Here is a 72,089-nt window from a genome sequence, read left to right as displayed (position 1 = left end):
ATTATCAATAAGGAAGAGCAGGCAACAGCTAACTGAAACACTAAGAAAAGGCCAATCAAGAAAAATGGTTGCAAGTTTCCCAAATACTGATAAAACAAAATCTCAGTTTTTGCTACACCAGGGTACTGCCGATTAATTTTCATGCCAGAAGGAGAACTTAGGTGACTATGCTTTTTAATTCATAGTTTAGTTCCACTGAATCAGGCCGTACCTCAGAGTGGGCCCCTAAGGAAAGTTCAAAATGGTGGGAGAAATAGGAGGGGGAAATTTCTCCATTAATTTAAGAAACAGCCTGAGGGTTTAATTCCGTTTTCTGCTTTTCAAAAGCAAGAGCACTTATGAAAGAAGGGAAGAAAAAGCAAGTAAAGTAGAACCATTTCTTGCTGCCTGTCTCACAGTCTAATTTTATAATGCCTGTCCACTTAAAGCCCCATCTGATTTCTAAGTGTAAGGAATCCTGCTTGTTGATTTATTATACAAATGTGTATCCTAAATTTGCCTGTTATTGTGCAACTCTAACATTTTGAATGGATAACAATGAATACCCTTGATTTTTAATAGCTCTTTTAACTACTTTATAAATAATTTCATAATCTGTAAAGAAAAATAGTGAAGAAAGCAATTGGCACAGTTGAGGTGAATTAAACATAATCTAAGTCAAAGACATGAACATTCTCTAAGAAGAATAAGAGCGCATCTTGATCTCCATTCACTTCTCATCATAAATAAATTGAAGTATCAGTAAAATGGCAACTTCCACTTGGTTCATATTAGCCAATGCTACAGAGTAGTGAAAAAGTGACATGTGGTTTTAAAATTATGATGTGATATTGCTTTATAAATATTTATAACTAATGTGGTTTGTTTTCACAGCATTTGTGTAAGTGTATGAAAGCAGAAAACACCATACTTCAAACGTATTTTATAATAGGCTATTTTTTTAAATTATTAAGAACATTGATGAAACTCAAAGATACTATTTTTTTCATTATAATTAGTAATCTAAATGGAATTTTATATATACATTAATATATACACATTCATAAATGCATGCACACATGCACACGCATATTAGCGTAACAAGTGAAGGGTTTTTTTTGTTCTCTCATCACACATTTTGTTTTTTTGCTATTCTGCATGCAATCTCATGAATATAACTTTAAAACAAAACTACTTGAAGAAAGTTAACCAATTATAGAAAGTAAAAATACTAATTTGGAAGAAAAAACAATGCTTGCTCTAAACATTATTAGTGTAAGAAAAGCATTAGAAAGAAGAGAGAGACATCCTCCACAACTACACAGAAGAAAAAAAGGACAGCAACTTGTCTGTTCCCCTTCCCCAATTCCCCCAATGCTGTTCCCTCCCCTAATTCCCCAATTAAAAAAAAAAAAAAGAATAGAGAGAATAGTGTAACATTTTATTCATTAAATCACCATCTGCTCATCTGCTACTTATATTTAAACAAGAAATATATATAATTGTAAGGTGACAAAAAAAAGTAATATCTCTTCTTCCATGGACCTGCCAAAATCTAGTATCAGTATCCTAATGGGGGTAGCGTAGGGGGTTCCTTAGGTTTTAGTGTTTGTCTGAACCATTTGTATCACTTGTATTATTAAAAATGCCTATCTTCATCTTCACTCCATAATTACAAAGTTGTTGTCTCTTGGAATTGGGCTTAGAAACTTGTATTTTTAACAAGTAACATAAATGTTTCTCAGGCACACTAAAGTTGGAGAATGATTCACTCCTATATTACTCTCTCTTTTTGTGAAGGCTTTGCATATATTAATTTAAATATATTATAACTACATTCAGAAACACTACTACCAATAAATTATGTATATCACTGGTGGACAGGTTTGGGAAGAGTAGAAGGAAATTAAAAATAAACATATTTAGAAGTTACACCTTATGCAAAGTAATACTACCAATTAAAAATGTCTAAAATCAATTAAGGCATGTTTCAAACATTAGTATGTTGTTCTGTGACAGCACATGTCAGAGAATGAATTCCTCTGGACACCATGGTTTACTTACAGAGCAGCCAAACCAAAATATCTTAAGTGACTACTGGCAGCATTTGATGCAGACATACTAGTTTATTGAATTTGAATGCACACCACTAATTTCCACTTTGATTCTCTTTGACACTGAGATTGTCCTTGGGCCTCCGAGACATTACTTAACCTGGCCTTAGCTCTTGAGACTGAGAGTGTTAACTAAGTCCAGATAAGAAAAGATAAGCATCAGAGAGCTTAATAATTTGACATAAAATTAATCAAGTCAGTGAGAGCTAGTGCACTGTCATTACTTCATGGCCAAAGGAAAACAACATATGGTGAAAACATTCAGAATTTGTGGAGTCTACCTGATTTTTAAACTCTATTTGTGATCTCCTAACTCAAGATGGACACTTTTCATGTCCCCCTACCCGCAGGGTATTCTACCATTAAGAATCATTGCCATAATGAATAGACATCAGAAACCTTTTTTTTTTCTTTTTATTGTAGCAAAATGTACTTAACACAAGCTTTACCATTTTAACCATTTTTAAGTGTACAGTTCAGTTGTATTAACTACATTCATATTGCTGTGCACAGACATAACGAACTTTTCAAAATACAAATGTCTTGGCTCACATCCAGGGTTTCTGATAGTAGGTCATTGTTTAGAAGCAGTCGTCGGCCTCTTAAAAATTGTACTATAGGCAACTGATGAACAACCACAGTTTACAGCCACTAATTTAATTCCTTCGTTTAACTTAGTCACTCATTCACTTAATCTCTTGATTATTTATCGGAACACCTGCAATTTGTCAGACTCTGCGCTAAATATTAAGTATAGTGAAATTATAATTTGCATTATCCTTGTCATTTTATCTATAATTTATTCAGTGTACATGAAATGGCAATTAGTATTCTGAGAGAAATGTACACATATGTTTTCTTTTAGATTTATTTGATTTAATAACCAGTAGGACTTTTTTTTAATATTACATTTGGTTCTAGAAATGATAGTAAAAATTAGAACAATTATGTCACATAACTTTAGAAAGGTGTATTTTTCCTTTCACACCAGAGGAAAGTTTTATGCAATGCCAGAAATAAAAATATTTAAACCATTGGTTACAAGGAATAATGCTGTTAATAATAATAAAATGAACCCTTGTAAATTTTTTAAGTTTTCCCTCTCTGCCATTAATTATTATGGTGCAAATACCAGTCCAATGGAAAAAGTTCTGAACATAAAAGTAACCTAGAGTAAAAATAGATCTTAACTAGTAAAAAGAGCTGCACATACTTGAATCAAGAGAAAAAGCCCTATCAATGCAAATCTTCAAGGCCATAATATAAATGTAAAAACTATTATAATTAAAAAGTCTATAAACACTTATCTGAACCTGGTACATGAGCTAAATAATTATACACACACACACACAGGTATGTATACCGGGGGTGCCAAAAAAATATACACAAGTGGACACTTTGGTCAGGGTTGCTCAAGCAGTAGTTCGCTGTAATCAGAAGTGTCTGGACTCTGATGGTAACCACTTTGAGCACCTCTTGTAATTGCAAAGTCAAATGTGACTTGTATTCGTCTTTTGTTATTGGTATATATTGAGTATTACAATTTTAATAGTTTTTTTTTCCTTTCTTACAATGTGTATACATTTTTTGGGCACCCTCTGTGTGTGTGTGTGTGTGTGTGTGTGTGTGTGTGTGTGTACACACACACACACACACACACACATATGTTTTGACACTTTATGTTCTTTAAAACTAAGACATTATTATCCCATTTTTAAGATGGCTAAGTAACCTGTCCAAGATCAAAGAGGCAGTACTAAGTTATATAAATGTTTCTATCTGCATTGTGGATGTTCCTCCTGTTGTGTTGCAAGGATTGTACAGTAAGACATATGCATTACTCAAATTCTATTAATCTATAAGACATGTGACTGGGTGACTATTATGCAAAATTAAAGGGACATGAAGAAGGAAAACAAGCATTTGTATAATTCAGAGACTGTTTATTCTGGAATTATTCACCTGGGAGCTTTGGGATACATAGAAAATTCCTAAGGGCTGAAGACGTAAAACATTTAAAGCAGGTGGACTGATTTAACCAACATCGTGGAGTCATGAAATGACAAGATTCAGAAAACAGTAATTAGTTGAGTGTACTACAACATGAAATATAAATAGGGAATCAGGAGATAGCAATAGAAGAAGGTAGAGTTTAGAGGTGAGTTTAGAGACAATGAAACTGCTGACATTTCTATTCATAGGGCAAACATGGATAATATGCATTTTAGAAAGATCATTTTGGTGCCTATGTGAAGAAAAGATTGGGGGAGGAAAGCTGGGGTTTGGGAGGTCACACAGTAAATAACATGTGACTTAAAGAGGAAAGCAAGAATGTAACATGTGTAGCCATGATTGCATTGGTAGACATCAGGGAATGATTGGATGTGGAGGTAATGGAGAAATAAGAGTCCAGAGTAATTGCGAGAGTTGGGTTTAACTGTTGGGTTGTTCGTGGTGACATTATCAGAATGGAGTATATAGGTGGAAATAATGAGTTGGGGGAAAAATAATTCATTACTATATTTATTGAGCAGACTACTAGTAGTAAAGCAAGATACAATATGTTTCATAAAAAGCTACCTACATAAATTTGTAGATGAGAGGAGGGATTTGAACTGTAGATGTAAATTTGAGAGTTCTTAGCCTGTAGTGGAAACTGTGAAAGAGAATGAAATCAACAAAAAAGAGTGTCTGGAAGAAATGTGGACAAATGTCATGTCTTTGAGTGAAAGAGGCATTGTTTAACTTATGACTGTCAAGTCATGTGTGCATATTAAAGTTTTATGAGTAGCCCCCTAACAAATGTAGGTGATCAATATTTATTAAATGACTGGACAAATAAGTAGAACTTGTAAACAAATATATATATATATATGTGTGTGTGTGTGTGTGTGTGTGTGTGTGTGTGTGTGTGTGTGTGTGTGTGTTTGAGTGTGTGTGTGTGTGTTTGCTAATTTTACTTTCTTCATGTCTTTTAAGTAATCATAAACACTGTCGCATACTGAAAAACAGGAATTTCTCTGATGAAAGATTTGAGTGCTCACATGTGTTGAGTAGAAGTCAATGCTGTGGGGAAGTTTACAACACAAGAGACACGAGTGAGGAAAACAAGGCTATAAAGATTAAATGTTTTGACTAAAATCACACTCTTAGTGCCAGATTAAGGTCATGCTCTTAGTGCAAGGCTTACTCCAAGTTCCAAAATAATTGTTACTAATGTATTTATTCTTGCAATCTAGAATGTAGCTTAATTAAAACAAGAAAAGTATCAAATTGACTACTGCCTTCTAATTTTTCTTTACAAAATTATTTTTTTTCTGACCTAATGTAGAGAATAATAGAGTTCCACCGTAGATTAATCCTCTTAACTCATTATAATAGCCTAAGAATAAAGATACAAGGAATGCATTTGTTGCACTAGGAGAGAATTGCATAATTGCTGAATGGGCAGTGCATTTTGCCAGCTACCTAAAGAACTATATCAGGCAGACAGAAAGAAGTAAGATATTTTTATGCCATAACTTAGAATGTGGATATGTGGTTTTCAGTACTCCATGTAGCAAAAGTGAGATTGCAACTTTATAGGAGCAGTTTCCCCTCAGTGAATCAAGAATAAGGAACTAAAGAAAAAAAAAGTGCATTTTTATAGTGTATGTATCATAATTTTTTCCTTAAATATAGTAATGTTTCTTATGCCTTTAAAATATTTAATTTTCAAATTGTGCATAAGATAGAAAAAATGCTCATCTACATGAAAACAGGTAAAATGGTTCAAGATTATAAAATTTAATCTACTTGATTCATTGAGGATTTTCTTTACAGCACATCCATAAGTTTTTTTTGTTTGCTTTGACTTTGGTACCTGTACTTCACCAAATAAGAAGGTGAAGGTTAACAAAATCAACATAAACAAGGGATGTTTATGCTTATAACCACAGACATGGATTTGAATTTAGAAATCTGGATACTCTGGAAAGCAAATTGCTATATAAGTAATCATTGTGGTTACATTCTCACAGTAAAGGGTAGAAACAAAGAATCCATCCTGATTAATCTCATGGAGAATACCATAAAATAGGAGCCACAAAATGACAGGTGCTAGAAAGGTAACCTATATGTAAAATGTGTCCCACTTTAGCCTGGAGAACTAGAGAGGACAAGCCTTACTCACCTATACAGACTTAATTAGCATTAAGAATTGGTTAATTTACTCTCTAAACCATATGACTATAGGTACATAATTATAATATGTGGATAAGAGTCCAGATTAAACTAATGCATCTGATCTAATTAAATTAGTCTAATTGATGTCTGATTAGTTCAGTGGAAACCAGGAGATATAGATTATATAAGTAAAGGTATTTTCTAAGCAATATAACATTTGGATTGAAGAAAAATCTCATATGGGAACTATCTGTGAGACATTTCAAGGTATTGGAGGCCAGAATATGCCAAATAAATGAGTAGATAAATAAAAATTTAAAATAAAAAAATTAAAAGGCTGACATTAATTTTATCCCATTAAAGCTTAATTCTCCATTATACAGTTGGTTGTAATAGTGTTTGTTTTATTTCTTCTTAATTTTAAATATTTTTCTTTATAAAAAAGCATTGTATGCATTTATTAAATCATAATATATTTCATTATGTCAAAAAATTTAAAGTTATATTTTAACATTTTTATATTCCCAAGCACAGTGACTGCAACAATCTTACAGAGTTAAGATAAATTTGTATTCTTAATAGGTTTCCTCTTATTCTAGAGGACAAAATGTGAAAAGATAAAACCAAAGTGTTGAAAGGTCTTAAGCTGTCTCAAGTACAAGAAGTTGAAGGACACATTGGTAGACCCCAACAATCTTGCTTATGTATTAATTTATTCCATAACTTTTATACATTCAACATGTATCTAAATGAGGCAGTCCAAGTCTTGAGAGAAGCAGATGCAGAGACAAATAGAGTAGTTTGAAGGTTGTGGGAGACAGAGAATGTCTATGGAGGGTAAAAGGAGAGGAAACAGTATTGACCAGATCTGACAAAATCTCAACCAACTTAATGGGGACCTTTGAGTCCTGCCTTGGGCCACCCGAGGTTCAACAACTGGCCTGAGGTCTCCTGAGGAGAGCTTGGCCTTGGTGCAAACGGGGCAGGAAACCCTGTGGACACAGTGGTGGAGGCTGTCAGCCAATTGCCCTCCTCACGAGTAAAAGGCAAGGGCTTTCTTGTCACAGCAAAAAATAAAACAGTTCTGCATTCGTAAGTTATATATTGGAGACTTTATCACACCTCCCTATTACAAACTTTCAGAGAGGACGTTTGCTTTACCATTAGGAGATCTGTGTTCGCCAAAATATCTACATCACTCATCAAGTGTAGGTCGTTGCAGAAATGAATCTATAGAAATAAAATCTTACCATAAATTCTCATACTTTAAAAAGATTTTTTAAAATGATTTTAATATATAGTCATAAGATGTGGAAAAAATGATTTTATTAGTATGAATTTATTCCATAAATTCAGATTTATGTGTATTTGTTGTAAATATAATCAATAAGAACCGTGAGCTATTTTAGTGAACACAGACAAATGAAATTAGAAGTTATGGATGACATTTACAGTAATGTAACCACCTCAACATTCCAATGTAATTTGGGGTTTTGTTTCCATTACACAGAATCTAGGAAAACTGATGATCAGTTGGTATTGGTAATTGTTTTTACTATTTTCTTAATCATCACAGAATACTTTTGAACCAGGTAAAGTTGCTAAGAGAGTTTTCAGTGCTGATAAAACAATGTATCAGTAGTTTCTAAATTGTAAATATTTGGTAAGCACTTTTGAGAGTACATATTAGTTTCATTATAATTTTTAATAACTGAAGCATATATAAAAATGAAAACTGGATTTAAAATATGCAAAACTTCTGAAGCACACTATCCAGAGAAAATAATTTAAAAATTATTACTCTGGATTATAATAAGAGATCCAAAACAATAGCTCTTCTTACTCACATGTGTTAAAAAGGCTGGAATACTCCTGAATAGTAATTTGCATGTTGAAGAAAATTGGCAAAATGAATGGTCAATAAATTTCCCAGCTTCTGTTAGGCTGAATCGGATCTTTTAAATATTGTTTTTTAATTTAGTAATAAAAAATCAAAGATGGAGAAGGAGAAAGAGAGATTGAAAGGACATTGTTTATTTTTTATTTTTTTTTTTATTTTTTAGATTTTTTAATTGGGGAATTGGGGGAGGAGAACAGCATTGGGTAATGGGAACAGACAAGTTGCTGTCCTTTTGTTCTTCAGTCTAGTTGTGGAGGATGTCGCTTCACTGGCCCATGTTGGTATTATCATTGGCTGAGTCAGTCACTCTTCCCGGCTGAGGCAGTCACTCGCCGGCCATTGGATGGCCACTCACGGCGGCTGTTAGCCACTCATGGTAGCTCACGGCAGCCCACTGCAGCAAGGGCTGCAGCCTACGCTGTTTCTGGCCACTCACAGCAGCCCATCTCCAGGTCAAGCTGCTATTCACCATCTTAGCTGTAGAATGCACAGCATCACTGGCCCTCATGTGGGATCCGAACCGGGGCCCTGCTTCTCAGAGCTGGCATCCCAAGCCAACTCTTAACCAACGCACCACTCGGCTGGCCCAAAAGGGCATTATGTTTATACTTAAACTGTTTAAAATTAAAATCTGATATTCTCAGACATCCATAATATTTCTCTGTTAATTGTATACAACAAATAACAAAAAGATAAGATTCATTTTTTGACTGATGTTTCTATAGATGTAAAGAATACTGCTTTACTGCATTTTTTTTTAACTTTACATTGTTCCAAGTAAGATCAGTTATTCTTTCTAATTACTATTTTCTACATTGGAAAATTTCTACCTTACATTTTCTCCCAATAAATCTTCTCTATTAATTAATAAGCAAAGGGTCATAAACTCATCTATTACTATACAAAACGTGAATCTCAAGAGCTATTTCTTAACTCCAGAGGAATTTATTAATGAATGAATGGGAAAAGAAAATAGAGATTATAAGCCTGTAAATGTGTGTTACCTAAATAACTAGGGGCTGCCAGTTTCTTAGCTTTCAACTTCATAGGGAATATCAATGCCCTCTTTAGAGATTTTCAGATGGGGTAGGGAAGGAAAGGTGGCATTCTTAACACAATTATCTACTAAAACCAAATTTAGACAACAGTGGGAAGTCATACAGAAAGAACAATTTGTATGAGCCCTCATTCAGCCAATTTCATTGCAAGTTTTCTCTCTCTCTTTCTCTCTCTCTTTCTCTCTGGCTTGCACATGTAAACACATGTTCCCACCAAATTTACCTTCATGATTTTATGCTACTTATTTTCTGATCCATGTTTCAAATCAGTTTCTCAATAGGTTTCACATGTGCTGAACTATTAATCCTTTAGTGCTAGGGATAGCCGTGAGGCCCGGGAAATGGAGCGGTTCTCAACCCTGTCCTCTCAGTTCCATCCCATGAGCACATCTTCCTCAATGTGTCACAGCATGCTATACTAATATTTCCATTTTCCGTTTTGATATTAACTTGAGAAATCTTGGAAAACATTGGAGATCATTAGCTTAATGGTGAGACCTATTTGCTTCTTCTACCTTAAATTGTACATGTGATATCAGTAACAGGAAGGTTTACACAAGTTAGAAGTTAATTACAGGCATATTTCCCTAACGTTGATTATCACATAACTTATAAAAAGAAGATTCTAGAGTGATTCATTTCTCAAATGCTTTCAAGAGATTAACGTGAATGCTAGCTTTCTGGCACACAAAAATTAAATATTAAGTATTCATTATCTTTTATGATTTTCTTATTATAGGAGGAGTGTAACAGAAGTTTTAAAAATTGAAAAAGTGGAATAAAATCCCCATTCATTCATTAGTGTAGTACTATTATTTTTATTTTGCTTATTTCTTAAATACTTTTTCTTTGACTATACATACCTTTCATAAAATTTCAACCATTATATACATACACACCTATGTACTGCTTTTGTCAAAGCAGCATTGCTCTCTAAGTATTTCCTATGTCTCTATCTGTTTTGCTTATTTGGCTCTATTAATGACTAAATAATCCACCAAGTTGATATACCATGGTTTTATTAAGCATTGCACTAATATTTCTAAATCAATGTATGTTTATTTAGCTTCTATTTCCCAAGTGTATAAGAGCAACATTAGTATTTAGATCTGTGTAGACAGCGTTGTACACATACCAAATTATATGAACATATAGATTTTTTTTTATTGCTTTTGTCAAAACACTTCCCAAAAAAGTTGTGCACAATTTCACTGCCACTAGTAGTGTGTGAGCATAACATTTTAACGGCACTCATGTCATCAACGAGTCTCTGCTATTAACTCTTGAATTAGGTTTTGTTTTAAGAAGACAAGGGATAAAATCATCATCATCATCATCATCATCATCATCATCATCATCATCATCATTATGATCATCATCATCTAGTTCTCCCTCCCTTTCTCATACTCCATCCTGAGTGCTTGCATCTCTCTGACCCTTCATCACAGCAAGTGCCACAGGAGCAATTGGTGTTCTGTGCTAACTCTCTTTTTTTCTTATGTAAAAATTACTTTTCTCTTTGTGACTTGTAGGAGAAGCCAAACTAAAGTCACCCAGACATTGGGGGCTGCTGAGCAGCAGCAGGAGGACACCAGGAAAGCCGGGCAGTGTGTACAGAGGTGCCTGACTTTGCACTGGTTTCTTCTCCTCCAGGATATGTCACTTTTGATTTTGCAGCTCAGTCAGCAATGCCTTGTGCTGTTTGCCTCCTATCTGAGTTACAAAATAAAGAGCCATTTTCTCTTCCAAGGTGACAAGTTTGAAAAGGAATAAAAATGAAAACCTCTCTCTCTCCATATCTATTATCTTTCCTACCTGGATGACATAAACTTTTGAAATATGTGAACCATAGAAGCTCTGAAGCAAAGGGAATGCTGTAGTGGCTGTGCATGTTAGAGCATCTTCTCCTGCATGAACAGAAATCCCCTCAGGTACTACTAACCATCATTATTATTATGTGATGATGATGGGTAACAAGAAGAGAAAATGTAGAAATAAGGAAAACATTTCTTGTGATTCATTAAAACCTGAAATTCTAAAAAATAATGTAACTAGACTAGAAAAATATGTTATCTTTGGTCACTAATATAATGATAAAACTTTTAATAGATCTCTCAAGATTTTCTACTGGCTTGTTTTATCATATACAACGCATGATCAAAAACTATGGTGAATGTTTAAATTAAAAAATAATTTATTACAGTAAAAGACATATTGCCATTAATCTCTCTCAAAATACTTCCCCTTGCTTCAGGCACACTTATCTGATCATTCTTGCCACTTTCTGAAGCAGTTCTGGAAGTCCTCTTTCGTGAATGTCTTTAGTTGTGCTGTTGTGGTTGCCTCAATGTCCTGAATCATTTTGACTTTGAAGAGGAGCCAGAAGTCTCTCATTGCCAGATCTGGTGTATAAGGTGGATGAGGACACATCATAATATTTTTATTTGACAGAAATTGCTGTATACCACAACAATGTGTGCCACAGAGCATTGTCATGATGGAGGATGATTTACTGCACATTTTAAAATACACCTTCTCTCAAGTGTAGCTCACACCTGACTGACAGCACTGAACAAGTTAAAACTTGTCACACACTGTTACTAAAGGTTCGAGGCACCACTTCCCATATTGGAGTTCCCTGCCTTTCCACTGGATGGCCCTCGGCAGCAGCATTCACTGTATTTTGTGATCACAACAGAAAGGCTCCGTGTCACACATTGCTTCCGATATATAGTGATTTCTGTCAAATAAAAACATTACAGTGTGTCCTCATCCACCTTATTCACCGGATCTGGCACCGTGAGGCTTCTGGCTCTTCCCTAAAGTCAAAATGATTCAGGACAGTGAGGCAACCACAACAGCACAACTAAAGACATTCACGAAAGAGGACTTCCAGAACTGCCTTAGAAAATGGCGAGAACAATAGGACAAGTGTGTTTGAAGCAATTGGGGAGTATTTTAAGGGGGATTAATTGCAATGTGTCTTTTACTGTAATAATTTTTTAATTTAAATATTCACCTTATTTTGTGATCATACCTCATGCTTATATTCAATTTTTTAAGATTCTACTTTCCTTTGTGTTTGCTTTTATTGTTATAGTTTTCAACATAGTTTTTTAAGTGTTAGTACTACAAATCATATACCAGGGTTGCCATAAAAATGTATACAAGTGGACACTTTGGTCAACGTTATCAAGCAGTTGTTCGCCTTAATCAGAAGTGTCTGGACACTGATAGTAATGACTTTGAGCACCTCTTGTAATTGCAGAAGTGAAAAGTGACTTATATTCATCTTTTGTTATCAGTATATATTGAGTATTACAATTTAAATAGTTTTCCTTTCTTAAAATGTGTATACATTTTTTGGCACCCTCTGTAAATGCATGACTGAAATATTCACAAATGGAGAAAAGCTGTAATAAAATAAGAAAAAGAGTCAACTATGATTCCACTGTTCAGAAATAAACATTATGGGGCATGAGGGTATAATCCTTTATTTTTTTCAACACATTAAAAATACATACTAACTTGGATTAAAATGAACATATTTTTAAAGCTTTCTTTTTTCCTTCAAAATATATAGTGAATGTATTCCCTTGCTAACATATATTCTTCTGTTATCTAATTACTAGTTGCTAGTTCCATTACGTTATACTAGAGAGAATGAAGAAATTATCGAGAGTAGAGTGACTGAGCAGTTACTTTGGAATCAGAGAAACCTGGATGAGACTCTGATATTTGCTTCTTTAGAGCTACAAGTATATGCTCTTCACCTCTCTATGCCTCAGCTTCAAAGCAGGGGTTAGACATATCCTCAAGCTCACTGATACTTTCTTCTGCCATATTCTGTCTACTAATGAGACTGACAAAGTTACATTTCTGTTACAGTGTTTCTGATTTCTAGCATTTTTTTATTCTTTCTTAGAATTTCCATCTCTTTGCTTCCATTACACATCTGATCTTGAATTCTGTCTATTTTTTCCATTATAACCCTTAAAATATTGATCATCATTATCTTAAATTTCCAGCCTGATACACGCAAATCTCATACCACATCTGAGTCTAGTTCTGATGCCTGCTTTGTCTCTTTGAACTTTTGGTATACTTTATATATTTGTGGAAAGCTGGATATGATGTCTAAATCCTTTCACCTGATTCTTGGGTATTGTAGTACATATTGGGAAGTATCAAAAAATATTCATGGAGAGTGAAAAAGGTTGATAATATAAAATATGATACTTTCCAGTGATATTTTCTATTTTAACCTAGTTAATTTAGGACGTTTTAGTGGGCAGTTAGTCAAGTCTACCTTGATATAAGACTGACTATGCTTTTTAATACCATTATTTCTAATTAGGCTCACTAGGAGGAGACTTCAATTAAAGAGAGAGAGAGAGAGAGAGAGAGACCCAAATCACTCATTGATCTGTCATATAGTAAAGTTAATGAGGGAAAAAAATGGTAAATTTAAGGCTAAAATTAAGTGGACGATTCTGTGAACTTCAACTGTTCATCTCATCCTTCTCACACTGATGTGACTAATTGAAAATTCCATATATATTTTATTTCATATACTTATAAAATATTCCATTTTTTTACTTGAATTATAGCTGTAAACTAAATATCACCTTGCTTTACCAGGCTATGGCTAAAAATGAGTTCACCTTGACATTTATTCCCCATTCCAGTGGATTTGAACTGACCCAATTTCCCCCTTCAAGCTGTCTCCCTGTTATTTCAGGAAGTCCCCAGAAATCCCTCTCATTTGCAGCCTCCTCAGATGTCTACTATCCAACCTCTCAGTTGCAGTCTCCTCAGATGTCCACCATCCAAATTCTCTTCCTCCTCAAACTTTTGTTTGTCCATGTACTCTACCTGTGAAGCTGCTAGGAAGAGTATCACAATGGCACTGCAGGTTCTGCTACTACAAGAACACCAGTGTCCATACCAAAGGCAATTATCTCCTCACGTCAGCAAAGCCACCAGTCCCCTGGGTGTCAGGCTCCTGGATTCCATATAATTGTAGAAAAAATAACTTTCACTCCATGGAACACATTTCATCTAGACCCCAAGTCAACTGAGTGTATGCCACAGTCCCACAAATCTCATAAAATTACTTGAATCAGCCTAACCCTCCCTGTAGAGGGTTGAATAATGGTTCCCAAAAAAGCTATGTTCAAGTCCTAACCCCTAGGTTATAGGAATGTGCTCTTATTTAAAAAAAGGATCTTTGTGGATTAAGTTATAGATCTCAAGGTGAGATCATCCTAGATTTAGGCTAGGCCCTAAATCCCATGACAAATATCCTTATAAAAGAAAAGAAGAAGGAAGTCATGACATAGAGGCACATGGGGGAAAAGCCATATGAAGACGGAAGAAGGGATTAGAGTTATGCTGCACAAAACAAGGAATGTCAGGAGCCATCAGAAGCTGAAGAGGCGAGAAAAGATTCTCCCCTAGAACCTTCAGAGGGAGTGTTGCCTTGCCAAGACTTGATTTTAGACTTTTGGTCTCCAGAACTCTGATAAAATAAATCTGTGTCATTTAAAGCCACCAAGTTTGTGGTGATTTTTGTGGAAGCCCTAAGAAGCTAATACCTGCTCTTTCTAACAGAGCACAGACCTAGACATAGACATAGGACAGAGAGCAGATGGCATACTATTATCAGTCATTTTTTGTTAAATATTTATTGGGCAGCTAATTATACTAGAACTAAAACATTAACAAGGTAAACATAGTTATTTTCCTCAAGAAAGAGTCAATCTTGCAAGACAAGAAGATAGTAAATTAGTGAAGTGAAATAATCTTTATGGCAGAAGAATAGAGAATTATGAGAGACTAGAAGAATAAGAAATGCCTTTGAAAGAAAAAGCAGTATTGACATTCAGATCTAAAAGTGATTAGGAATAACAAAATGAAGAATTTGGGATGGAGATGTGTCAGGGAAAAATGTGGTATTAACATTACAGGAAGGAGAGTGGAGAAAGTTCTAGATATGAGAAAATGAGAAAGTGTGACATTTTGAGGAAATAAAAGGTACCCACTATTGTTCATGATAGAGTGGGAAGGGAAGCATTTATAACATATAAGCTGGAAAGGTATACAAGGCCCAGACCCTGAAAGGCCAAAAAATCCACCTTAAAGAGTACAAGATTTATCTTAAGAACAATGAAATTAAGTATTAGATTCCTAGTTTCCTAGGACTGCTTAAATTGAGTGGCCTAAAACATAAGAAATGTATTGTTTCACACTTTGAAGTCCTGAAATTTGAAATGAGGTTGTCAGCAGGGCCATGCTCCCTCCGAAAGTGCTTGGGAAGATACTGTTGTTCCCAGCTTCCAGTCACCACACGTGTTCCTTTTTTGTAGATGTATCACTCCCATCCTTTGTCTTTCCATGCCGTTCCCCGTGTATGTCTTCACCTGGTCTTCCCTCTGTGTTTGTATCTTCTGTGTTCAAATTTCTGCTTTTCTTAAGAACAGCAGTCATTTGAGATTAGGGCCCACCCTAGTGACTTCATTTTTACATGATTACCTCTGTAAAAATTGTTTCTAAATAATGTCATAATCTGAAGTACTTGGAGTTAGTATTTCAACATATTTTTTGGGGGGAAGGTACAGAATTAGAGAAACAATAACAAAAAAATTAGAGATTTTTCAGTGAGAAAAAGAGAAATGATTATTAAAAGGTGACTGTAACTATAGGGCATTTTGACAATATAAAAGAGTAAGAGTAAATGAAGAAAGATTAGAAGTTCCTAACCTTAGTTTTTGTATAATAGGATGGTGCCCCCAAGGTAATGCCTAAATTTTCCTTCTTATTAAAAGCTCCTAGCTTTAAGAAAAATGCAACCCCTCTCCTAATTACAAAACAAAAGCTTCATGAATACCAGATAGCTAAGCAATATGTCTAGGGGGAAGGAAAGGAGAGAAAAGTGAATATATATCTCTACTGTTAGTACCACTACAGTCCTCAGCTTCGTTTTCTAACAGTATTAGAAGTATCTTCCCTTGTAATTTATCAACAAAAGTTCTTTGGTTCAGTATTCCAAATATATTCTAAACTCATAGCTAGCTTAATCAATATATAAACATATTAAACCAAGTCTAAACTGTGATTATAGCTAAAGAAAACTAATTTCTCCCACATGATTTTCTTAAAGGGTTGTATAATCTCAAGATTATCTTCAAGGTGGAATGTATTTTTGGATTCATGTCAGGTCACTTGGGCATTCAATTCCACACAATAAAATGGTCATTTTCTGTTTGTATTAGTATGTGTATGTGAACCAGAGGATGTTACACTATTCAGGGAGTAGACACAAATGCACAACCATGTTAGGGAAGTGTCCAATTTATAGGGAGATAATGAAATGTATGTTTTATGAAGGGCAAGTGAATTTTCTCAAGGCGTATTCTTAAGGGAATCATGTCTGCTTGAAAGAGTACACTCAGAAAGCAAAACCTATACTGTTCTACAGCAGACACTATAAAAATGCAAATTAAGTTTGAAACATGCCTTATTCATGAATTTCTTAAAGTATTGAATTTGAATCTCTTAAAAACACAAAGCAAAAGGCGGTTTTCATTTAAAAAGCCAAAAATAAAATATGTATTTAAAGGGATAAATTATACATAAGCATGATTTATAATTTATTGCCCATAAAACATTTATCACAGAAACAAGGAGAGTGGTGTGTATGCAAATACAGGGATGAAAAATAAACATATTTCCATAAGCTGTGCACCAGAAAAGGAAAGGCACTTAACTTATATTGATTTTCTGTTTTAAATGTGGCTACAATCCAAACATATTCTTAAATAGTAAAGCTTAAGGTATTGCTAAGGTAAGGTATAGCAAAGCTTAAGGTAAAAAGGACAGAGATGTCCTTTTTGGTGCATTAGTCTTAAACCAAAATATTTTGCTTGAGTAGGGGTTCTGTTTCATATAATCTAGTTAGTGTCAGAAACATGTGCCTTCCCCAAGTCTTTAAAACTATTTATTTTCTGTTGTTTGTACTGATGTTGAATTCTGGTTCCTTCCTGACTTATTTCCATAAGTGTCTCATGCTTGACAGTCCTACATGTTTAATAGTCAAAGAGAATATCAGAAACATAAAGCATGTTTAGATTTTCTAATTTACTATTCCCAGCCTTTTAATAAGAGCCTTTGTGAGAACTATGTAAGCCTCTGTATCTTACCTTCTCCAGTCTCCTCTTCAGGCTTATGATAATGAAAAAATATAGCCTGTATCTGGGTCTGTTAAAGAAAATTATAACCATAGTTCGAAACTTAATGGACTATAGCATCAGTTCAGATTTACTCAGAGTTAGTTATTAGCTTTAAGAAATTGGTTACATTTATTACACTACTACACATCCATTTTGACAATGTACAGTAAATAGAGAGGAGAGCATAAACCATTAACTATTTTAAAATTTATATTTACTCCTATCACAACATGAGTAATTTTCAGGATCTCAAACACATTATCAAGAGACTATAGATTGCATTAAAAAAAATCTTTCTTGAAGTGTGCTTATGAAACTCTGTCTTAAAAGGATATATTACACATGAAAAGTATGTATTCCATTCCAAACCAAAGATGCATCAAGTGCTGCTAACTTTGTACGTGTAAATAGATGAAACTTAGAAACTGTTACTAAGAATTGCATAAATTACAGAGCAATAACAATAAGAGGGAAAATGAATCTCCCATGTAGTGAGTGCTGAGATGAAAAAGAAGAAACCAGCTTACAGAGCCTTTTCTAATTGTAGTCCTTATTTGTAGTGCTTAATCTATTCGATTGTAAAGGTTGATCTGATGGTTCGAATCTTTTTCTAGCTTTGCTATAGTCAAATATCCAGATAATTCTCTAAATTAGGCCAATTTTATAATTTGACTGCAATGACATTTGAAATACCTGGTCTCATACTATATCTGACTATTCTTACTAATTCATTTCACTTTATCATGCTGTCTGAAATTTTACCATAAATTGATCCATAAATGGCCTATTTCACAATGTCATTCCCCCAAGTTATTAGTTGCATATTAGCAAGTCACTTGAACAGTTCCCTGAAATAAATAATATGGATGGAGTGAGGTATTTGATGAGGGAGGACAAGGCAATTTAATAGCTTGGGAGTGTATGGGGATGGGAAGAAGGGCGGAAGCCGAGGAAAAGCTGAGTGTGGCATACAAGCGTACCTGAGTAAAAGAAGGAGGCTGCAGGGCCTCTGAATGTTATGAGGGGACAAATTCTAGAAAGTCAGATAGTAGCCCAAAATGAAGTGGACAGTGCCAATATTACATGGTGTCTAGCATCAACTTTCTCCCATGTATTTCTTTGAATTACTTTTAGTAATCTTTGATTAGTACCAACTTATATTTATACAAAGCCTAGTTCCTATTTTCACCAATTTCTTTGCACTTTCATTTTTCTGTCTTCTACATCGTCATTAAATGTTGTGTTATTGTTCAATTCACTGTGGTCCTTCAAATTTTATTCACATATCATTAATAAGAATTGTGACCCTGATTGGGGGGAGGGGGATTATCACTTTGTGAGGGGTGAAATATATAACTATTACATTGTTTTGTACACCTGAAACTAAAAAAAAAAAAAAAAAAAAAGGAATTGTGACCCTTCAAGAAATAAGTAACACACATTAGGTCTTTTATGTTATCAATACTCTCCATAGTAAATTACAAGACATAATATTTTAAACAGGTCCTCGCTGCCTAGTTTCAATTACTAAATAATCATGTTTTCCCTTAAGAAAATCTTGCAGATAGGAAAATAATGCTTATAGTACCTAAGTGCTATAGTTTGACAACTCCTGGTAAGCACCTCTCCTCTGTTGAAAAAAAAATAAAATCCCATTTTAATTTCCATATTAAGTAATCATTTCATTCTATTTAAGATTACCTTGGGATGCAATCTTTTTTAGAATGCAATTATCTATAGAGGATTGATGATGACCATAATAAAGAAAGTGATTATAACTATCTACTTTGAGTACCCCTAAATTATTTACAAATGCTTTTACCTACCTCATTTTGTCTCATCATTATAATATCACTATGAAGTAAGCAGAAGAAGTATGAGACTCAGAGTGATTAAAATCATCTGCCCTGGGGAATAATACACATGCAAAATAGAACCAAGCTTAGGCCAATTATTTGATATTCTAATACAAGATCCTCATTACCTTGATGGTGTGTCCAAATATCTTTAAGTAGAGAAAGAAGCCATTGTGTTTAGTTTTGCTAGTAACTGAAAACAGAAAAAAGTCACTGAGAGAGAGGAGATATGTCAAAGGTGTATTTTACCATCTTTTCCATTTCACTTAGACAAGCCATTTAGGGCTATTACAGAAACATAAGAGTCAATATTAGTAACTGTAATAAGCTTAACCCACCAAATAGCATCATGGAAGATTCATGTAGCCTATCCAAGGGCCTGACTTCAGTACTCTATCACACATATTTTCCCTGGGCTCTATGTTGTTTCATCAGTCATATTTTGCTAGGGAAGTTTTCAGTAACAAACCATCTCCAAATTTGAGTGGCCTAACAAAACAAAGGCTAATTTATTCCTCACCTTGTACTTCAGCTGAGCATCTGTAGCAAGCCTTCAGCTATGTTCCATATGTCCGTCCTCCTGGAATCCAGGCCAATGTGCTGTTCTTACTTTGTTCTCATGGCAGAAGGAGTAATGAAGTGGCTGAACATCCTAATAGCACCTAAAACTTCTGTCTAGGGTCTCATATCCACTTCCTCTTGCATTTCATTGGCTGAAGCAAGTCACTGGTCAAGTCTAAAGAAAAGAGCACTTTTCTCACAGGGAAACACTGAAAATCATGTAGTTGTCTCTGGAAAAGGATTATATAGGTATCTACTGTGGCCATGTGACTGCAGTACCTGCCCATGAGAGAAGCATCTTAAATGTCAGAGATGATTTTTCTGATAAGTGAGAACATGTGATCTTACCATTGATAGAAATGGTCAGAAAAATCATTTCTGACATTTAAGGTATGTTATTGATAATTCCTGGCTTTCCTGCAGCTACTCACCTATTGTCACTTTAATTATGTTGTTCCCTCTGGGCAGTCTAAGCCTCAACTGAAAATATCTGTGACTAAAAGGCATTTCTTGAGCAAAGTTGTCCTTTGATGGGCATGGATTTCAAATACGTAATGTCTCCTTGTGGCATAATCTTATACTTGGGCCCAGTGAGTCACTAGCTGTGTCCTGCTCCCTAATCCCTCAAGTCTTGATCCTTGTCACTCCTCCCATATAAAGATTAGTGTGTGCTTCAATATCTATTTCATTGGGGTGTTCCAAATAGCACCTTCCTTTCATCATCCTAAATAATCTTTACTAGTCCGCCATTTCCTTAAAATGTGATTCATGCAGCTGAACATAAAGTAGAAGAGAGTTTCTTTTAGTTCTATAAACTATATGTTCAGAATGCATTCCACATTCTTTGGTGATCACAATATAGTCTAGTTTTGTTCTGTACACTGTGCATCAATCCATCCTAAATTAACCTGTGGTAGTCGTAGGTCATATTAATTTGTGTGGTCTTAGAGTTATCTGGGTCCTTAAAATCATTTTTTATGTAAAATGGCATTAGCTGTTTGATTTTAATTTCATTATAACTGAGGAGTTCGGTGTTGTTCTTTTTTTTCTTTTTTCTTTTTTTTCCGGTTGTTTTTAATCCATTTGACTTAGTGTGGAGCTTTGCATTATCCATTAAATTTCTTCTTGTTCGATTCAGGCCATTTTTCAAACTTGGCAAGATCTTTAGAAGCCAAATTTTGCATGCAATGTATTAGCTACCCATCTAGATTTGTGTCACCCACAAACAAGATGACCGTGACTGCTGTGTGCTCAGAAAAGCCATTGATAAAACTGTTGAATGGAAAATTTTTAAGGAGTACAGCTCTGAAACATATTGTTCAAGATCTTATTGTAGTAGACAATGATCCATTAATCAGCCATCACCTGTCCTTCAATCCACAATACTTTACTAGCATCCAGTGTGTTTCTGCATCTTATCCACAAAGATATAGTGACAGGGTTGAGAAGCCTGTCGAGCTATAACCATCCTATCTGTTGCAAGAATCAGTTCTGTTGCTCTAATAGCCACTACAGATATTTCCAGTCTCCTCCCTGTTGTCCCTGTATTCTTTCCTAAGTGTATATATTCTTAGTGAAAGAGGAAAATCTTTCAAATGCTCATGAATTACCGTGTTAAATGCATTGCCCGCATTCATATTTATTGTGTATAACTTCCCTTAAACTTCCATCAAAAATGAAAATGAGTTTAGTCTATAATGAACTCACAAACTATTTCTTTAATAATGATTGAATGGGCCTTTGATTTTCACCCTCTGACTGATTACAAATTTGGATATTACTGTCTATTAACATTTCCCAATCCTTGTCAAGTTAATGGTATATTTTGTTTTAATTTCATAGTTTTATTTATTAACTTGAAATCTTTAAACTGCCTGATTGGAATCCAAGCCACCACATTACATTTTCTTCTCCAAACCAGTAATTATTTTTTCAATTTACTAGAATTATTTGTGATGAAATTCAATTTGTTTCATCTACATTTTCCCCAAAGTACCAGGTACTTCTGTCATAGTTTTATAAATGTTGTTATGCTGTCAAAATACATGCTATAGACCCAGAACACAAGCAAATATATCCAGAATAAAATACAGAGCACTGGTATCTCGACCTCAGCTTGCTGGGACTCAAGCCAAGCATGATAAGTAACTCATAGCTGGACAACTGAATGTAAACAGGTAACAGGGGCAGTTAAGTGGTGTGATCATACTGGTAAAAGACTGAACACCATCTAAGAGGAAAACAGGCCAAAAAACAAATGAACAAACAAAACACACTCAAAAAACTGAGACAAAAAAGTACCAGGACAAGTGTAAGGCAAGTTTTAAGTCTCCATAGCCATAGTGATTTTTTTTGTGGCCCCACTTCCTGTTGAAGCAAGGTATTCTCTTTCATTCAAATGTTGGTATTTTTATAGAACAATGATACCTGTTTCCCCGGACTAACTGCAAGGATATCCAATTACTCCTGGTTTCTAAGGACTTGAGTTACATAATGGAATAATTGTCTTCTCTTTCTCTTTCTCTTTCTCTCTCTCTCTCTCTCTCTCTTTAAAAATTCCCTTTTCTTAGTACTCTCATAATGACTGTGGCTTGCTTAGGACTCAAATGCTGATAGATCAAGTATTACATCTTTGCATGATGAACAATTTACACAATTTTTTTTTATTTTCCATGAGTACAAACAGCTGATTTACAGATATAAGACTTGTATTTTGACTTGTTTATATTTAACATTTAATGGTTTGATATATTTTTTTTCTTTGCATATATCATTTCATTTCTATTCAGTGGATATGCTCATTAGCATAACTCAACTACTTTATTGCGAAGATGAAAAATGGATGTCCAGAGCATTTGCAACATATTCTGTGTTTCATACCTCATACCTATGAAATGACTATTGGACCTCAGTCTGGGGCTTTTTAATTTCTTTTTTTCATAAGACCAAAAGCTTTTAAAACTATTAGACTTTAAAATACTGCCCACTTTTATATTCCACTGATGGAAATATGAAACATTTCTTGAGAACTATTTGGCAACATGTATCTAAACATGTTGAAAATTTGGTACAGCTGCGGAAAACACATCAAATTATATGGCAAGTGTTTGACAAAACCTGGTTAAAAGAGCTAAAGAAAATGAAGCTGTCCTAAGTAACCAGTAAAGTTTCTGCTTTCAAATATCTTATAGAAAAATGCAAAAGAGTTCAAATGAAATCATTAATTTTGCAATACTACTAATGCAAGAATTCTGAAAGGAAACTAATAGTAATCTCATAAGTACTGGAAGATAATTTTAAGGGAGTTAGTATTTATAGTCCAGGAAAGCTAGTGACCAACTGAGTTAATTAGTAGCATATGTGGGATTGTTACCCCAATTTTTCTATGACTCAGGCTTTCAAGTATACCAATACCAAACCTATATAACAGACATAAAGTATGCTATTAAGGCATAAGTGATAAATGCAAACAATTATTATTCATTGAGCTGTTACTCTGAGTCATGCACATTACTAAGTACATTAAAGATACTATCACATTAATTCTCACAGAAAACAACAACAACAAAAAAATCTAATGGGCATATATTAACCATTATCCTCATTTTGTTAAAGATTAAACCAAGTTCTTCAAGTTTACAAGAGTAAATTGTAACACAAAGGTTTGAATTTAGGTATATCTCACTTAAAAATTCAAATTTCTAATAACCATGCTATGAATATTTTCCTATTAATCATAAATGAATCATTATGTATTCTAGGTCTATAATGCTTTAATCTTAAAAATTACTCAAACCAAAACATATTTACAAGAGAAAAAAATGATTACTATCTAAACCCAAAATAAAATTGCCCTCACTAAAACCCATTCTTTATAAATATGTGATTATATTACAATGTAAAATTTGACTGAAAGATTTTTTTTTTAACTTTTTGGTGCATCATGAGTCTTCATTTCATGGAGAAGTTATGTGATGCTAAGATATGATTCAGAGCTTTGAAAATCTCAATGCATGGGAATATGTTACTTATATGCTGGTCACTCTTCTGGCAATCTCGATTTTCACAGGAGTTGAGAACTAAGACTAATAATGTCAATAACACTAGCTAACCAATATTGAGTGCTTACCATATTCTAGGCACTTTTCTATGAACTTCGCATGTATCAAGATTTTTAACCTTCACAACAACTCTGTGAGATAGATCTTATTTTTATCATCCCCATTCTAAGGATGAGGGACCTGAGACAAGGAGAAGTTCAATTATTTACCCAAGGTCACATGACCAATAAATGGTTGCACTGGATTCAGGTTAGTCTGGTGTATAGCCTGAGCTCTTCATATTCCACTGTTATCCTTTTCTTTCTTTCTTTCTCTTTCTTTCTTTCTTTCTTTCTTTCTTTCTTTCTTTCTTTCTTTCTTTCTTTCTTTCTTTCTTTCTTTCTTTCTTTCTTTCTTTATTGCATGCTTGCTTGCTTGCTTGCTTGCTTTTTTTAATTAATTGCAGGTATACAAAACAATGTAATAGCTAGATGTGTCACACCTCACAAAGTGATACCCTCCCACAATCTACTACCCCTCTGACATCGTCTATAGCTGTTACAATTCCATTGACTCTATTGCCTATGCTGTACTCCACATCGCGTTACTATATATATATATATATATATATATATATATATATATATATATATATATATATATTAAATTATAGTTGACATTCGGTATCATTCAGCTTCAGCTTCAGGTGTACACTGCAGTGGGCAGGCATCTACAGTTTATGAAGTGGTCTCCCTAACAAGACAAGTGCTTATCTGACATCCTACAAAATCTTCACATTATTGATTATATTCCCCAAACTGTCTTTCCTATCCCCATGGCAATCTTGTGGTTATCAATTTGTGCTTTCTAATCCCTTCCCCTTCTCCCTCATCCCTACTGGTGCAACCATTATGGAAATCAGTATGGAGCTATCTCAAAAAAACTGGAAATAGAACTACCTTATGACCCAGCAATTCCACTCTTAGGTATGTATCCAGAGAAATCCAAAATGCTAATTCAAAAAAATTTATGCACCCCCTATGTTTATTGCAGTGCCATTCACAATAGCCAAGACATGAAAATAACCAAATTGCTCATCGGTAGATGACTGGATTAAGAAACTGTGGTACATTTATACAATGGAGTATTACTTGGCCATAAAGAAGAATGAGATCTTACCATTTGCAATGATATGGATGGACCTAGAGAACATCATGCTAAGTGAAATAAGTCGGACAGAGAAAGACAAATACCATATGATCTCACTTATATGTGGAATCTAAAGAACAGAATAAATGAGCAAACTAATCAGAAACAGTCTCAGAGATATACTTTCTTAATAGTTTCATGAAGTTTTTGTCTCAACAGGAACTTCTGGTCATTGTCACATATTCTTCTTGTTTATTATTAGTAATAATAACCCTTTTCACCACAATCGTGCTCTAAACCTCACAAGGTTTTTTCAAAGTTGGTCTTTCCTGAGAATCCCATGAGCCAGCAGAGCGAGAATACATTACTGTGCATGTTTCATAGAGAAGGGAACTAAGGAAGTAAAGGACTTTCTCAAGGATGCAAATGGCAGCCTCAGGCTCATGTTTTCTGGCTGTAGGGGAGACCTCTAAAACACATTTAGCCAAGTCTCTTTGATCCTTAAGCTTCCCAGACCACTCAGTGATTTAGCGTTTCTGCAGTTCCTGCACATATACAAAATAATGCAAATGACCACCACCCATGTGCAAAGACAGCTCTTCATAGTTTCATGCTAAAATGCAAGGTGTAATTTTAGCGAGGTTACATTGGTCAGATGAGATTTACATGGTCTGACATCTCTGGTTCCCTATGTGATGTCTGTTTCGATTTCCCCCACTATAACAGACCTGTGTTAAACTTCTGCTGAGGATCTGTTCTAGGCCCAAATAAGATGAGAATCTTTACAAACCAGGAGGAACATTTTATAACTTATTTTTTATTTCCTAAAACTGATTTACCTCACTTAATGAGGAAGGGTGAAGTCATCTTATTTCTGCTAGTCTATAAACTATTCTTCTACTCTTCATCTTTCTACACTGAACTTTCCTAATTTCCCCTAATGTTCTATGTATTCTCTCTTGCTGGTTTCCTTTGCCTTCTTCTAGAATACCCTTTCCTTCTTCATTTTGCCACCATTTAATTTTTTTTTAATTTGTTGACATTCAATATTATATTAGTTTCAGGTGTACAGTATAGTGGTTTGACATTTATATGACTTATGAAGTGATTCCCCCAGTAAGTCTACTATCCATCTGGCACCATACATAGTTGTTATAATATTATTGGCTATATTCCCTATGCTATACTTTGCATCCTTGTGACCATTTACTAACTGCCAATTTGTACTTCTTACTCCCTTTCCCTTTTTCACCCAGCCCCCTCGCCCACCTCCCATTTGGCAAATATCAGTGTGTTCTCTGTATTTATGAGTTTCTGTTTTGATTGTTCATTTGTTTTTTTAGATTCCACATATAAGTGAGATCATATGGTATTTGTCTTTCTCTGTCTCACTCATTTCATTTAGCATAATACCCTTTAGGTCCATCTGTGTTGTTGCAAATGGTAAAATTTAATTCCCTTTTATAGACGATTTACATTCCATTGTATATATTACCACTTCTTCTTTATTCCATTGTCTATCAATGGACACTTAGGTTGCTTCCATATCTTAGCTGTTGCTAATAAAATGCATTTCTTTGCCTGTTATTATAGACTTTGTTTAAAAGTCTATTTTGTCTTATGTAAGTATTGTCACAGCAACATATTTTTTAAATTTCCATTTGCATAAAATATCTTTTTCCATCCCTTTCATTCTGTGTGTTTGTCTTCCCATCTGAAGTGGGTCTTGTGTGGGCAGCATATGTATGTATGGTTCTTGTTTCCTTCTCCTTTCAGCCAAACTATGTCATTTGATTGGAACATTTAATCTACTTCCATTAAAAGTAATTATTGATAGGTATGCAGTTATTGCCATTTTATTACTCAATTTTTTCTTTATTTTCTTCTTAAAGAAGTCCCATTAACTTTTCTTGTAATACTAGTTGGTTGGTGATAAACTTTAGCTTTTTCTTGTCTAGGAAGCTCTCTATCTGTCCTTTGATTCTAAATGATAGCTTTACTGGGTAGAGTAATCTTGGTTTTAGGTCCTTGGTTTTCATCACTTTGAATATTTCGTACTAATTCCTTTTAGCCTATGATGTTTCTGTTAAGAAATCAGCTGACAGTTTGACAAGAGCTCTGTTGTAGGTTTCTTACTGCATTACTCTTACTGGTTTTAAGATTCTCTCTTTGTCTTTAACCTCTGGCACTTTAATTATGATGTGTCTTGGTGTGGGCCTGTTTGGGTTCATCTTATTAGGGACTCTCTGTACTCCCTGGGCTTGTATGTCTGTTTCCTTCACCAGGTTAGGGGTGTTTTCTGTCATTATTTCTTCAAATAGGTTTTCAATCCTTTGTTCTCTCTCTTTTCCTTCTGACACCTCTCTGATGTGAATGCTGATACACTTGTCCCAGAGGCCCCTGACACTATCCTCATTAAAACATTTTTTTTCTATTCTAATTGGATGTTTACTGCTATCTTGTCTTTCAAATCACTAATTTGATTCTCTGTTTTTTCTAATCTGCTGTTGATTCCATCTAATGCATTCTTCATTTCAGTTACTGTATTCTTCACTTCTGACTGGTTCTTTTTCATGGTTTCTCTCTTTATGTAAGTTCTCACTGATTTCAACTATTCTTCCCCTAAGTTCACTGAGCATCCTTATAGTCAGTGTTTTGAACTCTGCATCTAATAAATTGCTTGCCTCCATTTTATTTAATTCTTTTTCTAGAGTTTTGTCCTATTTCATTTAGGACATCTTTTTTTTTGTTTTTTGGTTTTTTTTCCATTTCCCTGTGTGTGTTTCTATGTATTAGGTAGTGTTCTGATTGGTCTCCCAGCCTAAGCAGTGTGGCCTTGTGTAGTAGGTGTCCTGTGGGGCAGTGGCACAGACTCCCTGATTTCCTGAGCCAGGTGCTGCAGTTGTACTTCTTGTGTGGGTTGTATGTGTCCTCCTGTTTTGGTTGAGATTTGATTGCTGTCAGCATATCAGTGTGTGGGATTTATCCACAGGTTGACTGGCTGTAAAGACTCATGGTGACTTGAGTGGATGAGCTTATATATACTATGCAGCTGACTCTCAGACTAGGATTCTCTGTAGTAGGACTCTAGTACCTGGTGAACCCACCATTTGGGTATGTTGTTTGTGGGGCTAATTGGATGGTGTTCTGGTGTGGTCTGAAGCCATCCGTGGGGTGTGTTGGTTCTGGGGCCTCTTGAGAGGGGCTCTGGTGCAAACCCCTTTCAGTCGCTGCCTGTGCCCAGCCTGGGGCTCCCTGGTAGAAGCTACAAAATCATCTGTGGTTCATAGATGCCTGTGCTGGACCTGAAGGTGACTGGGAGAGGCTATGCTGTGAACTGAGGCCGGCTGCCACTAGTGCCAAACTGGGGGCTGTTAACAAGAGGTACAGGGCATGCAGGAGCCAGCCACAGCTTGTTTGAGGTGTGTGGACCTTTCAGAAATTTTAGGAAAGTCTTCAGCATGGGCCAAGGATGGCCCTTGTGAGGAACAACCCATGAAAGAGGTTTGGACTAGTGTGCATGTTAGGCAGGGCAGGTTCTCATGGAATCACCAAGATGGGGCAAGATTGATGGAGACTCATATTTGGTACTCAGCTGTGCCTAGGTGGACAGAGAGTTCAGTAAAGGAGCAATGGCACATACCAGAACTTTTAGTCCCAGAAAGCGCTGCCCCTCCAGCCCTTGCCTTAGGGCCAGACAATTCAAGTTCCTCCCTCTATGTCTCTGGTACTTTTTGAGCTTCTGCCCCAGCTCTGGAGTTCAGCGTTAGTGAATACATTAGTGAACAAGTCTATGCACGGGTCCCGTAAGAGGAATGTATGGAACTCCAGCAGCCCTGCAGTCTCATCCTGATAGAATTCCCACTGATTTTCATAGCCAGATGTTTTGGGGACCATTCTTCCCAGCACTGATGGTATGGTCTGGGGAGTCTGGTGTGGAGCTGGGACCTCTTGTGGCTCAGAGGGGACCTCCACAAGTGAGCTATCCATTCTGACCATCACACATGGGTGTGGGAGCAGCCTATTTCACATTTGTGCCTCTTCTACCAGTCTCCGCATGGCTTCTCCTTTACACCTTGAGTTATAGAGGTTCTGTTCAGCTAGTCATCAGGTGGTTCTCAAGGGTGGTTATTATATAATTTAGTTGTAATTTTGATGTGGTTGTGGGAGGAGGCAAGCAGAGCATTTACCTACTCCACCATTTTGAATGGAAGTCCAAGACAATTTATTTTAAATAATGTGATTGATAACTCTATGGGTCATAAAATACCAAAGGATTCAATTATAATTATAACCAAATCCATATATTCTACCACCTAAAACAAATATCATTTTAAAGTCAACAGATTTTTTTTTCTTTACATTTTCTTTCTCTAATTTAAGGCTGAGTATTTATAACTTTACTGGCTGGTGTCCATAACTGATTGACAAGTATGGTAATAAAAGTGCAAATGATATGCAAATGCAGAACTGAATTGATAGCTATGTAAACATAGTGCTTTTACTCAACTCAATTCCTAGGTAAGTATAGTCTTACACATTTATGAAAAATAAGTACTACACATTTCTGAAAATAAAAAAAAACATATGATTATTTTAGTATTATTGCTACACCAATGTTTAGGTAAGAAACAATGCCTGCCTTCTTTTCCATTTTCCTAGTACTTTCTTTTGTTAAGGGGTCAAATTCTTACCTCGTTCACAAAGCTTTTTCAGACCCTCTCTAGTCCACTTAATTGGCACTTAACAATTATCTCATCTTTTTACTTAAGTATTGATGATGATGATGATGATGATGATGATGATGATGATGATGATATTCAGTATGGATTAGCTTTTGTAAAGTAATATTTGATTATATTTGAGGGTAATGTCTCAAATTCCATTGAGAGACTTGAGAGCATCTGCTATCGCTACTTGTCATTCTTCCTTTAACAACATCACTACCCATACCAATTTATTCATTAATCCCCATCTCCCCACTATATAATAAAAGTCAGCAAAATCAGTGGATATAATTAACATTAAAACAAATTTAGAAATAGATGGCTTTCTTTTATCCATGCTCACTGGATGAACGTATCTTTGTAATTAGCTAATATTTTATAACAAAATCTAGTAAGGAGAATTCTAATAATCTTGATAATTTTAGTTCTACCTAGGTCCCATAAGAAGGACTGTAAATGTAATGATATTCCTCACTTGCTTTTCAATGTATTGTTTATATTTTTATTATTTATAATTTTTGATTAATTGAAAGTTTAACTACTAATGCAAAATTTATACTACTCATTTTTTGTTTGATTTTAATTTGGGCTACTGTAAAAATACAGAAAATGTATATTTTTTTCCCTGAGCTGAAAATCATATAGCATACGAGGTCTGACAATTAGGTTCACGAACTCATCCTAGAAAAAGTGCTACATACCTCACTGCTGAATATCACTATGATCACCTTCAAAGTACTCCCCTTGGGAAGCTATGCACTGATGCCACCACCTAGTCCACCCTTCAAGGCAATTCTGGAACTCTTTTTCTGGACAGGCCATCAAATCTGTCATCATCATATTACACTTGATGTCCTGAATGTCATCAAAATGCCTTCCTTTCAATATTTCCTTTATCTCTGGGTAAAGAAAGAAGTCATTGGGGCCAATCAAATGAATTGGAAGGGTGTACCAATAAATTATTTGTTTACTGGCTAAAAACTCCCTCACAGACAGTGCCATGTGAGGTGATGCATTGTCATGATGCAAGAGCCATGAATTGTTGGTAAAATGTTCAAGCCATTTTCATCTAACTTTTCCATGCAGCCTTCTCAGCACTTTTAAATAGTAAACTTGGTTAACTGTTTTTCCAGTTGGTACAAATTCATAATGAATAATCCCTCTGATATCAAAGAAGGTTAGCAACATCATTTTGACTCTTGGTTTGGACTAATGGAAACTTTTTGGTAGTGGAGAACTGGCTGACTTCCATCGTGCACTTCGAGGCTTTATTTCAGGGTCGTGTTGGTACACCCATGTTTCATCATCAGTGATAACATGGCCCAAAACATCATCTTGCCTCTACAAAATGCCTTGGCAAACTTCAACTGTTTTGCTTTTGTTCATCAGAGAGATCCTTTGGGATCATTTTTGCACACATTCTCATGCCAAGGTTTTCAGTTAAGATGTTTCTGTTTCTCTATTGATATTTACATGGTCCGCTATGCTTCTCACAGTCAACCAAAGATTTGATGCACAATTCCACAAATTTTTGCAATGTTTTCATCAGTTCTGCTCATTACTGGTCACCTAGACCCCTCTTCATCAGTGACGTGTTCTCTCTCCTCAGAAAAACATTTAATTCATTTGTACACTGCCATTTTCTTCATGGAATTATCCCCATAAACTTGGACTAATATATCCCTGAATTCACTTCCACTCTTGCCAAGTTTAACAAGAAATTGAATGTTTGTTCTTTGCTCTAATTCAAGATCAGACATTCTCGTGATGGTACATAAAAACACGCAACAACAATAATGAATGCCACTCAGCAAGACACCACCACAGGTCGACACGAACACAGCTGTGAGACACTGATACACCAAGGTTATAAAACCTTACTGAGCTGTTGGTACAGTGCTGCCAATGTAAGTGCAGGGTGACAAGTTTATGAACTTAATTGTCAGCAAGAATTTCAACAAATATAGTTAATATTTTGAAATGTTAATGTTTAAAATGGTAAGATTCAGGATTTTCAAAATTACCGATGTACCTTATTTCTTGAGAGCATCAAGTCAATAAGACAGTAAATATATATCAGTAAATTTGACTAAATATTCTTTAGAAATATTGCAAAATCTAATGGCTTAAATGGCAATGGAATTTCCTATACCTTTACAATCTCTTCCTAGTTATTTTCATTCCTGAAAAAGTGCATTTTTTATAATTACAGAATGATATTTATCACAAAGTAAATTAGATTTATTTTATCCATATGCCACAAAAGGTCAAATTCCATCTATTCATGTTCTGTACTTTCCAAAATGAATATATAAATATTTCCAGCCTTTGGGAAACCTAATCTTTTGTTTTCTCAACAATTTTTAGGGGTTTATTAAATGGATTTTGGCATGAACATAGGAGAGCATGAGTTCAGTTTATGATCAGTATTGGTACCTTAGTATGGATGTAATAAATGGCATATGACTGTTTTATTCATTATAATGTGCTCATTGTTTTAATGAACAGAAATAAGAGAGCAAGTAAAAACCATGTTCCATAACAAAATGCTGCTTCTAATAATTTAGTTCATTATCAGCTCACTAGCCATAGATTACAAATTTACAATGGATTTTGCAATCCTTGTTTTTTCAATTTAGAAAAACAGTATTTTAACAGGGGTGGTAAATGTAATGGGTATTAAGCAGCAGTATGAGGTTTTTATCAAGATAAATAGACAACAATTAGTTGGTTTTTTAGATTGATGTCCCTGAATTTCATTTCACTTTACTAGTGAAACCTGGTACATACTGGTAATTCAAGAAAATTATCAGAAGTTAATTTCATATTCTGTGTTACTCTGTCATGAATTTCCACCAGTGTGGAAAATATGTGCATAAAAGTATATGAGGAAATACCATCAGAAATTCAATACATTTAACAAGCCCATTATAATTCTCTCTCCATTTGTATATTGTCATATTTATTACCATGTTAGCTGCTCCAAATTTATTTATACAATGATATCTAGTGATCTTATGCACATATAAGGCAAATTGTATAATCATTGCAAGTTATTTGGAAAAACAATCTCATACATTTCAAATAAATTGCACTTTAAGGATTAGGAATGACACAAGAAAATGACAATAGAAGACATGGTCCTACCTTGGATAAATTTCTATATTGGAGGAACACAGATAAATGCCAATAAATTCAAGTTAGCTTCTTTATATAACACACAATGAAGCGCCATTTATTCACATCACTGTTAAATTTCCAGAGTGATTTAGATAATGGGACCCAAGTTAGGTTAGAAAAAAGTTTCATGTAATGGTGATTCCTGACTAGGTTAGGTTATAGAAGAAAAACACACTACTTTTACTGCTTTAAAATCCTCAGTCAGCAAACCTTACTTATTTTTAATAAGATTGTATTAATTATGCATCATCTATGAAACAGATCTTTATTTTATACCTCCGTTAAACAACATTAGTAAGGAGGACTTCTGGTTTCTAGTCTAGCATGTAAAAAGCTCGGAGGTAGCCAGTAAATCCTAAAAACAAGTAAAAACTTAAATGAACTAACAAAGCAACAACTGCTCTTAGAGCTTTAAGAGAAAGAAAGTAACAGGGGAAAACATTGCTCCAAAATTTGAGAGACCAATAGGTGAATACAAAGAATCACAACTTTCCAGAGCAGAAACCCACGCAAAAAAAAATATGCACAGGAACCAGCACTAATTACATTATGTCTAGCTATCAACACAAAATTCAAGACAAACAAAAAGGCAAAAACAGAGTTTAAAAAGACAGAGCAAGCATCAGAACCAACTCAGATATGAAATGGTTATTCATATCTGAATTATGAGTCTGAAAACTTCAAACAACTATAATTAAATACTCAGGGCTGTAATGACTGAAGTAGACAGCATGCAATAAGAGGTGGACAATATAAGCAGAAAAAAATTAAAATTCTAAGAAAAACCAAAAAGAAATGCTAGAGGTCAAAAACAATACAACAGAAATGATAAACGCTTTCAATGGGCTTACAAGTAGACTGCACATGGCTGAAGAGTCTGAGCTTGAGGATATCGCAACAAAAAAATTCAAAACTGAAAATAAAAAATAAAAAAATGTTGAATTAAAGAAAAAAAAAAAAAGAGACTATCCAAGACGTATGGGACAATAATCAAAGGTGAAACATATGCATAATGGGAATGTCAGGAGAACAAAATAGAGAAACAGAAAATATTTGAAACAATAGTGACTAAGAATTTCCTCAAATTAATGTCAAACAACACACCACAGATTCAGGAAGATCAGAGAACAAGCAGGATAAATGCACCTCCTTAAAAAATATATCATTTTGAAGCTACAGAAAATCAAAAATATTTTTAAAAGTCTAAAGGCAAAAATAACAAGAACAACAAAACACCTTATCTAAAACGAATAAAATGTAGGAATTATATCTGAACTATAAAAATCATGCAAGTAAGAAGAGAGTGGGGTAAAATATTTAACCTGCTGAGAGGAAAACACAATATATACCTACAATTCTGTACCCTACATAATTATCCTTTAAAAATGAATGAGAAATAAATACTTCCTCAGACTGAGGGCATTTGTTGCCAACAGACCTTCCTCGCAAGAAATGTTGAAAAAAATTATTTACAGAGAAGGAAAATGATATACATCAAAAAGTCACATCTACATAAAGGATGGAAGAGCATTAGAGAAAAAAATAAGTGATGGTAAAATAAAAACTTTAATTTTCTACTTAACTGAACTAACAGACAACAATTTATTCAAAATAATAATAGCAACAATGTATTTGATTATTATGCTAATGTATATAAGTAAATATTCTTGCATATGCTTATGTATCAGAAAAATGAATGGACAGCAGTTGTAGAAGAGACAGGAGAAAGGTTTTAGGGTTATTTTCTTATTATGAGGTACTGCGCTCCCCATGAAGTAATATAGTGTTATTTAAAAGTGGATTTGAATTATTTGTAAATGTGTACTGAAAATTCTAGGGCAATAACTACAAACAATAAAAAATAATTATAATTAATATGCTAGAGAAGAAAGAGAATGGAATCATATAAAATGCTCACATAAAACCACAAAAGGCATGGACCTTGGGTTCAGAGAGGATTTTATTAATTTCACCTCAAAGGCAAGGGAAGTAAAAGCAAGGGAAGTAAAAGCTAAAATAAATGAATAGGACTATATCAAACTAAAAAGCTTCTGTGCAGTAAAAGAAGCCATCACAAAACCTAGGCAACCAACCGAATGGGAGAAGATATTTGCAAACACCACCTCTGATAAGGAGCTAATATCCAAATATATAAACAACTCTTATAACTCAACAACAAAAAAACAAACAATCCAAATAAAAATTGGGCAGAGGATCTGAGCAGACACTTCTCCCAAGAAGACATACAAATGGACAACAGATATGTGAAACAAAGCTCAACTTCACTAGCTATTAAAGAAATGCAAATCAAAACCACAATGAGATATCACCTGTTAGAATGGCTATTATCAACAAGACAAATAATAACGAGTGTTGGAGAGGCTGTGGAGAAAAAGGAACCTTTATACACTGTTCCTGGAAATATAAATTGGTACAGCTACTATAGAAAACAGTATGAAGTTTCCTCAAAAAATTGAGAATAGAATTACCATAAAACTCAGCAATCCTTCTGCTCAGTATCTACCCAAACAATCTGAAAACATTTATCCATAAAGATATATGTACCCCTATGTTCACTGCAGCATTATTCACAGTGGCCAAGATATAGAAACAATCAAAATGTCCTTCTATAGATGATTGGATAAAGAAGATGTGGTACATATACACAATGGAATATTACTCCGCCATAACAAAAGATGAAATACTGCCATTTGTGACAACATGAATGGATCTTAAGATTATCATGCTAAGTGAAATAAGTCAGTCAGAAAAGGTTAAGAACCATACGACTTCACTCATGTGGGCTATAAAACTGAAAGCAACAAAGGAAGAAGACAAAGAAACAAAAACTCATAGACACAGACAACAGTTTAGTGGTTACCAGAGGGTAAGGGTGGACCGAGGATGGCAGAAGAGGGTAAAGGGGATCAAATACATGGTGATGGAAGGAGAACTGACTTCGGGTGGTGAACACAATGTAATATATAGATGATGTATTATACAACTGTACACTTGAAACCTATATAATTTTATTAATCTTTATCTCACCAATAAAATTAAATAAAAAAGAAAACATATATAACCATCTAGAAAAAATTCACAAAAGGCAAAAAAGAAAAAAAATATGGAAGACTAAAAGAAGAACAAAGAACAAGGGCAACAAATAGAAAAAAGTAACAAATATAGATATCAATCCACCTATATTAATAATCACTTTGAACATCAATTGGCTAAATACACCAGCTAATAGAGTTGTCAAAATGGATCAAAAAACAAGACCCAGCTAGATGCTATCCACAGCAAACCCACCACACACACACTCATACACACACACAGGCTAAAATTAAATGAATGGGGAAAGATAAACCATGCTAAATCTGATTTTAAAACAAGTGCAGTAGCTATATTAATTACAGGCAGAGCAGATTTCAAAGGAAGGAAAGGTACAATGGCTAAAGGAGGGACCAATTCTCCAAAAATATACATAAAAATCTTAATGTGTATGCACTAAACAATTCAGCATCAAACTATGTAAGGTAAAAACTAATTAAATTTTAAAAAAAGATAAATCCACTATCATCGTTGGAGATTTAAACACCCTTCTCAGAAATGGACAGATCCAGCAGGCAGAAAATCAGTCAGGACATAGTTGAACTCAATAGCACCATCAATCAACAGCATATAATGGACATCTATAGACTATTTCATCTAAGAACAGCACAATACACATCTTCTCAAGCTCACATGAAACATTCAGCAAAACAGATCACATTCTGAGCCCTAAAACACATCTCAACCAATTTACAAAAACAGAAATCATACAATGTCTGCTCTCACACCACAATGGAACTGAACTAGAAATCAATAACAGAAAGGTACCTGGAAAATCCCCAAATATGTGGAGATTAAACAGCACATTCTATAGTAACACATGGATCAAAGAAGAAATCTCAAGAGAAATTTAGAAACCTTTTAAACTAAATGGAAATAAAGATATAACTTATAATTTGTGGGATGCAGTGAAAGCAGTGCATAGAGGGATATTTATAGCATTGAATGCATATATTAGAAAAGAAGATCTAAGGTTAATAATCTAAGTATCCACCTTAAAAATTAGAAAAAGAAAAGCAAATTAAATCCAAAGTAAGCAGAATAAAAATTTTAAAAAATAAAATTAGAGCAGAAATCAATGTAACTGAAAATAAGAAATCAGTAAAGAAAATCAATGAAATCAAGAGCTAGTTCTATGACAAGATCAATAAAATTGATAAGCCACTAGTTAGGCTAAATAATAAAGAGACAGGATGCAAATGACTCATATCAGAAATGAAAAAGGGGACATCATTTCAGTCATAATGATGTGTCAATGTAGGTTTATCATCTCTAACAAAGGGGGATAATATACGTGTGGGGGCAGGTTTGTGGGAAATCTGTTTGCCTTCTGCTCAATTTTGCTGTGACTCTAAAGCTCTTCTAAAAAGCAAAATATATTAAAAATTAGTAAGGGATGATATTTGTATTTTTAAAAAGAAAAGCAATAGTTTTGTTTTATGTAACACTGGGCCATTTTAATGTTCTTTGCAATAAAATAAATAGTTCTCTTGATGGCTGCAGACATGTACGCTCTTTGGTAGTACTCAGAAACATCACAGTAAATGTGGTTTTCCTGATTGGTGTGTAGTCTTCAATAATTACAAGGAGTTACTTGTATGAATCTGCTGTCAAACCCGTAAGGCTGCATTTATGCATCCATCATTTTCAGGATTGCTGGTAACCTGGGCATATTTCCCCAGATAACCTTGCCTCCTTGTGTTACAAGGCCCATCTCACTCATGTTCACCTCAATGACCATACCTTTGGTAATAATACCCAAAGTTGTATAAAGTGGGTATGAGGGAACGATTCTTCTTTACACCAAATATTGGCAGGCAGAAGGTGGCTTTCAGTTCAGGATGTGTTACATGGGCCTTCTTGAAACATAAGTCCATTGGCCTAATGAATTTTTCATACTTCGGTGGTTTTCAAGTAAAGCCATCTCCAATGAAGCAGAGTTTAGTAACCATCCTCTTCCACACTTTCTTCTTTTTCTTTCCTGTTTAAATAATATTTAATACCTCTGTTTCTTCCTGGGCATGAACTTCGAGCAGAGGGACATCCATTTTCCCACTTTCTCTTTTTGTTTTTCTTTAATCATACTGGAAAGTACTTTATCTCTGGACCGTCCCTCTCTATCCAGTAGATATGCAGGTACTGCTCCTTTTCATCATTCTTTTGACTAGTGTTTCTCTTTTCATGCATCTTGATAATCTTTTTCATTTGTCTTTTCTCAGCATGGCGCTGTTCCTGGTAGTTTAGCTTTGAGACCAATCATCTTTTTTGCCTTCTTTGATCATTCGTGATCCTCTCGACCTTCTTTCTTTCTCTTTTTTTTTTGTGGTAATCCAAACGATGTCAATAGTGTTACAGTGTAACTCAATATATTCGTTTTAGGCACGGTTACATCCCGAGTTGATGGGTGAGTCCCCTGGGCACCAAGAAGTTCTCAACTTTCGGGCCCCAGAAACTCGCGAGAGGACTCCACGCAACTCGTGACAGGAGAGTGAAAAAATATAGTTTTATATAAGCCATAACAGAATGAAATTCATTTACATACTAGGGGAATAAATTAAAAACAATACTATTGCTTTAAAGATACAGTTCAAGTCAGTTCATATCAATAATATTTGCATTTATATAATACTTTACATTTTATAATTATTTTTCTCATGATCATGCTCTGACCATTTTGGGGGGTTAAATTATTATTATGTCTATTTTAAAGGCACTGAAAGTGAAACATTATCCAAAGGACACTAGAAAGTAGAAAAGTCTGAATTCAAGTTTTCTGATTGCTGATTTTGTTGTATTTCTGCATATATGCCCTGGTCATGAGAAGAGTCTGGAAACACCTCTAATCTGATTCAGCAATTACATGAACTCTTAAAAACCAAAGGGCCCAATGGACATCTCCTAGTACATAGAATTAGTGAAACAGCCAAATAGATTTCTTCTCCTTTAGGGGTCCCTTGTTCTGCCTGATTGTTTCAAACTCTGCTTATATGTTATACTCTTTCATTTTATAGAATTGACACTAGCTGACAAATTTAAGCATAACCAAGAGGGTTGTGTTATAAGTATTTATCTTTAAAATATCCCTTTCCTATTAATTAAAAAGAAAACCATTTTTGAAACAGTTTATACTCTCACTGAAATGCAAAGTTGATTCAGTACGCACATAAGTTTCAATGTCACATCCCAATATTTCAGTGAGGAAAAAATATGTTAACACTGTCACCCATAAGTATAAATACCTCATGGCTACTGCAGTGGTGTGTAACTCTTTAAGTACCACCATTCATGGTCAGAAAGAATTAGATGACCTAAGCCCACGATGTCAAAATGCATAATGTGTTAGCATCAGCAAGAACCTGGCATAACATACTTGAAAGACACAGCGTGTTGTGTGTAGGAGAAGTCAGGAAAGAGGAATGAGTTATGCTTGACGCTGTTTTCTATTTAATCACATGTTAACAGAGAACCCTAATTGCTCCTTATGAGCTTTACATACTAGAAGACCTTGGCAGAAGCTGGAAGTATAACATGAAAGTCTACCAAACATATTCTAGTTTATTTTAATGCACTTATTTGTAATTCATGCATTAGAAAACAAACAATTCAGGAAAAGTGCCAGACAAATGAATGCAACAGGTGTTCACTGAATTGTCCCAGGCAAATCAGGATGTGTGGCTCAATCTGACCAGGAACCACACTTTATGACAGTATCCTTGGCAAGGGGCAAGACTCAGGAAGAAAGAGTTGCATGGCGTGCCTAGGGAGGCTAACTATGAGGGTTTCTGTCTTGTCGTATAATCCTGGAGACCATGAGTGACATGAAGGCAAGGAGCTTATTTATTTATTCGATTACCGGCTCACTCTCAAAAATGATTTGTGGCTGCTTAAAGAAAAACACATTTTATATACAAGTAGGAAATTATACAACATAAATAATCTCTTTGTCAAAAATATAATACAAGTGGCCTGGATGAGATAAGTAAACTAAGTGGGCTTTTCTTTCTCTGAAACTCTTTATCAAGTTTGGTTGGTGACTATTTTAAATATTTCTGCCTAGGCAACTGCTTAATTCAGCTATATTACTGCCTGTGTGACTTTCCAAAAAATTGAATCTGTAGCCATATTTAAGTGTCACATCTAGGCCTGGTTTTCTCTAATAGAAATCTCTCATACCATGTGTATTGCTTAAATGAAGAAAGGTGACTTTTCAACATATAGATGCTTTTTATGTATTCACTCATGTCTTGCTTGGTCCATAAAGTGTTTGAGGCAAACACATGAACATACATAATTTTTATAGTATTAGTATTTTATCAGGTTTGTAGAGCAGATTGTACAGCACTAAAAATCATGCTTATTTCTTTAATTTCTTATGCAACTAGAGTGAGATATAGTTACTATCCAGAATTGAAATTGAGGTTGGAAGAAAATTATAAAATCTGGCCCACTTATCAACACCTTAATTCCTTCATTGAATATATATTATACCTTCATAACACAGACTTTAAAATATATTACTTTTATCAGTTCCCTAAAACCATATCTGAACTTGTTTTAATGTAATAAAATTGAATCAGTGAACCAGTAAACACAGATTCAGTAACAGACTAATTCTTTATCCATTTAAGAATACGATAGAAATAGCCACACCAACTTTAGGTTAATCATTTCTTTAAGTCTTAGGAAAAAATTATCTTTTCATATAATAGGAGTGTTATGGATTGAACTGTGTCCACACCAAACAGGTATATTGAAATCCTAATTTCTAGTACTTCAGAATGGGACCTTATTTGGAAATACAGTCATTGCAAATATAATTAATTAAGATGAGGTTCAACTGGAGTAGGTTGGGCCCTTAACCCAGTATGACCGGTGAACTTATAAGAAGGGACAGAGACACGCAGAAAGAGGATGGCCATATAAAGACAGAGGTAGAGATTGGAGTTAGGCTGCCACAAGCCAAGGAATGCCTAGAGCTCCGAGAAACTAGAAGAGGACGGAAGGATTTGAAGGGAGCACAGCCTTGCCAAACCTTGATTTCTTACTGCTACCATCCAGGATTGTAAGAGAATAAAATGCTGCAGTTTTTTTAAGCTACCTTGTTTGTGGTGCTTTGTTACACTAGCCCCTAAGAAATAAATATAAAGAATATTGAAAATGAAAGATAAGCTATTTACAAATTACAAATATATTTTTAAATTAATTTCAAATGACAATTTTTATGACTTTCATTTTTTTTTCATTTTGACTGGGAGTTTGTAATCTCAAAATCCTTTTATCCTTGACATTTCAAGATGATGATAGCAGAATTATGTCTTCAGATGGGGTGTTGCTTTGTATGGCCAAGTGAATTTATCTTATGCTTTTATAGATTGTTTTTCCTTCATAAATTCATTCATTTTCAACATTTTTAGATAACCACAGATCTCCCAGCCATATTAAGGGTCATCCTCTGTGTTCAGTTGTGTTGGCATAACTTCTATTTTCAAATATTCTTTGCTTTAATTCTCATAATTACATAAAAGAGAGCACAAACAATTTTAAGAGAGTTTGCTCTTGAGAAACCATTTTCTAAAATTAGATTTGCTTTATTTTTGGAGGTTTGTATTTATACACAAATATTGTACATAAATATATGTGTGTATATAAATGGTCAATCACATACACATTTAACCAATATTTTATTATTAAAAACTTAAAACTGTGTCATGCATATATATATATATATATATATATATATATATATATATATATATATATGATCTCCCTTTATATTTATCTTTGAAGTAATCTTTAAATTACTTCACATTTATAGAACATTTGCCAAAGATGTAAGGGAGCTCCATTCAATGATTATATATTTCATTTCATTGAGTGGGCATGCTTGTGGGGGGCTGGGGAAATGTGTGCACATCCAGAATCCTGACTCTATTTAGAAACACAGCAGAAATGTTGAAATGCACCTGAGTCACATGTGTGGCTTTGGGATGAAAACCTTTTTTTTTTCTTTTTTTTAACAATTTAACAATGGACCCCTGGCCACCATGAACAAAAGTTTCAAGGAATTACAGTAATGAAGAAATTACCCAGTATTGGCTCCTGTATCTGGTTATATGTATACTCTTCTTATGTGGGAATGTGGTAGCCAATGCTGTTGGGGAGCTGCCAACAGGTGGCGGGATGGCTCAGCTAAAAAAAAAAAAAAAAATACCTGACTGATGGTTTGACCCTCAAGCTGGATCTACCTAGGCTGCCCATTCCCTCCCCCTGAGTTTGGAATGTGTGTTTGCCTTCCCAGCACTAGAAGCTGCCCAAGGACACAGCCTTAAGATGGCGATGAGACAGTCCAACTCGGTATGTGACTAAACCCAGTTAAGGGCCACTGCATGCATGACCGACCCAGTTAAGGCCTGTATAGTAACTCTTAACATTCAGGCAGGCAGGTGTAAGAACTACTCATCTTGTGGCCACCCAAGACAAGCCTTGTAAGTAGGTTCCCTTGCTTATTAAACCTGGCACCTAGAAGCTGGAAAAAGCAAGATAATAATTTCTCCTCAAAACCTCTAGGAGGTAATGCAAGCCTGCTGACACCTTGATTTTAGCCTACTGAGACCTACAGAATTGTAAAAGAATGAATTTGTTTTAAGCCACTACATTTATAGTGTGTTACAGCAGTCATAAACAACTCATACACCTTGGTTGATACTTTAATTTTAAATACTTGATCATTCTTTAAATATGTTGCATAAATGTATCAATTATTATGTATTTTCCTGAAGCTATGGTCTAGTGAGTAATTTATGAAAATATTACTTTCAGTCCATCTGCCAAAAGTTAGCAGGATATAAAAACATTTGGCTATAGAATATAACATTGATAAATTATGCAATAACATTTAATTCTGGTTGCAAAAACTGATGTCCAATCACTTAAAAGCTGAGTTTCAGCCATTTGAAAAATTAAATATCAGTGAGACTACAGAATATATTTCCCATTCTGATAATTTCTAAGAAATAAAGCACTGCACTCTGCTTTCCTTCCTGCCTACATTGGTATTTTGTAACATGGGACACCAGTACATTGAGTGTCCTGCAGGAGCAGAAATGTGAAATTATTTTCCTACAACCACCCATACTGAAGAGAAATTAGCTAAAACAAAATCTGTCCATGAGTACATTCTGTTTTATCATCAGCAAGCACTTGGCATACTGTCCTTAAAAGAGAAGTATAAATTACGTTGTGTGTGGGAAGGGTCAGGAAAAGAGCATTGGGTACTGCAGGTCATCTTGTTCATTTAGTATACTCATATATCAAGAGAGCATCCTGATCACAGCATATGTGCTACATATGACTAGGCAAGGTCATGGTGGAAGCTGGAAGTAAAAAGTGAAGTTCTACCAAACTCATCTTGACTGATTTTAATGCAACTATTAATTGTATTTATTTACAATTCGTACTTTGTTATAAAAAGTGAATAATTCAGGTTGAAATGCTAAACATGACAGGACTCAAGCACAGCAGATGTTCACTTGGACTGTCCTACCAAACCAGTATATGTAGTTCACTCTGCACATGAATCACTCTGTTACAGATCGCTCTTCAAGTAGGGCATCCTCAGCAAGGAATAGCTGCACCCTGTGCCTAGGAAGGATCCAAGCTAAGGTTCCTGGCAGTGGTTTGCTGGCAAACTTTTAAAAACCAATTCTACTAGTAGGGTGAGTGGGTGGGTGGGGAGATGTGAATTGTAGCATTTGCCAATGTCTGGGATGTAAATAGTCTCACCATGGACCATTTCAAACTACCAAATGGAAGTCAGTGAACAAGGACTTGGGAAAAGATGTGCACACTCTTCCCTAGCAAGTCCATAGGAGCTGATTCCTGCTCACCACTGGCTATTTCTGGAATCACACAGACAAAGCATGGAGGCAGAGCCACGTGTGACTAGATTCTAAGGATACCAGCAGTGGGCACTATAAACTAGAAATTAAAAGGTCTTCCTTTTTCTCTTGGTACCAACTATGCCTCACAGATTCTAATATGATTCTGCCAGGGGTGTGGAGAGTGTAGTTGGGGGGGAGGGGCTTCAAGGTTCACTCAGTTAAAAAATAAAATTATTTTTTATTATATATTATTTCATTATTATACATTCATTTTAAAAGCTTAAAATTGGGGCCGGCCGAGTGGCGCGATGGTTAAGAACTGGCTTGGGACACCAGAGGGCCCCGGTTTGGATCCCACATATGAGGGCCAGTGACACTGCCCTCCACAGCTAAGATGCTGAGCAACGGCTCAACCTGGAGCTGGGCTGCTGTGAGACACCAGCCACGGTGACGGCGTAGGCTGCAGCCCCTGTGGCAGTGGGTTGCCATGGGCTACCGTGTGTAGCCAGCAGCCAGCATGAGCAGCCAGCAGCCGCAGTGAGCAGCCGTCCAGAAGCCAGCGACTGATCTGCCTCACCCGGGAAGAGCGCAATGATGGTGCCAAATTGGGCCAGTGAAGCAACGTCCTCCACAACTAGACAGAAGAACAAAACGACAGCAACTTGTCTGTTCCCCTTCCCCCAATTCCCCACCGCTGTTCCCATCCCCCCAATTCCCCAATAAAAATCTTTAAAAAAAAAAAAAGCTCAAAATTGAAGATTCCTTTGTTTGTGTTGTGGTTATTATATGAATTCAAATTTCAGACAACCATAGTTTATGTGGTGAAAAACTATTCTTACTAGATAAACCTATGGAGCAGAGATACACTTTGAAGGAGTTGTGTGCCTTCTCTCGCTGCTACCCAGCATCAGCCAGATTTTAGAAGGATTGAACATTTGAACAACTACTTTATAATTCACTCGAATTTCTTCCAGTGGCATTGCATGTGTTTATAAGTGAGGCCTCTAAATTTTAGTTGTACTTTGTTTAAGGTCAACTGTCAAACCTTACTCCAGTCATTTAATAAATGGACGTTAGGGTCTGAATGTTTGTGTCCCTCCAAAATCCATACATTGAAACCCTATCCATAAATGTGATAGTAGTATTTGGAGGTAGCGTTTGGGAGGGGATTAGATTATGATGGTGGCACCCTCATAAATGGGCCCTTATTTAAAAGATGCAGAGAGCTCCCTTACCGCTCCTGCTATTGGAGGTTACAGTGAGAAGACAGGCATCTATGAACTATTAATATAAAGCAATCCCTCATCAGAGACCACATTTGCTGGTGCCTTGATCTTGGACTTTCCAGCCTCCAGAACTGTGAGAAATAAATGTTTATTGTTTAAACCACCTAGTCTATGATATTTTCGTTATAGCCTCCCAAGTTGACTTAGATGATAGATTACCATAAATCTCTAATTTTAAAGTGTTTAGCAAACTGAAATTATTGAACAAAAGATTGTATGCAGAAAGAAAAATTTAACCCTACACAAAGGAGGAAGTGAACATATTTAAAGATGAGAATGCAAATAGTGTATAAAATTTAATTTTGAAAATTTTGTTTTTGTGATTCAGAATATATTAGCTCACAAAAATGATTTTTGATGGAAATTCAATTTTTCATTTGAAAATTTATATGCTGAACCAAAGGAGAATAAAATTGAGATTGCCTAAGATATTGTGTATATGAATTTGAGAAACTATTTAGATGAATTATAGTGAAAACTTAATTTGATAAATTTATCTTTAAAAATATTTTTTGAAGAAAGGGCTCTTGATTGGAGGTAAAAAGATAGTACCTGTGAAAATATTTGGTATGAAATAATTATAAATGTCAATGTGAAAAGACAGAATTTGATAATAGACTCCAGGATGTAGCAGAATGTTCACTAAGCTTGCATGTCTCTCAATATTTATAGAAAGGGTATTTCCTCAATTGAACATATTACAATTTAAAAAGAAGTCACTTGAAGGTATGGCTACAGGGAATTTTAATTAAGTAATTAATAATAGGACAGTTAAAATGTATTTTCAGAAAAATGCCAATAACTCAAATTAGAGATTGAAATAGATTAACGTGTATGAGTATATACCAAGGATAAAAATTGTTTTATTTTATTTTTAATGTATGGGTAATAAGAGGATTTTTAGCTTGGCTTTAATATAACTACTGTATGTTAATTTTATTTTTTATATTTATATATTTATAATTTATATACATTTTTTAGAGTAAAACTTTGAAAAGTAAACCAATATTTTAAAGCTGATTGTTTAATCCATAAATGAATATTTCAAAACATGAATTTTTTTTTTTTTTTTTTGCACCAGATTTCACTTTCAAAATGGTCTCAGTTTAGATGAGCTATCAGGATTTTTTGCTACTCTAGGACACACTGAAATCTATTACCCTTCAGTTCAGGATAATCTCCCTTTCCTCCTTCACTAATCTCAAAAGCACTCCCCAATTTGCTAGACACTCTGGGCCCCTCCTCACAGACCCAGACTCATCATCTACCACCCTTTCAGATCCCCTAGCATTAGTTCTCCAGTAGGTTTCGAATCCAGAAAATGGTAAAAAGAATTCTTGACTTTAGACAGCTTCGGCTTTTTAGCTACCAGAGAAAATATATTGTGCCTTGGTTTAGAAGAGGAAAAATAAAATGTAGGATGGTCATGGAAGTTCTTATCTTATATAGTATATTACTTATCTCTAATCATAAAATAAGCCCTTACTTTCTTTGTAGTCCTTCTGTTTCCATAGTTTATTTTCTCCCTTAATTTCTGCAATCTTCCCCCTCTGCCGCCTTCAGCTATTTGGGAGTGGCTCAGCCTGGAATCATAATTCTAGTCTGAGAAATATTATTTTAAATTAGCGATCTTTCCCCTTTTTTTCATTAAGAACTATTTGAGTGATAGTTAAAACAGATGCTAGATAAGACCTGCTGAAAAGAGAGGGGGCTTATGGTGTCTAGCAGAACCGTAGAGCTGATGTGAATAGCTATTATAAAACTTTTTGGTTTCAAGGATGTGCCTTGCTGACTTAAGATAGAATGATCAGGAGTGCCTTTGTTTAACGCAGACATACTCAAAGTGATTGACAGTCACTTTTTGTATAAGAAATGTATCCTGTCTGCATAAGATCATTACAAAATTCAACAGCAACATTCTGTTTACAGCCTATTATAGCAGATCTTTTGCATTGTATATTTGTGTATACGTCTGTCTCTCCCACTAGACTCTGAGCTATTCAGAATTGGGGTCTTATCTTATTAATCTCTCTATCCCCAGGGCCTAGTATAGTCTGGATAGATAATAGGCACTCAGTGAGTAATTGCTGAATCAAGGAATCATGAATTCAATCATGTCTACAAATTCTCATATCACAGATACTGCAGATGTTAGAAGAATATACTGAATTATTTGCATCATTACTGGACCTGTCACAAGTCATCGCCATAAAAAAGCTTTTCTTTTGTCTCATTATCATTATTAAATAATATCCATACAACTTGTACCAGTCTTTAGCATGACCAAGACCCTATCTCATAAGATTTAAACATTTCTTCAGTATTTTTTCTTCACATCCAGTAACTCTGTAACCTAAATTGCAGTGTAATTTAAAATATAAAAACATAGTGAAGAGGAAAATAACCTTTCAAAGTTTCAAGATATTTTAAATATCAATCATCTAGTATAATCCCCTCAATTAATAAATGAATCAACTCTTACAGAGGGAATCTTAATCCAAGTTCACATGATTGGTTAGTGATAAGGCCCAGGTGGAGTTGAGGGACCAGCCTCTTAAACTGTATTTTTTTTCATGATATCTATATTTAACTGCCATTGGCAAAAGGAAAACAAACAGAAACAGAAATAAAAAGTAATGGAGAAGAAATTACAATAAAAAGTACATAAGGAGAGAAATTTATGCAATAGGTTTGCTTTACAACATTTATGTACAAAACTCTTATTAAAATTATTTTACATGGAATGAGCCTTGACAATTTGAAGGGATCCTGCTTTAGGTCAGCTTCCCCGGAGAATAGACTTTGAGCATTTGAGATGTGCATGCAGGAGGTTCATTGGGGAGTGCGCTTACTGCAACACTTGTGTTTGTGGGGCATCAGATTGGACAGAGGCAGAAGTTAAACTGTGGGGCAACTACAACAAAGATTTAGCCAATCCAGTGGCGTGCTGTGGAGCTTGGACGGCCGTCAGAATTGTCCCCAAGTAAGACAAAGGGGCTAGGCTTTGTACTCCCAAGTGAACCAATCAATGGCTTTAAGCTAAGGGCAATTCTTGGGGAGGGATTCATCTGTGAGTCTCTAGAAGCCAGTCTTCATGGCAGCTGGGTAATAAACACTTGGGTCCTGCAGAGGAATCTGAGCAATGCACCATAGTACTCACCACTGTCCACTCCCTGTGCCACTCAGATCCACTTACTTCAGATGATAAATTTACTGCAGGATGCAAGTTTGTCTCTGCTAGAAAAACATGATAAGAAGGCCAGTGGAAAGAACTATAGCCTCTGCTGCTACAGCTGGTCAGGGGATCACAACTGATATTCATTATTTCCCTTCTCTAGCACTATTATAGATTCATTTCTGCTGAAAAGGGTAACTTCCTTGGTGACCTAGATCCTCATTCCTGATGGGAAAATGTCCCTAGTGCTATGCTTGCTCTCGCTGTTGCCTATTTATTCTCAAAATTAAGCAAAGGAGTGTCAAGAGATGGCTTATTATACCACCTGAATGTGAAACATATCTTTCCCGACTGTACCCATTGTATGTCACCATCTCTACCTCCTCTAGTTGATGACCATCAATTTCTCTGTCAGCTGAGTGACTCTTGTCATGCTTGCTGATCTATTGGTAAAAGAAGCCCAAAGCAATGAGGTAGCAGCCATAGCTTAATGTATAACGGGACACTCGCTATGTTTCCTAGTGGAAACACACCCCTTTGGGAATCAGGACCTCTGGACCCACAGAGTCACAAGTTATGGGAATGAGGGTTGGAAAACACAAATACCCTAAGTGGGTTATTGTGAGCAATGTTATAGGTGGTCATTCCTTCCCCTTTATTCTCACATGCATAAATTATTAGATACACAACACTACATACTGATGTTGATTTAAAGTCTATACTGCATTTTGGAGAAAAGAGCACCGATACTGGAGAACATTATCTCTAAGCCGGTGCCTCAGATGTACTTTCAAATGGCCATTTCAAGACTCAATCATGCTGCAGGAATTTTGGTGGTGTAGTTATTATATGTGATAAGACCAATGTGCTAAGACCAATGCTTACAGTCACACTCCATGTGCTGTAAAGTGGGTTCCTTGATCCTAAACAATGTTAAGCAGAATTGTATGTTGGTGAAACAAATAATCCATAAACCCTTGGATAGTGAAGCTGGCTGAAGTGAAGCCCTGTAGACAAGGCAAACTCATATATATGGAGTATGTATTGATTTAAATCAAGATGAATCGCTGCCCTTTCTAGAATACTAGGGATCCAATTAAATCACTTTGCCACCAAATAGCTTATTGGCCTTCTTGAGGAAAGAAGGTATCTTGTTAATGGCTCAGCATCGTTCATTGTTTCTGGAAACTTACACATTTAGCAGCAGCAGTAACTAGCTCAGTCTTGCTGAATGGGCATGTTGCTGAGGCTAGGTACATTCATGCTCCCCTTTTGCCAAAACTGGCTGGTTAATGACCAAATCTGGCTGAAGTCAACTGGCCAAGACATTCTGTATACTTAATTGTTTAGTGCTTCTTCTATAATAAATGATCTATGGAGGAAATTATCATCAATTACTCCTTTTTTTTTTTACACTTCATGCTCACTCCCATAGATCCATCTATATAGTTCATTCCCAGAAAATCACTTTTTTCCTGATCATCAAATCTTTCTCCTTCAAATCCTTGATCAACCTCATTCATCCATCACTGCCAATGAGTCTACATATATTCTAACTTCAGGCCACTTTTTTTCCCCCACATAGATGTGTACTATGCAAAGTTATACACATTGGGAGGATTTCTTCTCATCTCTGTCTTTCAGGCCCACCCCTATGATGGTGTGTAGCATAGTACATGGATTTTTAGCTGGCATGTCAAGCCAACCCATCTTGTGACTAAACTCAGCATTTCAATCCTCCATCAGCTATTCATAATGAATTCCCCATACACCCTAGGTGCATGGTAAATGAGACTCTCCGATGAGACAGTGGTGAATGAAATCAGTCTGAGCCACTTGCTCGTGTTGCTTGCCGGTGCCTTCTGACTATGATCATGAATGATGCTGCCATGATGAATTGCCACTGGCCTGATCAACCTATGATGACATGAGTTTGGCATAACCCAATTCTGAATGGTTTCTGGATGTTCACTGAGGCTCTCCATCTCTATCAAGACCTCTAGCATGCCTTGGCTGTTAATCTAACAGAACATAATTTTCTCCTGCAGATAGCATAGGTTTACTCCAGAACATAAAAGGGTCCACATTATAATTCTCCATTTAGGTAAACTGATAATGCCACATAGTGATATTTGTCTACCCCAGATACCTTCAATATCATAGAGTCTGCTGTGTTATCTTCAAGTGAGAGGTCCATGTAGCAGGGGTACTTGTACTACAGCTAAATCTTCTGCAGAATGCATTCCTGTCCTGTGTTCCACTCAAAACTGCTAACCTTTTATGTCACCTGTTTAAAGGAATTGTGTTTTCATTCTTAGTGATGGGAAATGAAAGACACAATAAATTTTCCTTTACTGTGGAGATGATCTGGTATATATCAGATCACTGAAACAAAGTTCACTGATATAGTAAGTCCCTAAATCTTTATAGACTTTATTGTCCACCCTCTGGACTACATGTATCTTGCCACAAGCATAAATACTTATACTTCATCCAGTTTGTTTAATATAATGACATTGAAATAGTGAGAAAATGTGATATCATGTGGATTGTCCAAATCATCTGTTCCCTTCAGGCTATATTTATGACATAGAGTAAGAAAATTAATATAGCCCTGGGATAAGACTGTAAAAGTATTTTTTGTCCATCACATATGAGGTCTGACAATTAAGATCGTGAACTTGTTGCAACAATGTTGCTAACCTTTTTTGATATCAGAGGGATTATTCAGTTTGAATTTGTACCAACTGGACAAACAGTTAACCAAGTTCACTATTTGGAAGTGCTGAAAAGGCTGTGTGAAAAAGTTAGACCTGAACTTTTCGCCAACAATTCATGGCTCTTGCATCACGGCAATGCACCAGCTCACATGGCGCTGTTTGTAAGGGAGTTTTTAGCCAGTAAACAAATAAATGTATTGGAACACCCTCCCTCATAATCTGATCTGGCCCCCAATGACTTCTTTCTTTACCCAAAGATAAAGGAAATCTTGAAAGGAAGACATTTTTATGACATTTACGACATCAAGGGTAATACAAAGACAGCTCTGATGGCCATTCCAGAAAAAGAGTTCCAAAATCATTTGAAGGGTAGACTAGGTGCTAGAATTGGTGCATAGCTTTCCCAGGGGCATACTTCACAGGTAGCCATAGTGATAGTCAGCAATGAGGTATGTACCACTTTTTCTAGGATGAGTTCATGAACTTAATTGTCTGACCTGTACATGCTTCCTGCCACTACAATTAAATTAGCTAAATTAAGTTAGCTAAGACTTACAATTTCTTCAGTATGTCATTGTGTTTCTTCATTAGCAGACCCAGCACATATCTATCTAGATTATATTGTCCCTTATTCCTGGTTTTTAGTTTTGGGCCAGGATGGCAGTAGAGTAGATCCTGAGGGGGTAGGATGTGTTTTGTCTTGCAAGTCAGAGGCCTGCATTCTCTTCAAACAAAATAGAAGGACTAACTTTTAATATGGAAAGTAAACTACTTCTGAAAAATTAGCCAATACAGAGCACTCTGCAGATAAGTGTTTTCCAAGTGCATTGATGCACTAACTAACCTTATTGTGGTCATCATTTCACTATACATATGTATATCAACTCATCACATCATACACCTTATGTTTATACAATCTTATATTTTAATTATATCTCAATAAATCTGGAGAAGAAAAGACTTAGGGCCCCACTCTTTCCCACTCAGGATCTTAATCCTGCCATAGCACATATGCTGAGGCTGATAACTCAGGTTTCTCTAGAGCTCTGCTACTCTTGTAATTAAGTTCTCAGTCTGATCCTTTGCTTTTTATATCTGGCTGTAGGAATCTCTTCATATTCTGCCACGGATTTGCTCTGATTTTCACATTTCACTTTAAACTGATGATTAACCACCTAAATCTTTGTCTTTTCCAGTAAATTGATGACAGTCAGCAGTAGCCATCCAATTCCTGTAATTGTACTATATTTGCTGCTTGTTCTAAGCCTCTTGATTATAGTAAATATTATACCTATCAGTGTATTCCCTTCTAGAGGTATGTTACCCTAGTTTACCGTTGCTGAAAATTTTGAATATTGCACTGCTGCAGTAAACTAGGGAATATTAGCTCTCCATTCACCACTCATAATGGGGTATTCATTGCTAGCTGGCTAGCAGGTGATAAAACTCCAACATCTTCTTCACAATCTGTTTCCTTGGACTACCCAAATCCTGGCACCAACTGTCTTAGGTCACGTTTTGCTTACTGTGGAGCAGAATCTGGGACAGAGATTTGAATGCAAAAAGTCTAATTTGCTTGGGATCAGTACCTATGAAGGAGTGGGGCCAGCAGGAATGGACAGGAAGAAGCTGAGCTTCAGTGCTAATGAAACAAAAGACTCATCCAATTTCATGGAGGCTTCTGAAGCTTCAGTGGTTCATAGCTGTTCCTCCAAAACACAAGGGGACCATACATTTTATTCCCAACATGAATCAGTCAATATATGTGAGCTGCCCCAGGGAGAAAAAGCATAGACATGGGTGAGGCAACTCCCTTTGGCTGAAGCCAATTCTGAGGGTAGAATTAGCTATGAACAGTCTACAGGTAACTCGTGTGACAGTCGGGGAATTGATCCCTGAAGGGGGACCTGGGTGACACACTACAGCATCTATTAGAAATAACTAGAAATAACTTGGGGGAAACTTTTTACTAAAATTATAATCTCCTAATTTATTATACGTGTACATCTGTCTCCAAGTTCTGAATTTGTTTAAAGGATAATGTATCTATCTTAAACTAGTTTTTTGAAATCAAATAAAATCTGACAAAAAGTAAATCAATTTTAATTTATAATATAAACCCTCTAAGCTATAGAAAAACACCTTCTGCCCCATAATAATGTTTCTTAAAATGTCTTTATGTTTTTCAGGAGTAAAAAAACCTAAAAAGAGAGCCGCATGAATGAAGGTACTATGCAAGAAATTCTGTAAGAAATAAGTGTGAATCTCAGTTTCTCGTTTGTTAATTAGTATATTTTCATTCATATTCCGAAACATATAAGCATTTATTAGATTTTAAAATATATTTGTATGGAGCATAATAAAGTTTTAAATACAATAATAGATTGATTTTTTTTTCTGAAGACCTCCTTTTTCTATTAAAAATGTTTTCTAGGATTAACCACTGTAGCTATTAGATCTTTTGAGAAGCCCCAGAGAGCTGAGAAAAGCTAAATAGAAAGGTGGGGAAAAGGGAAATACAGGTTTCTCATTCAGGAACTTAACTTTTCTGAATTCTAAGTTGAAAATGTGAGTATTTATGAGTTCAGGATTCATATCCCATGATAAATGATACATCCTTCACACCATCCTAAAACCATTCTCACATGACCCTCTTAATTTCATGAAGTCAGATAAATTATCTGTAAAATATATTTATGGTTTGCTGCCCTCTTAAGTGCCCAGAGTCTCTAAAATGGTAAGAGAGTTTGTTGGTGATTGCACTTGCAAGGTTTAATCTAAGCCTCCCATGAAAAATGGATCCATCCATTTCTAGTCCTCACATGTCAATTCATATGGAGAAGTTTAAATCCATTACAAAGGGTAGACAGGAATAGATATAATACCATCATCTCCCTTAAAAAAAATGCATTTTACTTAATTCTGCCATCACCATCCAAACTTCTTCCTCTTATTCTATTTTTTTTAAACAAAAGCTCCCAAATATATAGACAAATGCAAAATGATAATGAAGGAGGAGAAAGAAGTAAGAAACAGTAGGTAAACCTGAAGAAGGAAGCGCTCACCCTCTGCTTTGTTCTTCCCAACAAGTTTCTATGTAGAAAGTTCTCAGGCCATATAGAGATAAAGCATCCCTCAAATGAAGAGCAGAGAGATTAAGATGTTCCCTGCCCTTAATAGTCGAGACAAGAGTAACCTAAACTCAGTTCTGCCTGGGGAGATGACCAATGCCCTGTAAATTCTGAGACCTCCCTGTCTCAGGCCCCCATGTTCAGCAGTAATGAAGAAGCAGGTGAACCAATTCCTTTGAGGCAGAAGTATCATGTGAACATCAGTTGAACAGACCACTCCACCCCAATCCAGGCAGCACAGTGAGCCAAGCTCTCACATCGCGGCTGGGGTTGAAAATTCAGGTAAGAGTACTTTTAAAGAGTAGGCATTCATTCTCTCCTCCCCTTGCATCAGAATAAATACTCCCTCTGACCAACCTTTTTTTTTTTAACTGAGCCATCCTGCCACCTGTTGGCAGCCTAGCAGCAGCTCAACTCAGGCTGTGAATCAAACCAGCAATGCTGTTGTTCAGAGCTCACACTCTTGAGTGAGCTCTCAACCAACTGAGCACTCAGCCGGCCCCATCTGACCACCCTTTTTGACTCCAGGAGCTGGGGTGGCAGGAGGATCCTTGCCCCTGGTGAGGACTAGGGGTCAAAGCCATACCCAGACTCCCATTTCTAGTTCCTATGTGCAGTCTCATTGTCCACAAATTTAGTCCAATAGTAGCTAAGCTCTGATGAGCGAGGTATTCGGGGAGCTGGCTCTTGAAGCCTATGCCACAGATTTAAAGAGAGAATTCTCAGATAGGTAATATTCAGCATACCACACTGGGAAAGATCTAAATATTAGAACGAAAACACTGAAATTATGAACTGTTCACCAAGTTCAAATATAGGGAAAGAACATGTCAGCTTTTGTATTGAAACTTCAAGAGGAAGAAGTTTTGATGAGGATGGGAGCAGAATAGGTAGAAAACAGACGGTATCAACCATCATTTGATAACAAGGGCCCTGATAAGGACCACTTTCAGAGGAATTGCTCTTTTGCCAAGAGTGTTAAAAAACTTAGTCCCAGTCGGCTAAGCTCAGATGATACTGTCTGCACCACTGGTTGACTAAGCAACATGAATTAAATAAACATATCAGGTCTGCGAGGCTTTCCTTAACACCAGTTGGAAACCCGCAACTTCCCAACGTCATAGATATGCTCAGGGGCGAGGTAGGGGAGGCTTCTCGAACACCCACCAGTTAGAAGAGAGAGTTCCCTACACCCAAGGGGATAGTTACACTGAGAAAGTTCAAGACCCTTGAAATAAGCCAGTGCTTAACATCACGCCCTTTATATACAGAAGTGGATTCTCAGAACAGACTGCTATGGAACAAGAAGAACATAAAACAAAAATAAGACTACCTATAACTATTACAATCAGTATATTGATAAACTGCCTTCCTGTATGGAAGGTACTTCTCCTGTAGGTAGGCACTAAAGACTGAATGTTTGTGGCTCCATTCCTGAATTCATATACTCGTTCGTATGCAACCCCATCCCTAATATGATGGTTTTGGGGGAGGGGGCATTTGGTAAGTGATTAGGTCATGAGGGTAGAGCACTCATTAACAGGATTAGTGTCCTTATAAATAAGGTCTCAGAGAGCTACCTTATCCCTTGTGCCACATGAAGATACAATGAGAAGACAGCCATCTATGAACCAGAAAGCAAGCAAGCCCTAACCAGACAAAAAAATATACACCTTGATCTTGGACTCCCCAGCCTCCAGAACTGTGAGAAATAAATATTGTTGTTTAAACCACCCAGTCTATTGTATTTTTGTTATAACAGCCCAAACATACTAAGGTAGTGGGAACCCTAATTTATAGCATGTGACAATATTCATGGTGTTTATACATACACCATTGCTAATTTCAAACTACTAATGTTTTAACAGTTGACATGCAAATTTTCTGAATATTTAACATCTGTTTCCAGGGAGTCAGTATAAGCCACTTCTATGTCACCACTATAGCCTTAAAGAGGACACAGAAACAGTTACCATAGCCACATCAGGCTAAGGATATTTGTCCCTTTTCTAAAGGATATTTAGCTTTTCTAAAGCTAAAGTAATGAAAATAAAATTTTAAAAAGAAAGGAAAAAAGTATACTATAGAGTTTTGTACAGGTTGCTTTATTAATTAGTGCTGAAGTAAACTCTATGTAGAATATGTTATGTAATCCCAATATAGGATGTGGATTCATTCAGTTTTATCTTCTTTGCTATCTTTATAAAGTTCTGAATTAAAGAACTTCTTTAGTTAAAGGAATAGAATCAAAGGTATATTTGAACTCAATAAACCTTTAATGACAACTACCATCCATCATTTTACACTAAAATGAAAAGGTGAGGAAAGTAGCAACCTTTCAAGATAGATTAAAAACGTCTGATCTGGATATACAATATATTGAATTTTCAGATAATGTTTTCCATTTGTGCACCATTACTCTGAAATCATATTTTTGTTGATAAATGAATAGAAATGTATTAAAATGTCTAAACATATATAGAGATAATGCAAATAAATTGTAATTTAAGTATCTTTGGTTTTATGAAGACGTATACGTGTCAGTCCTTATAATCCTAAAAGTGAGAAAGCCTACACTACATATATGCCTTGGGACTAAAAGACCAGAAATAGCAACAAAGTTCCTCTTCAAAATGAAAATGCTTGTAATATCTAAAATAGTCTCCAAAATCTCTACCTTCAAGGGAACAACAAAGAAACAGGGCTATAAGCATTGGTTGTTTTTGAAGCTGTTAAGTTGGTTTTTTAAATATATTTTTGAGAATTAATAATATTTTAGGTTGCTTTCTATAATTGATTTAACACATAATTTTCTTTCCTTGAGACATTTTTCTAGGCCTTTGAAGGATACAAAGATAGACCCTGTTCTTCTAGAGAGAGATATGTGCATGCACCAAACATAAAATACGACTGTAATAATTGTTTTCATAGAGGCAGAAAGTCCTCTAGTCACCTCAAGGATGAATAATAGAGCAATTCATTCTAATGTGAGATTTAGGAAAACCTGTAGGGATAACGAAAATGTGGCATAACTAGGATTTCAGCTGTCAAAGACAAGTGGAATTAAGCACCAAACTTTGAAGTGGCGGCAATAAAGACGTTTCAGAGGAATGCTTTATTCAGGGTGCTTTGGAAATAAAATGAGAAAGTCAATATCGTTAGACCGAAATATCGAAAGTCAATATCGTCACACAAAGATTGTGTGAGGTGAGATAAGAGAGGGGTAAAAAATGTTTTGAAAAAATTATAACAAGGCCCAATAATTGAAACTCTCAAATCCCATAATTAAAAGTTTGGCATTTTTCTACAGGTGATGATAAGATTCTTATAATTATCTGATCCTATAAGTGTTAAGATTATAGCTTTTGGGGACAATAGTTCTGTAAGATATAAAAAGTATCTTAACTAGAAAAACTATGATGGGCATACAAAATTTAGAGCTAGTATTTCCACCGGACAAAAAAAAAATAGCCACTTAAATTGATTTGTTCAAAAAATAGAATATATTGTATCAAGTAGCTGAGACTCAAACAGCTGCTTGATTCAGAGGCTCAAAAACTGTCACCTGGATGCAATATCTTTCCATATCTCTATACCTATCAGTGTCCACATTATTCTCAACCTTCATCATCTCAGATTTATGACCTGTGGATGGTTGAATAAAACATCTCAACATTTTTTTGAAGAAATTGACAAGCCTATTCCAAAATGTATATAGAAAGGAAAAGCTTTTTAAAAAAAAAAAAAAAAAGTGAAAAACAAGAACAGAGTTGAATAACTTACAGTACTATACTCAAGTTACAGTAATCAAGAAAGTGTGATATGGGATAAAGGATAGGTCTGGACATCAACAGAATAGAATAGAATGTCTAGAAATAAACCTTTATTTATACGGTCAAGTTGCTAAAGTAATTCATTGGAAGGCAGAATATTCTTTTCAATAAATGGAGCTGGGACAGCAGAATATCCATATGAAAAAAAATGAATCTCAAATTTTATCTCACACTATACCCCCCAAAATATCTCAAAATATATCCTATATCTAAATGAAAAAGCTGAAACAATAAAATACATAGGAAAAACAAAAGAGAAAAATCTGTGACAGATAAGGCAACGATTTCCTTAAAAAGATACAAGGATCACAAAACCATAAAAAGAAAGATGATAAACTGTGCTTCATCAAAATTAAAAAAACAAAACAAAAAACGACAACTTTTTTCTTTGAAAGACACCTCTTAAGAAAACAAAACACAAACTACAGACTGTGAGAAATATCTGCAAAGCATACCTGAAAATGGATGTACATCCAGGATATACTAAGAACTTCTATGACTCTATGATAATTAAGACACATGACCCTATTTAATAAGTGGCAAGATTTGAAAAGACACTCCACTAAAGGAAGATACCTAAATAGATAATAAACACCTGAAAATGTCTGACATCACGAGCTATGGAAGAAATGCAAAGAAAAACCACAATAAGTTATCACTACATACTGACAGTAATGGTTGAAATTAAAAAGACTGACATTACCAAGTGCTGGAGAGGGTGAGGAGTAGCTAGAATCCTCACGCATGGTATAACCACTCTGTGAAGTTTTATAATTCAAACATACATTATCATACACGCTAGCAACCATACCCCTAGTTACTTACCCAAGAGAAAGGAGAACATATGTTCTCAAGATGAGTTGTATACATTGTTGATAGAATTATTCATAAAAACAAAACCTGAGAAGCACTCCAAAGGCCATCAACTGATGAGCAGATAAACAAATTGCAATATAGCCATGCTACACAATACTACTCAGTAAGACAACAAACTATTGATACATGCAACAACATGGAGAAACTTCAAATGCATTATACTAAGTAAAAACTCAAACACAAAAGACTACATGCTGTATGTATGATTCCTTTTTGTCTAATTCTAGTAAAGGCAAAATTAAAGTGAAAGAAATCAGGTTAGTAGTTACCTATGATCTAAAGTGAAAGCAATCAGGTTAGTAGTTACCTATGACCAGAGGTCAAGGGAGGCTGTCACTGCAAAGAGGATGGAAGAACTTTTCAGGGTGAAGGAAATGCTATCTCTAACCTAAAATGGGAAATCTCTTTTTTATTTAGATTTTATCTTAATAAATGTGAGAAAACAAATTATTTCTGAGCTTTTTTTTCTCTTCTTCTCCTCTTCCTTCTACAAAAGTTTAGTTCTGGAAAACTAAAACGTGGTACTATGCTTGAAATGATGAGTCAGTTTCAACACATATTTTTTTTTATTATTATTAGTTTCAGGTATACAGAACAATGCAATAGTTATCTTTTCACCCCTCACAAAGTAACAACCCCCCTCCCCACTCAACACATTTTTGGTGTGTGTGTGTGTGTGTGTGTGTGTGTGTGTGTGTGTGTAATCTCTATCTCTGTTCATTGAGGTATCCTAAAAGTAGTGATACCCAAATAGCAATAAACACACTTTACATTCAGATATTAGTTTCTAATTATTATTCTCCAATAAAATGAACTAGTGTTCCTTGAGAAATGGCTAATTTTACAGTACAGCTAGAAAACAGAAGTGCTCAAAGAACGTGTGTCATGAAAACAAAGAAGTTAATTTAAAGGGACTTCCATTGTCTAACTCAGAGAGAATGTGAGCATCAGAGTAAATAATGATAGCAACAGATGATAACCCATTACACAGTAATAAAATCTCTACCATGTGTTCTTACTGACATAGAGACATTAATAAATTAAGTTTGTTGAGCAGATTGGATGGATATTCATGAAGTCCCAAAATACCTCCATACAGAATGCTCTCTGATACCAAAAGAAAAAGGATTAGCTCTAAAGTAGGGAATTCTAGGAGACACCACTTTAATCATGTGATCCAAGTGAATATTATCAGCCACATAACAAATCAAAATAGGTAGAAATCTGAAAGAACGCAAAGTAAATATCATCATGAGGATTGATAGACAAAGCCAACTTGAGGAACATATTTCAAAATAACTAGACTCAGTCTTCAAAACTGTCAAGAACATAAAAATTGAGGAAAGACTGAAAAACTGTTCCACATGGAAGGAGACTAAAAAAACTTATTATGCGTACATGCAACACATGATCCAAGATTTATTATTTTGCTATAAATGATGTTATTGGGTGGGACAGTTGAGAAAACTTGACTTGGCTCTGAAGATTAGATGGTGTGGTATGCTGAATAGCAGCCCCTAAAATGATGTTAAGGCATACCTCATTTTATTGTTCTCCACTTTATTGCACTTCACACGTTATATTTTTTACAAATTGAAGGCAAGATCCTCTACCAGGAAAAAGACTACAGCTCGCTTTATTGGGATACTCACTTAATTCAGAACCATTTGTATTTCTGATGTTCAGAACTCTAACATAATAAACATATGTAAATAAAGATTAAACAACAAAAAACCTTTAGCCATGTTAGAACCAACTATTGAAAACCAAAGACATGCGAATATTCATTCTTTTAATATATTCTAAGCCTTTAATCCTATGCTTTCACACTCAGGTACTCTACTGAAATCTCATAGAAGCCATCAGTATTTCCTATAATATAAACATTAATGATTTTTCTTATTTTTTATCCTGTTTAACTTTTCTTAAGTTTTTATCTTCTTTAACTGTCATGGTGACAGTTTGTTTCCTATGCTTACCTCTATCTCCTAGTCAGTAGCTCTTCTAGTATAAGTCTATTTAATAGGTACTTTTCTCCATTTTTTCATTTTGTTTCTTCTTTCTTTTTTTAAAAAAAAATTTACATTAATCTGTTCCTCTCATTCATTTTTTATCAATTAATACCTAATCTGAATTTCAACTTTTCCCCATTCTCCTTATATCTAGGCTACTGTTTCTAGTGATCTGATTGGCATTTCCAAGTAGATCACTAATATCTGAAGCTCAATATGTCAAAATATGAATTTATTATCTACTTGTATTTATATGCTTTTTCTTTTGAAGTCCAGGCTTTAATGAAGAAAACAAAAATTAATTATCCTGGCCTGAAACCCTGGAATTATGCTTGATTTTTCCTTTCTCTTTTTCTGTAAGTCCAATTGAGGCTCCCTCTAAAATGCTATTCTATTTGTTTCTATTGTTTGTAACTTCTTGTTAATTATTGTTTGCTGTTTCTCTGTATACCTTCCTCTTTTCTTTCTTGTTGAAATATATTTCAAATTTACTTCAAGAAACTATTGGGTTGTCGGAAAAGTCATGATGCATTTTTGAGACAAACACAGTAGAAAAAAATACGTCATGACTTTTCCGACAAACCAATAAGTGCTTTGTGTAGAATTATGACAATACTTCCCTATTCATGTATACTAATGTTAGGCCTGCAATTGCATTCTTTTGTTCACAATAACCAATTTAGTTAGGGATCTCTAAGAATTTAGAGCAAATTTATCCCAAATTTACAGAAAAGTTGGAAATATAGTTTTAAATATTTTCCCCCCTCTGAACCATTTGAGAGTTGCTGACAAGGCTCCATCAGTCTCTGTTGTCGCCAGGGACTTGCGGGGGGAGGTTTCGGCTGTGAGATGCCCAATGTAAAAAAGGCACACAGAGACAACATGAGGAGGAACCAGCAACCTTATATAGTGGTTTGGGGGAGGAGAGCACAGGAGAGAGTGCATGCTCCCTCCCGCAAGTGCAAGTCATTCTTATGTAAGGGCTTATGTAACCGGAGCTGACTCGCCTGCGCAGTAGGCTCCAGGGTCAAGGCTCGTACCCCGGCCTGCACATATTTGGACATACCTGGGTCTGTGTTCCAGGCTTCTGCTCGTGTACCTGAACGTGCCTGGGCCCTGTCACTCTCTAAATCGATAGTACATAATTCCTAAAAACATGATCGTTCTCCTCCATGGCAATGCTACAACCATCAAGCTCAAGAAATTAGCATCAATGCATTAATACCACTTACATTAGTTTCCTATTCCTGCTGTACAAATTACATACGTTTATTATGTTAGAGTTCTGAACATCAGAAATACAAATGGTTCTAAAGGCATTAGAAATGTCAATGGTAGCTTTTTGTTTGGTTTTGCACTTAAGATTCGAGAATCTCATTTTAAAGTACAAAGACAATAGAGAGAAAAGCATGAGGAAAAAAAATTTGGTGAAATCAAGTCCTAGAGAAATAAGACAAAGGACAAAATCTATAAAAGAAAAGAGATAGATCAGAAAAGATAGCAGAGGAAGGAAATACTGTGGAAAAAAAATGAGAGATGTTCTGAGTTGGATAGGTATGGATTATTAGTGATGTCTACCAATGTTCATAGTTGTTTTTCAGGGCACTTCCCTGCCTCTAAAGTTAGACATGGCCAAGATTTCCTTCAGCAAATTAAATATGAGTCCAAGCATTAAGAGGCCTTACGTAATAAACCTTTCTGTTTCCATCTGTGATATCTACCATAAACACTCTAGTGTAGACGATGGCTGCGATATCAGATAGCCCCCGGAATGAGGATGACATGTAGCAGACCTGTTAGCTCTTTATTAATATAATAGACATGGTATAAAAATGAGAACTAAACCTGTTGCTTAGGCCACTGAGATCTGGGATGATTTGTTACTGCAGCATAATTGAGCCATCCTGACTGATAAGAATCATAAATAAAACAATGAATAGCCCAAGACATAAAAGAACATCCAGTGAAAATGTTTGGATGCATTTGATTTTCTCAGTTGAAGAAAGGGATAGTTGACAGGCGTGTTGTAGTGGAGACTTCTAAAATCATCTTGTTACTGATGTATAGGCCTCAGTAAGTGGGAAATCCTTGATTAATAACAGAACTGAGCATTTTTTATGTATGTATTGCCTATTTAATTTTTTTTTCAAAGTGTCTGTTCAGATCTTTTCCACATTTTTACCAGGTTTCATATCATATTTTATTTTTCTTGATCTGTTTTACCAAGGCTTAATCAATTTTATTATATTAGACGTTTTAAATGAACCATACTTTGATTTGTTCATATTCCCTCTTGCATGTGTGCTTTCTATTTTATTTCAATTGTATTGATTTCTGCTCTAATTTTATTTTCTTCTACTTTTTATTCTCTAATTTGGAATGGGAATGATTATTGATTTTTGGTTTTTGCTATTTTCTAATATATGCATTTAAGTTATATAGTTTCTTCTCAATAAAGCTTTAGTTACATGCCAAAAGTTTTAATTTTCTGTATTTCCAGTATCAACCAGTTCATTTATTTCTTGATACATACCTTATTTAGAAGTATATTGCTTAATTTCCAATTATATGAAAATTTTCTAGTTATCTTTTATTGTACATGTCTAGCTTAATTGCACTACATCCAGAAAACATACTTTGTAGAATTTTAATCCTTTAAATATAATATTTCTTATTGCTTTTGCTATCTTAATAATTTGGCATGTCTTTGGTTTTCAATAGTTGGTTCTAACATGGCTAAAGGTTTTTTGTTGTTGTTTTATCTTTATTTATCCTGCACAAGTTTTGATAGGCTAAATGTCTTTCATCAGTTTTGGTAAATTTTTAGTGGTTATCTCATCAAATATTACTTCTGCACAAAAAATATATACCCACATGGAGACATTAAAAAATATGGTACAACTTCTCAATTTATCCTCTATATCTCTCATCTTTGCCTCTGTATTTCTTTATACTTTTTCCTCTTCATTCTGGATAGTTTCTACAGATCTTTAAGTTTATGAATTATTGCTTCAACTGTGCCTAATCTGCTGTAATACTAATGCTGAATTCTAAATTTTCAATATTATGCTTTTTTTCTATTCTAGATTTTAGTTGTTACTTAACTAAAGTTTGTAGTTCTTTCCTGAAATTCTCAACCTTGTCATTTATCTCTGAACATATTAAGCAAACCTATTTGAAGTGTTTGGATTTTGTCTGGATCCCCGTTAATTTTTTTTTTTTTGATCAAGTGGTTTTTGGTGGTGTTTTTTTCCCCTTTTTTTTGACTGGTTCTTTTAAATTAAATGCTGGCTATTATGTGTTAAAAGTTATCAATTAATTGAGACTTAGAATGATGTTTTCTTTCACCAGAGATTTAAAATTTAAGCTGGATTTCATTTCCTATCAGGAGAATTGCTATAGTGTAGCCTCTCAAAGTCTCATCTCAACATATGGGGCATTTATTTATTTATTTTTATTTTAAAGATTTTATTGGGGAATTGGGGGAGGGGAACAGACAAGTTGCTGTGCTTTTGTTCTTCAGTCTAGTTGTGGAGGACGTTGCTTCACTGGCCCATGTTGGTATTATCATTGCGCTCTTCCCAGGTGATGCAGATCAGTCACTGGCCATTGGACGACTGCTCATGGTGGCTCACAGCAGCTCACAAAAGCTCACGCCCGCTGTTGGCCAGCCCCACTGCAGCCTATGCTGTCACCAGTGACTGATGGCAGCCCAGCTCCAGGTTGAGCTGTTGTTCACCATCTTAACTGTAGAGGGGACAGCATCACTGACCCTCATGTGGGATCGGAACCGGGGCCCTGCTGCTCAGAGCTGGTGTCCCAAGCCAACTCTTAGCCAACGGCCCACTTGGCCAGCCCTGGAGCATTTATGAAGGTCTTCATCTCTGGTGGACCTTGGATTCTCATTTTTGTCTTCCTATCCTCACAAAGCTGTTAAAAGCACAACTCAGAATGTTGGGTTCTCCTTCTCCTTTCTGTAATTATTAGATGATGAAGAATAGTTCTAAATGTCAATTTAATCATTTTGGACTCCCTTTTTTTCTTGGAACTTAACCCTGTAATTCTTCACTGCATTGTAGGATATTTCTGTGCCAAATACACAGTGGTCACACTATTTTACAGCTCCTCTAATCAACAGATGGAGTCTGAAAGTCTATGTCCCTTCCTCTTAAATCTTGTCTAGCTTGTGACTTGCTTAGGCTAATAGAATGCTGAGGAAATGGTGCTGTAGGAGTTGAAAGCCCAAGACTCATTAGTTTGGTGCAGCTTCTACTCTTACTGCTGATGGAGCCTTACATCCAACATAAAAGCAAGCTCAGGCTGTGCTGCTAGAGAATGACTCTGTGAGAGGCTCCAGTCATCCCAGCCATTCCAGATGAGGCAAATAAGCCAAGCAGCTCCCAGTAACACATCACCTGAAAGATATGCGAGTTCAGCCATGATCATCAGCTCAATCATTCTGGCTCATACCAGAATGGCACTCAAAATTCTAAACCCACAGAAACAGGAGTTAGATAAATTGTTGCTGTTTTAAGCCATTTAGTTTTAGGTTCATTTGCTGTAAACAACATGCAATGAATGTGCCTGCAAAGAAATTGTTTTAATATATTTTGTTCAATTTTCTAATCATCCCCAGTGGGGAATTGGTCCTAGCTTTATAGTGCTGTATCACCAAAAGAGGAAATCACTGAAAAATATAGTGCTGTATCACCAAAAGAGGAAATCACTGAAAAATATTAATATTTTAAAATTTTAAACTTGCAACTTCAAAACATCTTTGTGTGGAAAGTTTTTTTAAGGTTAAAAAATAAAGTTAGAATAACTAGGGACAGCATATTACACCTCACAACAAATTGTACTAATCTTCATAAATTCTTAAACATTAGTGACTTTTAATCTCAGATCTTCCAAATCATTAAATAAAAAATTGCTTGTATAAATATTATACATAAGCACATGCACAAAGTACTAATTGTGTAATTTCCTTTTGGGTTTCAAAGCAATTGTCAAAAATGTTGGAAAATATATATATTTTTAAATTTACTTTCAAAAGTTTAGAAAGAGAAAATAATTATACAATAAAATAAGCACCATCAAAACACACAATGGTTATATTATACCACAAATAACCTATGAGCCATATATCAGTCAGCATATGGGAAAAACAAAGGATAAAACCATGCAAAGGGAACTCGTAAAAACTAAACCAAAAAACAATAGTATGCTGTAGGAAGTAGGTTAAATGGGAAATAGATAGTTGTTGACTTTGGGGACAAACATAAACACTGTACAACAGCACAAAATTGATCATTATAAATTTAAAAATATAGCTTTTAAATAAGGGAACTAGTGAGAAATTGTCTTCACTTTTTCCTCAAGGAAATGAAATGATAAATGTCCAGAAAAACAACAAAAATGGCTCTCCTTTTTTTGAACTAAGGAATACCCTCATGAGAAAGGATGTAGGGGAGAAACTACTGGAAGAGAAAATTAAAATGAGCAGTTGTTAGAATACGGAAAAATAATTATGCCAAATGACTGATGCCTCTTATTTTCTGATGCCTTTTATGAGATATTTCAATAGTGCATGTTCAGTTTGACACAATAACTAACAGTCCTAGACTTTAAACAAAATAATTAAGGACAAAACAAACAAACAAACAAAACAAAAACCAAAAACAAGAGTTAACAATACAGCTAACTTACCCGCAGGAAGCAAAATAAAAATCTATAACTGATTTATTTCAACTTTAATAAAAAATGGCTAATATAATTATAAACTAATATATATTAGGAATTTGAATCTCATCACCACTGTATAACCTGTTATTTGGCAGTTGTAATTAATTCTGCCCAGGAAGTTAATCAAGCATTCATTTTTCTTTTCTTTTCTTTTTTTAAGATTTTTATTGGGGAATTGGAGGAGGGGAACAGCATTGGGGAATCAGGGAAGGAGAACAGACAAGTTACTGTCCTATTGTTCTTCAGTCTAGTTGTGGAGGACATAGCTTCACTGGCCCATGTTGGTATTATCATTGCGCTCTTCCCTGGGTGAGGCAGTTGCTCACTGGCCATTGGACAGCTGCTCACAGCAGCTCACTAAAGCACACCCCAGCTGCCGGCCAGCCCCACTGCAGCCTATGGCATCGCGGGCAACTCACAGCAGCCCAGCTCCAGGTCGAGCTGTTGTTCACCATCTTAGCTGTAGAGGGTGCAGCGTCACTGGCCCTCGTGTGAGATCCGAACCAGGGCCCTGCTGCTCAGAGCTGGCAACCCTAGCCAACTCCTAACAAACGTGCCACTCGACTGGCCCTCAAGCATTCATTTTTATTGGTTCACTACATGATTGATATGCTCTTGTCTGTTAGGATGGAAGAAGACAGCATGCCTGATTTGGACAGGTCAGATCTTAATGCCTCTTTCAAGCTTTAAAACAATCCAATGCAAAGTTTTGTTTGCTTGTTTGTTTTCTGTGAAAATTACATAGAAGATATTTCTGAAAAACATATGAAATGAAAGCAGACAAATCACAAAAAGTCACCTCGGATTTCAAGTGTTGGGTTGAGAAAAAAAAAATTTAAGCCAGGTACCCTCTCAAATTATATGATGAAAGGGAAGAAAAGTGACATTTATGCATAGATGAAGATAGATATAACTGCAATATCTGCAAACATATCCCTGTTCATAGAAATAATTAGGGCTAAAATATCAATGTGTGATGAGAGAGGGGTAAAAGCACTATAATGGAGCCTAATAGTTTTTAATGTTTGAAGGATGCCAACAAGGTAATGTTTAAAGGTGAATTATTCCATTTATCCTGCTGGCTAACTCACATGTGGGTTTCACTAAGGAATACTGCTAAATATATCTAGATGTTTTCAAATGAAATCAAAGCAAATTAATTCTCACAGGGTGGTAATTTTTCTTTGCATTTATTTTTCCCAGCATAACACACTTCCCATCAAACACTTTGGAGGAATGTCTATTGAGGGCTGTGATGTATTCTCACATCACAGACAGTTAGTACATGTAGATGGATATGAGTTCATAGAGATTATATATTTACTTCACTAATGATCTGTCAACTACTTTCCCTATTGTAATAAATGGCTAAGTGGTTACCTAAGCAACTGATTAAAGATTTTTCAAGGAGGGTGTGACCACCTTGTCCATTTTATAGAAATCTGGAAGCAAATATATTACTCTAGTTTTAATATCATCCTAATAACAGATCAATTAACAAGTGATTACCTGCTTTACATAGCTCTTATTGCCTCATTAATTTTTTGAAAAAGTGCTTGGAGAATATAATATCTTTTTCCATTTGTTACTGTTATAAAAGTAGTCAATTAACTTTTAAATCACTCATTAGAAGTAATTTAATGTTATCATCCAGAGGGTTGTATTATGGTTGTTAGTATTTCCAATGTATTAATCAAGGTACACATATAATCCCAGGAATGTTTCTATTTATTTCTGATTTATGCTATGTCCAACAAATGCCAACAATGTACAGGTAAATTATAGTGGTCTTAAAATAATCTTTACCAGATCAATTATTAGGAGTATATGTTTAGTTAATATGAAATATCAGATCAAAAGAATCTATCATTTAAATTCCAGGTAATTTCATTAACATGAATGACAATCTAACAACTCTTGGGAAAAGAAGACTGATCATGTCCAGAAAAGCTTCAAAAGGACCACATCATTAAGGGACATTTAAAGGTAACTTTAGGTAACAGAAATAACATATCAAAATTTCAGATTGATAAATACAATTGAAAAAAGGAAAAAAATAAAACAAAAAAATGTAGTGCTGGTCTATCTAATCTGAATCTATATCTGAATTTTACTCTTTCCATATTATTTTAAATTACTCTTGATTCAGAGAGACCTTTTTTCTGTCTTTCTTTTAGTTATGTCTATTTCCTACTAAGATAGAATTTAAACTACATAGAAGAAAACATAGGTACTAAACTTATGAACCTTGGGTTCAAAGAGGATTTTATGAATTTGACCTCAAAGTCAAGGGAAGTAAAAGCTAGAATAAATGAATGGGACTATATCAAACTAAAAAGCTTCTGCACAGCCAAAGAAATAATCAACAAAATAAAGAGGAAACCAACCGAATGGGAGCAGGTATTTACGAACAACACCTCCAATATGGGGCTAATCTCCAAAATATATAAAGAACACAGACAACTCAACAACAACAACAAAAAACAATCCAATTAAAAAATGGGCAGATGTACAATTCTGTAATACATCATCAATATATCACATTGTGTGTTCAACACCCAGAGTCAGTTCTGTTTCCATCACCATATATTGGATCCCTTTTACCTTCATCTACAGAATTGTACACCTGAAATCTATATAATTTTGCTAACAATTGTCACCCCAATAAACTTTAATTAAAACAAATATATCTTTAAAAAAATGGGCAGAGAACCTGAATAGACATTTCTCCAAAGAGGACATAGAGATGGCCAATAGACATATAAAAAGATGCTCAACATCACTAATCATCAGCAAAATGCAAATAAAGACCACCGTGAGATATCACCTCACACCAGTTAGAATGGCTGCTATCAACAAGACAAATAGTGAAAAGTGTTGGAGAGGCTGTGGAGAAAAAGGAACCCTCATACACTGTTGATGGGAATGCAGATTGGTGCAGTGCCATGGAAGGCAGTGTGGAGGTTCCTCAAAAATTAAGAATAAATAGAATTACCTTATGATGCAGCAATCCCTCTCCTGGGTGTATACCCAAAAAATCTGAAAACATTTATCTGTAAATACATATGTGCTTCAATGTGTGTTGCTCTTTATTTACGGTGGCCAAAACATGGAAACAACAAAAGTGTTCTTTGATAGATGATTGGGTAAAGAAGATGTGGTATTCATACACAATGGAATATTATTCTGCCATAAGAAAATAAAAAATAGTGCCATTTGTGACAATATGAGTGGATCTTGAGATTATTATGCTAAACAAAATAAGTCAGACAGAAAAAGTTGCGAACCATATGATTTCACTGATATGTGGCATATAAAACTGAAAACAACAAAGGAACAAGACAAACAATGAAGAAACAAATGAAGAAACAAAAACTCATAGACACAGACAACAGTTTAGTGGTTACCAGAGGGTAAAGGGGGAGGGGGTTGTAGATGAGGGTAAAAGGGATCAAATATATGGTGATGGAAGGTGAACTGACTCTGGGTGGTGAACACACAATGTGATATATAGATGATGTATTACAGAACTGTACACCTGAAACCCATGTAACTTTACTAAACATTGTCACCCCAATAAACTTTAATTTTAAAAATAGAATTTAAATTATACTATGCTATTCCTCAGTCTATTTAATATCCCATGCAAAATTCAAATAGTGACATATTAGCTTTATGAAATAAACTCACATCATGTGCAACTGTGGATTATATTTAAAAATAAAATAGCTTCAGTCTATGAAATATAGGGGATATCTCAATCCCCTATACTAGACTATTTGTTATTTAGTATGATAAATGAGCTGTAGTATTGAACATTTACCAATAAATCATGTTGCTTCCCATCTAGCCTTAGCCCAAATTAATACATACCATAAGTTCTCCAAGCTACACCAGCCAAGAACACATATCTATTTCACTTAAGACATTACTTTTATTTTTTACCCTCTTTTCAAATGCACTGAACTACTAGACAAGGAAAAAAAAATGTTGGTTAAACCTGTGGGAATAGAGTGTACCTTTTATATAATTGCCTTCTATAAAAATGATAAGTGAAATAAGTCAGACAGAAAGAATAGAGAACCCTATGATTTCACTCATATGTGATATATAAAACCAAAAGCAACAAATGAACAAAAACAAACAAGCAAAAACTCATAGACACAAATAATAGTTTAGTGGTCACCACAGGGTAAGGGAGGAGGCCGGTGGTAGAGGAGGGTAAAGGTCAAACATATGGTGATGGAAAAAGAAAAAACTGGGTGGTGAGCACACAATACAACAATATATAGACAATGTATTAAAGAAGTTGAGACCTATATAATTTTAGTAAACAATGTCACCCCAATAAATTTAATAAAAATTTTAAAAATGACAAAATAATAGGTGAATCTCTAATCTCAAATGAAAATTACTTATAGTTACAGATAACAAACCTCAACTGAACTATTCCCTTGCACAGCAGTACATTTTCCAAAGTTTTTAATGTAATATCAAACTTAGAAATGGCTATAAAGTGGGTTTTTTGCTTGATATTATGGTGTTTAAAATCAAGACTCTTAAAGTAATAAAGTAAAACCCTTGTTTTAAAGAATTAAAAATTAATGCAATTAGCTGTACTATTTTGAGAAACTTTTGAAATTAAATTCATTTAGATTTGAAATTGGGAGAAATGTAAAAGATGATTGATTTAAGAAAATATTTATTTTCACTATATTTGCAGTGAGCTTTGACAAATAGACAGCAATCATAGTTAAACTGCCACTTAAAATGACTTTGAAAAATTGACTGTGTTGCATTCTGCACAGGGTTGGTTAAATGTTACATTTTAGAATGGTCAAAATGTACTGTTTTATGAATTGATATGTGAGAAATCTCTTTCCTTGCAATAAGTAAATAACCAGATAATAATACATATTTCATAGACACCTTAATAATGATATGATCATATCTTTCTGGAGTTAAGGACCATTGGTACAAATGTTTTCCTGTTATTTCCTAAGACATGAAAAATATGCTTTATGATAAATCACTTCCTGTTTAACTGACTTCTTTTTGTTATAAAGGTCACCTTGTACATTAGAAGATGTATCTCTCTTGATAGAGACATGAAAAAGAAATAATCATTCATAAAAAAGAATTGATAATGGATTTGTAAAAACATGGAAGACCAAAAAAAGTAACCTAGTTCCATGTTCAAACTCAAAGAAAAGGATGGACTTACAATAGCAAAACTTCATGGACTCCTTCAATCATGAAATATCCTGTTCTCATAAAAGAGGGCACAAAGAATTCCATTATATCGTACGCACATCTTTAACTTTTCCATTTTCAAAGTAGGCTTACAAAGAACAAAGGACTTGG

The 72,089-nt window shown here is 35.1% G+C and overlaps 1 pseudogene; it reads right to left on the bottom strand.

The window, feature by feature from the left end:
- Positions 1–37,680: 37,680 nt before the first annotated feature.
- LOC109377196 (ribosome biogenesis protein NSA2 homolog pseudogene) lies at positions 37,681–38,445 on the bottom strand (annotated as a pseudogene).
- Between the last annotated feature and the right edge of the window lie 33,644 nt (positions 38,446–72,089).

The sequence above is a fragment of the Hipposideros armiger genome, unplaced genomic scaffold (genome assembly GCF_001890085.2).
Source record: "Hipposideros armiger isolate ML-2016 unplaced genomic scaffold, ASM189008v1 scaffold_1319, whole genome shotgun sequence".
Classification (NCBI taxonomy): Eukaryota; Metazoa; Chordata; class Mammalia; order Chiroptera; family Hipposideridae; genus Hipposideros; species Hipposideros armiger.
Note: the sequence above shows the minus strand (reverse complement) of the source record. Positions and strands in the feature narration are given on the sequence as shown.